Here is a 72,089-nt window from a genome sequence, read left to right as displayed (position 1 = left end):
TTTGCACCAACTTTTTCTTATTGTCTCGGCTTGAAAGCGTGTGCTTATTTTTATTTAGGTAACCGTTTCGATTTCATGGAAAATTATTTCAACTAAGTGCTTATCAATAAATTGATCAATTTGGACACTGTTAAGACTAGGAAATAGTAATATACTGTATTGATTTTCTAAGACTTTAAATTTCAAATCTTTAATAACTAAAACCTCCATGTTAGCAATCAAACATGTAATTGTATTCTATCACATAATTAAAAAAATAATTGAAAGCTTGAAAATGAAAGTCTGTTTTATCAACATATAAATGACTGAAAGTTTACATTTGCAAATTTTAATATATTTAAATGTTTTAAGAAACGTTATGGTGAGAAAAAATACAAAGCAATCCATGCATATTTATAACATTTTATATTCAGTAACTTAAAAAGAAATATAAATAAATGTATAAAATATGTATGACTCAATCTATATTATTTGTACAATCTCAATGAAAAAGATTTAAAAATACCGATGAAAGTCACATGAAACTTTAGTCAAATGTATTCCGATCAACTAAAAGCAGTCTTTAAGTGAAGGTTGTAGTACTCCTCCCTGGGCTTTCTTAATTTTTTGGAGTTGCCATTATTGTTTATCTTTCATTTTGCAAATTCGTGTTCTAACTCACTGTTTTTTCATTTACCTTATGTGTAACAATAAAATAATAATTTTATTGCAAAATAGATTTGCTTTGAATACGATAAAATAATAAAACATAAATAAGAATCAAATAGCATTAGGATTTTATAACAAAGCTAAACTGACAACATTTCCTTTAATTTTTAAGATTTTGAATATTTTTGTGTTTTTGGTCATCATACTCTTAACTTTTATTTTTTTCTTTAGAATTCTCTATTTTTTCATAGTAATTTGAGTAAAAAAATTTACACAAGTTATATACTATACTAAGTGAATCATATATTCCAGTAAAAAGAGTCCTTTTAAATTTTAATCAAGCATAGTTTTCCTCGATAGGATTTTTTAAAATTATTTTATAATTAAATTATAATCCAAAAAGTCAACGTATATTTTGCATATTATTTAATTGAAAATAAAAAACTGAAGATGTATTTTAGTAAATTATAAGATTCCTACCAACTTCTTACTTTTAATACATTAAATAAGATTAAACATACGTTATATGCGCATATGTGCTTACAAATAAAATAATAGGTCCGCAAGTATAATATATGGTGTATAATATTTTGAGTGCAATATATTGTATTTGCATGTGCACCTATAGACAAAAGTAATATTTTTTCTAATAATGTTTTTTAGCTTTATCATTTTTATTGAACAATGTAAAGAAAATTAAATGATCTAACAGGGTATGCTAACAAAAGTTTAAAGTTTTGATTTCGACAAGAGTTGTTAAAAGATTAGCATTTTTTTTGTCCACAGGTTAAGAGGCTCACCTTACATTAAGCCAGAAAACTCGCACTTCCTTAACTTGTGTAAGCAAGAGTATACATTTTAACGGAGGATAGTTTTGATCTGTCTGTGAAGAAATTTCTGCTAAACTTATAGATTATAAAAGATGGCCAAATTATTAGGTAAACTATTTTCTGTAAGTATGCATGCTAACACAAGTACGCTTCTCGATTGATTGTATCAGTCTATTATTCTTCTCTTACTTATTAATTGATGAAAAATATACATTTAATTTCTTTTACATTATTAATATTTTTTTTTGTATTTACTTCACTTGAAATTGAAAGTTTTGTTAGCAAAAATTTTTTAAATAAACTTATTGTTTTTATTTTAAAACTAAATTCCTCTAATAATATCCAAAACTTTATACGCTAATAATAATGTCGTTTTGTATTGCAAATCAATATAAAAAATCTGATGTGGTCAGCACATAACCGAAAGTGGTACAGAATATTATGAAAAAGCCTGTTAAATACTTCTTCCCAGTTTTTATGGCGTTAGTAAGCTTTTAGTTAACACAACTAACAAAATATAAATTTAGTAGAGTTTCGCTTTGTGCTACCTGAATTCCCTGAAATGCTCGCCAGTTAGTTTCGGTAACAACAAGAACTCAAATATCAAATTTCAAGAAATTCCATCAATTCGTTTCGTAGATATGGCAAAAAATATAAAATCGGCCCTCAAACCAGTTTCCAAGTCCTGATCTTTCCAAAAAATTTATATGTTCATTCCTTTGACACGAAGAATTTAAATATAAAAATATAAAGAGAAATAATCAACGAAATCGGTTGATTATTTCTCTTTATATACGCAAACATTTATATTTGGCCTGTGGTAAACGTCCAGTTGCTGACGCCTAATTTCTTCCAAAAGTTAGAAGGTTTCGCGGACGGTTCGGAGAAGCAGACAGACCGACTGGTTGCTAAAAATAGTTTATTTACGCTTCCCTACTATGGAGAAGTGCGTTTCCACTGAAAACTCGACATGCAAAATTTGTTGTTATCACATAACCTACCTATTGTATACACAATACGATAAAATTAAAAATAAAAACCAAAATAGGAAAAATGCCGAATACTATACCAAAATAATATTGTGAACAATTTTTGCATTATTGTTGTAGTATTTAATTCGATCATATGTCAGAAAAGTAACACTTCTAGAAGGTGTATTGAGGAAGGTACAAGTATTATACAGTTGTGAAAATCCGTTTTCTGCGAAAGATTTCTATTAAAAATTTTTACAAATTCAATTAGTTTTTTTTTTACGAAAAGTTTCGTAAAAGCACTCATATCTTACACTCGTTATAAATGCTGTAGACAAACAGTTAAACCTCATATCTAAAACTCTTTATTTTTATTTATTTTTTAGACCGGTCCCCAATTTCGCCAATCTTAACCGACACTATTTCTCGTATTAGTTCACATTGAACAATACTGTTTAATATTATTATAATATTTTCTTTTTTAGCTTTTCCCTTATTACCATTATAGAGACTTAACTGTAAATAGTTTCTATGTATCTCCTTTATTCTCGATATTGAGCAATATTTGTGAAAAACACTATTGTCCCTGAATATTTAAATATCTTCTGCCCAAAAATCTTGTAAAAGACTGTGTTCCTAATTTACGACAATAATTGGGTTGCCATGACAGTTGACCTTCTTTCTTTCGTCATCTGGGGAGCTTTAAAAATAATTTTCAAAACTTCACTCTAAATATCTAACGAAACGGTCATACTACGAACGTTTTACCTTATTTTTCATTCCTCTTTATGATTATTTCTGTTGCGTTGTGCAATTTATAATGCTTTATAAAATGATATTTCTATAAAAAAGTACGGTTCGATCTTGTTAGCTTAACTATACTATTACATTTTATACAGAGTTCATAAGAAAAAAAAAATAAACTTATTTAAAAACCGAAAAAAAATTAAAAATCAATGAAAATGAAAAAAAATATATGCATATAAAAATAAAATTGCAATTTACAGATACTAAACGTCAGTATGGCATGTGAGATTGTTATTTAAAATTTGATTTTCTTTTTATATTATTTTTGTTTTCATAACCAATTCGTTTACTTATGGTGTTCTGCAGCCGCTATTCCTTCTATTCCAATATGCATATGTACTTACACGATATTTTAATTGAAGCTTATATGTACATATATACATACATTCATGCATGCATTTTATATGAAATATTTGCGTTTTGTGTAAAGAAGAACTGAGATAACTAGGCGATTTAAGGCATAATATACGCGCTGAATTCGTTCTTTATAAAGTGTAATATTTCAATTAAAATATTTTATAGGTGAGAAAAAATTCAAGAATAGTTCAATCACATTTATACATAATGCTTACCTATGAATCATATAGACGAACGTATAAAAAATTATCTATTCGAAAATTTTTGTATATGTATTTATCATTACATTTTTCTTATACCATGAAACATATAAGCAGAAATATAATATTTTTACATAGATAAATATGCAATTTTACACTAGTTTGTGCACGAGTGTAAATTAAAGAACATTGGAATCGTATATAAGTATGTACGTACATAAATGGTACACGTACGATTATAAATGTTCTGACATAAAAATGAAAAGCAGTAATATATGTCATAATTTTCGCAATAAACCTTAATATATAATGCTGTATGATCTGTTAATTTTTTGTTTCTTTTAGATATGTGAGAAAAAAAAGCATTTAAATTGCGAAGTCGTAAATCATCAATCGAAGAGTTTTCTTTTCTTTACTGGTATAATTTTTCATTTTTTTATTTTTTTTTTGTTGTATATTTTGTGGCAATCGTTACTATCAAAACAATATATACACATCATAATACACATTAAAGGATATCATTTTTTTCGTGAAAGGAAAATAGAAGACATTGCTCTCAAAGACAGAAAGCAAACAAAAAAAAATATAAGTAAAATTTATGCTTTTCTTAGATGAAAAAGAGGAATAAAATTAAGAAAAAAAAATTGGGGGATACTGTGAAAAAGGACTCCCGCATTAAGAAAAAAAAATATAAATAGGAAAAGAAAGAGCACAAATCATATAGATAAGAGGACAACATTTTGCCTTTAAAAATATTTCATTTTCCTTCATGTATACGTAATTACACACATATGCACGTTAATATATATTGATATTATGCGTGTATACAGTAGATATAAGTATATAGAAATAAATATCAACTTTATTTTTCTCTCTTTTTAAAAATTTTAAACATAAGATATTGGGCAGGAGACGAATAGCCTCTTTTATTTGTACAAGCATTTCTGAAATTCCGATATGGAAAAATTTTTTGAAAGCACGCACATTAATTTTTTTTTAATACCGAGTGAAGCATAAAGATAATATTTTCTCAAATATGGTATTTCATTCTAAAAACCTAATTTTTGAAAAACGACTACACCAAATGCGTAATGTTATCAAAGTTTTACAATATGTCAAAATCAAAAGGTATACAAATTTTTTAAACCAGTTTATCAAGCTTTTTGTGTTACAAGATTTCACTTTTGATTTTGTGTTACAAGAGTTTCTTCATTAAGTTTAAAAATGCCTTGAAAACAATTATGCAGAAATTTTGTGAAAAAATTTTGGGCGAAATACTAAACAAATATTGCAATTAATTCACTTCTACGGTTTTAGCAATATTAATAGTATACTATCATATTTGATATATTTTAGTATTAAATAGTACTTTTAAACTATAATACTCGGTAGCGATAAAACAGTGTGAAAAGTTGAGAACAATATAGAAACAAACATTTTGTAGTAGCTGGAGGAAACTTTTTTTTGTTAAAGAAAAAATTAATTTTATTCTTACAAATACAAGGGGTTACCTACACTCTTGTAATAAAAAGTACAAGTTGACATCTATTAGTTATGTATTAAATAGTTGTTTTATTAATTAGTTGTAAAACATCTATTATCTATTCTCTGTATTTGAAAAAGTAATCAGTCAAAAACTCCTTCAAATCTATTTTTCAGAACGTTGTTGGTAATTTTTAAAATATACATAATTCCAAACTATAAATACTGAAAAATAAGATTTATAACTCAACATAGATTGAGCATCGGTGTATAGAATAAGAACGTAAAAATCAATATGTTATGCCTTACGAAGGAAGTAAAACATATACAGAAATATATTTACTAATAACTATATACATATTCATAGGTTTATTTTACTATATATGAATGCATATATATGTATACAATTCTATATACATTTAAATAGAAATAGCACGCGTTTATGGAAACACCCAATATTTTCCGCGCTTATTTCCACAAAAAATCTAAGAATATTTTGTTTTTGAAAGTTAAGATTGGGGTTGGAACCCTTTGCATTTAAATTAGTACTATTTTTCATTTTTTAATGGCCTTCTTTTGGCATTAAGATAACATAACAAACTGATGAAAACCGCACTAAAATTAAACAACGAAAATTTCTTTTCAATGGATCAATAGAGTTTATATAAATCCGTATATAATTATGAACATCTATCAGATCATAAGTATGTACCATATAGTTGTCCACCCAATGAAAATGATTTTTACATTATACACATATAAAAGTTTTTATAATAAGAATTAAAATAATAATACTAAAATAATCAAAAAAAGAAAAAATTGTAGAAAGTAAGTTATGTGAATTATGTATTAAAAAGTCAAAAGATTAGTCATTAAATTTTGAAAATAGTAAATATCATTGGATATATGTATGTCCATTGAAAAAAAAGTTCGCAAAGAACTTTTTATTTTGTTTTTTTTTTTGTCTTTCCTTTATTTTTTAAAGAGAAGGAAAAATAAATTTCCCTAAAATATTTCAACAAAAAAAAAAAACAAGCCAAATTAAAAGAAATTCAAATAAATTCTGTCTAGAACTTTTTTTCTCTAAAATTCGCTAAAAAATTTTTATTGCTTTTATACATTATTTATTTTCATTAATGATTTATAATCAAAAACCTCAATATTGAAAGGATGATCTTAACAGATTTGACAACGTTTGCTGAAATTTAAGTTTATTTAGAAATTAGAAGGTAATATTTGGTCACTGAAGTTAAAGTTAATTGTTTACTAAAGCTAACAAATAAACAATATTTTCAAGTTTACTGGATTATGTGTGAATGTCATTTTATCTAGAATGATTAGCCACCCTAAATAAAGCTATAATCATTTCGAAAAATTCATTGAAATATCATAGTTTTTTAATTGGGTGCTTATCTAACTTTAGCAAATTTTATTCATAGAACTAATTAAATATCCCACATTTATCCCTATATCCCTTTTATACAGTTACGAAGTTTTATAATTGAGGCATAGTTTTATAATAAGATTTACTTAATATACTTATTCGATTCTTTCCCTTTTGTAGTTTAGTGAATAAAGCGTCTACTTGACTGTTACTTTTAGCATAAGCGAAGTTTATTGCAAAATTTATTTTGGTTTCTTTTGGACTTTAAAATACTTTGATTTTTTTTATTTGAATTGAATATTTAATTGGATATAAATAAGTACAAAAGCTATAGAAATTTCATTTAGGCAATGAAAAAATAAACTTATTAATTATAATTTTTTTTTTAATACAATGTGTTAAAAATCATCGTGAGACTATCATCAGGCAAATCAATAGTTGAGGGCTTTAACACAACCTAAAAGTTAAAACTAGTCAAACTAGCTAACTATTAATTTTGCTCTATCCTGGTTTTGTGTGTACATTCCGTGAAGGAAGGTACGGTAGTGCTGTCACAGCACTTTAGGCTAAATCTAGAGGTCTCGCTCGCTTCAGTCTTTTTGTCCAAACGCTTTCCCCTATAAGTCGAGAGGCTACGATATTTATATGCTGCTCCAAATGCGCCCTATGTTTTACGACAGAGATGCTGATTTCCTCAATTATTTCGTGGACATGCAGATCCCTATGATCTTACTATTTTTCTTATGCCAAAGAACACACACCATATCACGAAGGAACTTGTTCTGGAAAGTTTGTATTTGTTTGATGTGCGTTTTCTTGGCCCAACCCTATAGCTACAAGCCATACGTCCATATAGACTTCATCAATTATACATCAGTACCTTATGAGCCAAGAGTGTTCTCTATAGAATTGTTGTGGGTTTACTAAATTTTTGTTTCTGAAATTCACACGTACAGATTTTTTTTCGTTTAGCTTTATTTTCCATGTATTTGTCCATTTACTTGTTTCCTCCAATTTTTTTGTTGATTCTTCAACATTAGATTCTGCCGCCAATATTGCTGTATCGTCGGTAAATATTACCAAAGTAACGCCCTCTAAATCTGAATAAAGCACGTGTAATAGAGGACTCAGAATACTGCTTTGGGGAACACCAACCTTAGCATGGCATGGAGTACTCCTCGTCCTGTTTTATTCGAAAAAACCTGTCAGATAAAAGTTTAAATAACAAACCGTCGTGAAAAATTTTTCCCTAAGCATGGAGTACTCCTCGTCCCGTTTTATTCGAAAAAACCTGTCAGATAAAAGTTTAAATAACAAACCGTCGTGGAAAATTTTATCGAATGCTTGATTCACGTCCAGAAATAACATATTTGGCTTTTTTCTAACGCCTTTTCCACAATATTTGTTATTCTGTGTATTTGGAATGCTTTGTTCTAAAATCAAACTAATGGCATTAGTTTTTTTAACAACAATTTTTCAAAAAGTTGTGATATATGTGAGCAAATATGTATTACGAGTATTACATAGTTTCAAATTTGAAGATAAAAGTTTGAATTTTATAAATGTTTTGAGCAACTGTAAAATATCTATAAAGATCAAACAGTTTAATTTAAAAATATTTATAATTAATTAATTTATATTGTAAAAATTATTACCTTTATATATTTGATAAATAAAAAAAACACAAAATTATTTTAAATTTGGCTACCAAATATGTGCAAAATTATTGCAGCCCATTCGGATTTTTTTTGTATTGTAACTCGATAATTTATTTTCATAAACGACTAAAAAGTTATAATAAATTGAAAACAATATATTTATGAAACGGTTTTGGAATTATATTCAAAATAAAAAAAAGGGGTAGGAAATGCATTTATGTGAAATTAATACAAATTGTTGTTGTCGTGATTCCGGATGTAATTTGTGACTGTTATGTTAAAAAAAATATCTAATTTAGATTTTAGATTTACTTTTTCCAAAACAACAAAAACGGCGAAACAAATTAATGAATAAAAATCACGCCAACGGTTATCCTTCAAAAGCACAATGTTTACATGTCTGATAACAACAGCCTTTATACGGTAACAATCTCCTCTGATTAAATTCGCTCCTAGAAATACTAGAAGTTGTTCAACGAAAAACTATCACTCCAAGGAAAAGTGGTCTTACTAAGTTTTGTCAGCCTGTTACATAGTCCGATGCATCGTTTGTCGTATAATGAAGAGCAGTAGATCCAAATAGTTACCCTGTGGAACTTTAGAGGCAGCATAGAAAACTTCGGACACAGACCATCCAAAAAACACCTGATACTCCCTATCTGATAAGTATAACCAAAGTCACCTTAAATTACAAATACCGAATCTAACATCTCTTAATTTCAACAATGTTACTTGTTTCAACAATCGTATCAAAAGTCTTGCTAATATCAAGGACCTCGACCACTCTGCTTCTTATCATTTATAGTATCCGAAACAAACTTCAACATATTCAAAAAAATTTTTCAATGGTTGATAATTTTTCGGAAATATAATTCTTTTTTTTTTAATGGTATGAAAAGAAAACTTCCTTTTATTCGGAATAAAATACTTTTTTTTATTTTTTTTTTGCTAATATATTTCGTGCGCTACATACGCACTCTATCAAAGCTGATTTTCTTCTCAATAAAAGGAAGTTTTCTTTTCATACTAATTAAAAAGAAAAAAGAAAACTTCACCAAACTGGTGGCCATAGATCTATCCTTCTAAAACCACATTGATTTGCCATAGATCTACCCCTCTATCACAATAATTTTAGATTTGCACAGATAAAAGGCTGACAAAAAAAGTATCCAGCCAAAATCGTCTTATGCAATTTAGAAATATGAGTATTAACCAAACAAAGCGGCCCCTCTTATGAACAAGCACGAAGAAAGAATTTTTCCAAATCGATAAACCGATGAATAATCGCTACTTAAAGACTGGAGATGCCGAAGAACTTAATCAGCCATCAAAACCAGACAAAAACAATTATATAACTTAAATCAAAACAACTACTGTCATCCCACGGTCCCAGTTATGACGAATAGGTTTAAAATTACTACAGAGTCGTCCTAAAATCAGTCCAAGAGTTTCAAGAAGACGCGTAGTCATCACACCTACGTTTATAATTTTTAAAATGACAGCACTTTTGAATTATTAAATTTGTAAAATGAAAATTGCTAAATAACTAAACAAAAACTATATAAAATCATTAAGTTTTATCAAAAATGGAATGACAACAAAAATGTTTCTTTTGACCATTGAATTATTGACTCTCTTGAAATACCCATTGTATAACCTATTCGACAAAACCCTAAATTTGTCGTATACCTAGAATAGTGAAAAAAAGACCCATTGGCAGTAAAAGTCCTCCAAGTTGGGTTTTAGGGGTTTCTAAAAAATTAACATTAAAAAGCTTCCCTTTCAAAATACTATACACAATATTCTTAAACTGTCGAATGGAGGTTTTAAAATAGCTTATCTTAAATAATTTTTCGTTAATTTTTACAGCAACTTTTTACATATAAGATATTCAGAGAAATAAGTATACAACAATATAAAGCATTAGTTAGAGCATCAAAAAAATTTTCGAAAATTTTAACATATCTAAGCTTTTTTCTTTATAACTTCTATTCCAAACAAGAATTCTTTTGTTTGATTATTTTTTAGAAACAATAGTTTTGAAAATTTTGCTGTTGAGAAAACGCATAATTCTGCTAACAATACATTAAAGTATTGTTAACAGAATTATGCGCAATTAGATTGGATATTTTAAAAACTTAATGTGAACACTCCAATGTTTTAACACACAAATTAAAATATAACCTAGATGCGAAATAAAGTAAAATTTGTCGCGTTAATATAAACATCTTTTGTTTTTTTTGTGGGATTTTTTGTTTTTTTGCACTCGACTTTGAATACTTACTTTCGTAAAATACGGAAAGTGAAAAACCTGACAGATAACTGAATTTCGTTAAAAAATTGAGACATATTATTTTAATTCATTAAAAAAGAATTAAAGAAATCTATACCGTTTCAGTGGGTCGCTTATAGTATTTAAGAGCTAATAAAATATTTAAAAGTAATAAAAAAATTATAATCGTTTTTTATTGATTGATTTAATCTGAATTTACCTTTTTCTATAAACGAGTGATATTTTGTAATATCATGATATGAATGTTTTTAAAACTTTAATATTTGAATACTTTTAGGTTCATAAAAAATATTAAATTTACTGCCTCCGATTTAAAAATCGAGTCAAAAATATGTGGTTTCGATATAATAGCTTGTAAAAATGTAACGATGCTTTCCAGTGTTTGAGAGATTGTAAGTGGGAAAATTTTCCTTGTAGAAAAATAGTTGTCTTGCAAAAATACAGTCATATACTCGTATTATATTGTATATAAAATGACATTAAAATTAAATTTAAATATTGCATGTAAAATTAAATTTTTCTATCTTAAAGTATGTAGAGCAATTGTACGCAGACGTACATATGTACTTTCTTAACTCCTTTTCTTTTAAAACGAATAAGCATATTTTTTTCCGATTTTGCTGAATTAAAAAATTTTCAGACTAGAACAGAATTTTTTAAATTCTCTGCAGTTGAAAAATAATAAAAAAGGGTCAATAAAAGATCAAAAATAATTAATTCTTTAGGTAGATTGCAAATTTCATATTTTTTGCGTGTAACATATTATGTGGCAAAACGTCTCTTATATATCTCTTCTGACTTATGATTCATCCATAGCATATTGTTCGCGCAAAGTATACAGCGAAAAGTAAAAACGAAAAGTTAAAAGTTCAAATTTTTCGAAAATTTAAAGTCAAAGGATTGCGAAATTTTTAATTGCAACATGAGCAGTCTACAGAAATGGCAGATTCAGTCTCTGCAATCTTATTGCTTTCATGCCACTGTTACATATAAAATAAATTTATACAAACAAATACGATAGCACAGATAATGTTAAAAATTCTTAAATTTGAAAAATGAAAATTGCTAAATAACTAAACAAAGACTATATAAAATCATTAAGTTTTATCAAAAATGGAATAAAATTGAAATACACGTTATTATTAATATCATTTCACATGCGTGCCCCTATGAACTTTATACATATACCAAGTTGTTTTTGTATAACAAATGGAATTTTTTATGCAATCATATACACACTAAACTAACGATATTTAATCTAAAACCTGCGTTTTCAAAATTTCACATTTCAATTAAAAAAATCAATGTTTTCGTAAATATTTTGTTTGAAGGAGCTTTCTTTCATCTTTTTTTAAATTCTAGTAACCCGGAAACCGTTCAACTTTGAAACCTCTTTCTATACAAGTTTTTTAGGCATTCTTAATTTAATGTGTTACGATAAATATAACAAGATATTTTACTCTGAATACAGAATCTATTACAACCTGTGTATTAAAAGAAAAAAAACTTTCCAAATAATTCAAATTTTATTACAATTTTTGTAGTTGAAGGAATACTTCACCATGCCAGGTCATTTTGCATATCTTACATTTTTTCTCTTAAGCATTAATGACAATCTATTGTTCGCTTAACTTAATGTAAATTCAAATTTATGTTCATATACCTATAACAAAATTATGTATACAGCTTAATATTTAATATATATATTACCTATAATATACAATAATAATAAAATACCAACAATAAAGTATTTTACATAATCATATAAATATCAACACTCAAATACTTTTTGAACCTTGCACCCTCATTTTGCTTGTCATAAAAATGAACTATTTTGCAATTTTAACCAATCTATGTAAATATATACGTACCTATTACATATTCATTCATTCACACATATTTATTACACAAAGATCTTAATATTTTGTATCTACCTAGTATACCTAGCTATGTATACCTTACGAAGAAGAAGACATGGTTTAATGTCAAATGATATCAACAGGTTTCAAATTCATGCAATAGCAATGGAAATAAAGAAAGTAATTTCAAAAATTTTACTGTTCTTAGCGAGGTGTGTTTGTAGTAATTTAATGAAACTTTATTATTATTGTTACTTTTATTGCTTTCAAGGTCGTTCAAGAACCGTTTTTAAATGGTCTGTAATAATATTTTGTCTTAACAAATGTAGATATATACATATATATATATATACGCATTTGATTTTCTGAACTCTGTTAATTCTTTACGATATCTAGAGTGTACACATATACGTATAGCACGTATAGGTATATAAAAGAAAAAGGAAATAAAATTGTATACGTTTTACGATTTTGTTGAAAAAATTTTTGGGTACATTATTCCTTTTGTTTTTCAAAGATACGAGAATCAAAAGAAAATACAGTACGGTTTAAGGACTAATTCGATTTAAAATTATCAAAAAATTCTTGAAATTTGAAAATGTTTGTGAGATATATAAAGAAAAACGAAAAGAAAAAAGCAATAATAAGTGGTTTAATAATAATTTAATTACTTCAGTTATGTTTCCGAACACAAGTTTTTGCAATATTAGCCTGTAACTCAAATTAATATATACATATGTAGCTTCTTGGAGCTATTTAAAAATTTTAAATGAGATTCAAAGCGAAAAAATGCACTAACAAATGTTTTGTTATAATATTGAAGGAAAAATGGTTATTTAGAAAAAAATTCGACATAATCAAGGATTATACACATATGAGTGCATGGTGTAATTTTAAATTTTTATTAACAACTGCCTTGAATAAATACGAATAAAAACTCCGATACCTGACTAAGAACAAAAAAAATCGAAGAACAATAGTTTTGCTTTATTTCATTAAATAGCAAAATAAATTCATTGAAACTATTACTACTTGTACAGATTGTAATGACCATGTTCAAAACACATAATTTTAATGAGCATTAGTGAATACGATAACATATTTAAAAATAATTGTTCACATTTTGGAATATTAATGTTAACTAGCTGTTAATTATAAAAATAAGAAGTTATACAAAATATTCAATAATATTGCATAAAATATTTCACACATAAAATTAAAGAACACTTTAATAACAGACAAAATTAATCGTCTTCTGCAAAATTGTAATCGTTTTGCTCAGACAATTTCCAGTATTAAGAACATTATATTCATCACGCAAATCTAGCATTTTTTTACTTCTGCATTACTTTATTTCACCTTTCTTCCTCATTAAACAGTGTTTATATTTTTAAAAATGGAAATTTCTATTATCCTTCCTTATAATATTTACCATTGTAAGATTCGGGAATTCTATAAGATTGGAATTATTTTATAAATGCAAAATTGAGGATAAAAAATACATTTTTTTTTTGATTTACAAAAATATTTTCCGAAAGTTCCAGCAATTTATTTTTTAATATATGTACATAGTTTCACATATAAATACATATAAATACAAAAAACAATATTATAGAAGTAGTTTTTGGTACATTTTCATTAAAAACAAAAAACTTAAAATAAACTAATTTTTAATTTTAAATGGTATTTTTAACTTATATGTCGGCTAAATAAAACAATATTTTAATTCTTAATTTTTTGTTTGGCTTTTATTTGCTTGTTCGTAAAGTTATTATGTTACTATTGTAAAATGTGATACACCAAAATACATTTTGTAAATTTTTTAAATCATACTCTGCACGAGCTTAAAGCTTTTTGAGAAATTAATGAAATAAAATAAATAAAAAACATTTCTGAGTTGAAGATAAATGTTTATTTTTAATATTAATTGATTTCCTAGTTTATTTTGATAAAGAAAAATAATCACAATTCATACCTACATATTACAAAAAAACCAGCCAATTTTGTTTTGGGTACGTGAAGTAAATATTGACAAATAACTGAAGGTTTTTTTCTAAAGAAACCTTAGTGCGGAAAATATTTTCCAATATTATACGTAAGACTTTCCAGTCGCACATAATAAGGTTACTACATAATAAGTCGATCATCTTTTTTGTTGTATATAAATTAGGAAAATTGCTTTGATGTATTCATAAAATTATATGTCATTATTCTTTTTCCTTTTTCCTCTGATAAAAAAATCCTTTTAGGAAAAGTACTTTTTATCAGAACGGCTTAAGAAGGTTATTTTATGTATTCAGATTAAAAAAAGGGTTTGCTGACTTGAAAAAAAAAAGATGGAACTTAAACCCAGGATAAATAAGTCAGAGTTTACGCTTAGTAGTCTAATATTATAGTTATCTATGTGAACAAAAAAGGGATAGTTGTCAAGATGCAAATTTATTCCTCAACGCAAAATCACTTCACAAAGCAGAAACTAATATCGCAGAAAAAACATTTGGAAAAAGTAATTTCGGTCTTAATAAGTATGCATATGTAAAAAAAAATACAATTATTATAAAATTCTTGAAATTTTTGACACTAAATTGAGATTTTACAATTAAAAGTGATTTTCGTTATAAATTACTTAATAGTCGTATGTATAAAAAAAGCGTTTTTACATTTAAAAGAAGCACAACTGGAACATTTAATAATCGAATTTTTCAAACCGTTAATCAGCTAAATCAGCTTTCCTTATAAATTTTAATTTTTCTATCAGATTATAACAATGAATAACGTAAGAATTGAGTTTAATTGAATGCTATGAAAAAAAATATTGAAATGCTTAAGTATTGAATAAGTTTGTTTTGTGAATTTAAAAAATTTTTTAATATTAAGTTTAGACACTTTTTCTTACAAAATTAGATTAGTCTTAATCCAATAAACTTGAAAACTCGAATATTATATGGAATTCCTGTTTTGCCACGAGGGAATTTTTTTTTGTAGTTTCTTATATAAATCTTAAATATCAATTTTCATTTTCATTAAGACTCTTCAACATCACTCATCAACAATCAATTTTCCTAAAACTCTTATCAAACAGTTCTAACTATTTAAGCCAGTCAGTTCCTTTTGTAGTAAAACCATAAATATTGTACGCCCAGTGATCTGCGTAGTAAATTATTTTACACATCCATACAATATTTACACAATAACAATTTTGTTTTCTTATTAAAAATATGTCTATAGGTATAATCGGAAAGTAATCAAAATGCGAATTGATGCAGAGTCGATTCGAAAATAAGTCACTGATGCTATGTCAATGTGATGCATTTACTTTGCTTATGCAAAATAATTTTAACATTTTTGAACACTTTCTAAATCATGTTTTTTTGGCGTTAATTTTGAAAAGGTTTTGTTTAAAAGTAATAAAATTAATAAAAACTGAAAATTTAATAAAATTTTTTTTTTAATTTTGACTGAAATTTGGAAATTTTAATATAACTAAACATCGAATAATATTAAAATAGTCCAATTTTCTTTTTTTAGTAATTTCTTTTTTAGAAAGTAATATTATTGACTTCCATTTAAAAAACTTTGCATCAATTCAAAATCACAAAAAAAAATAATGCACAGCAGATTTAATATGATATGAATAAGATCCGTATTTTTAACATTTTTGGACATCAAATTTTTAATATTACTGTGTTGATGCATTTGCATTTAGGATTTTTAGATGATTTTACATCGATCGATTTCTTTCAGATTATTTACCCTATATTTCATACCTGATGAAAATGTCTTTAAAAACGACAAAAACAATACTTAGAAAAAATATAATGTATTCCATATAAAACATAAGTCAAGATCAAGTACATTTCTAAAGAATAAAACAACAATGTTGTTAAAATAATAGGCATTTTAGAGACATCATTTATTCAAATGATCTTTGAAATGACAAATTTTATCATTTGACTTCATAAGAAAAATGTATTTTTTGATGAAGCTTGCACTTATTTTGCATCAACGCCATTCTTGAAAATCAAAACAAGAAGTTGAAGTTGTATATTTTTTATATATTTTTTTTATTTGTTTATATTATACAATAGATATAATGACTCTTTAGAAATTTATGCTAAAAGAATAGTTAAAGAAATTATTTCTGATAATTTAATGGGAAAATAATAAGAACGTAAGCTTGAGAAGATATATTACTCTTATAAAAAACGCCAAACATCATCACTGTAGATCGAAAATTTACAAAATTTAAAATATTGTTATACTAATCTTCATTACTTCTCAGACTATTTAATTGCCTGAAATCGTATTTATGCAATTTAGCCTCCTAAAAAACAAAAGTTATTAAAAACTCAGCTAACACCATATTTTTTTTATAATTCTATTTTCGCTTTTTTATAATTTTATTCAGTTAAAAGTGAAAATTAATAAACTAATAACGTTTATACACAATATTGTATTAGATTTATTTAACAAAAATAAATTTCAATCCGTCGGTAAAAAAGTAAAAATCTTAAAAATACAAAAAATGTTATATTTTTAGGTGTTATTTATTTTTTTTCATATTATTTTCTATTGGCGGTTGTAATTTAGAATATAGTAGGAAAAACTTATGAAAAAGCCTTTTTTATTTTCAACAAATTTTAGAAAACATGTCAAATATTGTGCAATGACTCATGTATGTGATTATGTATACACATATAATGTGCAAAGCAAGGAAATTCGGATTCACGTCGGCATTTAATGTTTACATTACATATGCAATAAATTTGTGTACATATTTATATGTTTTTAAAATACATAATAATTACATATATAAGCATTTAAAATACATATAGATACATTACGTATTTTAAATATTACCATTAATAAAATACATATTTGATTAATATTTGAGTTTAAATAATAATACATTCGTCAAAATAAAAGTAAAATAGTATTGTTTCAAAATATTTCGCAAGTTATTAAAATATTATGCAACATAATATTAATTTTTACTTCCGAGAAAACAAATTTAAAAAATCACTACAAAAAAAAATTAATCAAAATATTCCGATGCTAACGCAATTTAGTCATAACTTCTCAAAAGAAAAAAAAAATATAAGTAATAATATAAATTTTGCAATTTAAATTTAGCAATATGCGAAAAAAATAAAAGAAAAACAAGTTTTTCTGCAACAAATTAATTTTATAACCTTTATATAAAACTCATATTTATGTTTTAATAATATGTACTCATATTTATGTGCAAATATAAACCATACTGTTCTCGAATGCTGCTGTACAAATCTTGTACAAAAAATTCATAAAAACACAATGCTAACACATAATACACCAAAACATATAATGAAAATGAAAAATAAGATCTATAATTAAGAAAAAATGCAAAGCAAAAAATTATGCGCGAGCAAAACAAAAACAGAGAAATTTAATGTTTATCTCAGAATGAAAATAAAATATTATCTTCCTTGTACAAATTCCTTTCGAATATTTGATGTATTATTCCACTCACAAACACACATAAACAATTACAAATTTATGTGCGAAAATAAAATAACACTGAAATAAAAACAATAATCACGAAATAAAAACTTTGGACCAAATAATAACAAAGTACTTGCTCATTTTATAAGAAATTGTTGTTATTATAATTTCTACTATTAAACTCATATGCAACACAAACATACTTACTCATTTTTATACACAATACACAAACTCTGTACTCAATATAACAAATGCTGTATTATAAATACTCAATATAATATCTACATATAGTAAGTACATATAGTAACTCATGTATATATATATATGTATAACAAAATATACGGATATCTATATTTTTACTACATAAATAACTTACTCATGAAACTAAAGAACTCAGTGAATCACACGCACTTTTCCCCTAAAGATATAAACTTTCACTTCTTATTTCTCTAATAAAAGCTAGAATGAAACAAAAAATGAATAAATAATTTTTATTCTTTCACACATATCATCCATCTTTTTAATTTTTTCTTCACTCTCAGACAGAATGGTTTATGAGTTTTGCTCCTCCTTTATTTACCAAACGCAAGGTGGAATGGGAAAAGCCATAATTCATTGGGTTTAATATTTTATTTGTATTTTTAGTTTGTTGTTTATGTTTTTAGTTTTTGTTGTGCACTTTTTTTCTTGTACAGTTTTTGTTGTTTTCTGTAGGAGGTCGGCGTACACATGAAATATAATGTAATAAATTTAATGGCAGCATATAAAACATTATGGCGCTTAATTTTCCGACGGCATTCGCACAACAAAAAAATTCAATTCTTTAAATATGTAACAATGTGTGTTTCAACAAAAAAAATTGTTATTGTAATTCTTTTTCTTAATTAAAAACCATCAAAATTCTCATTTATAATTAAATGAAAATTAGTAAAGTAATAAATAAAATAATACTAAAAAATTATTAAAAATAAAAAACAAAATTATCAAACTCAAATCTAATAAATAATTTCATATGCATTAATAAACAAGATAAAACAAAATAACATACACGACAAAATTATTAAAACCAACAGACAAATAAATAAAATTATAAAATAATTCAAAAAAAATAAATGACAAAAATAAAAAGAAACAACAACACCTCATAAATTTTAACTGTTTATTTGAAGTTCATCAAAGAACAATTAGACATATCTTAAATTTCAATTTTATTGCATTTACATCGGTATTCCTCTTGTACAAATCAGTTAAATTGGCAATATATAATTTTGTTTTTATTTTTTCCTGTTTTTTTTTTGTAATAATTACAAAAAACACAACGAAATTTCATACACATACATACATACATACATGTATTTAAGTATATACCTATTAATTTAAATATAGTAATACTAAAAGTGGAGTAAATAAATACAAATATTTTCAACAAACAATAAATATATAATTATGCACATACATAAATACATTTACAGGAATATATGTATATAAATATATTCAAAGCTACAAAAATAAATGATTAATACTTGAAACATCGAGAGAAAGAGTAACAAGAATAAAATATGTATGAACAGCAAAGCAAAAAAAAAACAAAAAAAATGTTTTAATATTTCCAACACATACTCAAAAATATAAAAAAAATAAGAATAATGCGAAAAAAACAAAGTGATGCCATCTCGTTTTATCTAATTTATTACCGTAAACATTGATTTTGTCGGCAATGAGTTACAAACTATATGAATATTTCGATCATATGGAGAATTGTAATAACGTAAAGTAGATGTACAAGTTCATAATCTTCTAATGTAAAAGGTGAGATTTTTCTCTTTTTTATAATTTCCAGAGATTGGAAAATGCTTACTGATTTTATTTTTTATTGCATATATTTCGCTTTTGTGTTCGTTTTTACATATTTTATTTGCATAGTTTTTTTTGTAAATTATACCATACTATTTGCAAAAGAAAGGCACGCAAAAGTATAATCATGTAATATAAAGTATTATTTGTTGACAGTTATTTAAACTACAATTCTCTCTTTTTCCTCAAACACACTATTTGAGTCACGTGAGAGAAATTATGTTCAATTCCATAAAAAAAGCTAGAGAATTTTAAAAATATCTGAGAATTTGAATACATACATATGCATATGAGTTTGTAAAGAGTATTTGAAAAACCGCCTGAGTACAAGTTGAAAAGATATTTATTTGGCGCATATACATGACTGTGTTATATAATATCTATAGATTATTTACAGATTGCTAAATGAATGCACACACACAAATTGAATTTTTTTGAGGTTTCACCAACACATTCTCATTAAAGGCCTGCACACATATTTATGCTCTTTATGAGTGTAAACAGAAAAACCATGTGACGATGGCAATATCATAAATTTAGGATAAAATATATGGGGAAACCCGGTATCCTCTTGAAAAATGACATTGCTATATTCGTTTTTTTTTAATTTTGGTTTTATTGTTTTATATTTTTTTTTTCATATTTTTTGGTTGCTCAATTCTGTACATACATATGTACATACATATGTATGTATTTAAAGGTATCTACATAATGTATTAGGTCTTATATTTAGTTCTGACTTTAGATAAAATAGAACTTTTTTTACATTTGTTTGTGAATATATTAAATAAAGTTTGCATGTCGACATAATATATGTATATGGTCATTCTATACTGAAGTATACATACATACATCTTACATATTTTTTATATTTGAATTTATATGAATTCAGATTATGTTTCATATTGAGAATTTGTATAACCACATACAAACATACAAATGTATAAATCTATCATAAATAAATTAGTTATTTATTTGAAAAATAGTGTTCCACATTCTATTTATTGCATTTTTAAGAGCTTTAGAGCTGATTTCTATATTAAAAATTTAAAATTTATATATACATTACGTAACTGTGTGACAACGAATTAACATTTTAAAGTATACATATACATGTATATAGCGTATCTCCATATCAGCTTTTGTATTATGCGGTTTATTAATTTGTAAAGTAATAATTAGCATATTTACAGATATTAGTTATTGCAAAAATGTATAATGTCTCTTAAATAATATAAAACGTTTAAACGAATTTTTATTGGACCTACAGATATTGCGGTCAAATTCAATAATAAAAAAATCGATTTTAAAACAAGGAAAAAAACGGCAATAAAATTGAAGAATTTTATTTTCTTTCAGTGCAATTTTTGCTAAATACTTTCATATAAACATATGTACCTACATTTGTATGCACATGAATAAAAATCTTGATTTTAGTTTCCTAACTTTACACTTAAAATATTTTGGAGAATTTTTGTATTTCAATTAAGTTGAATTCCCTAATAATTCATTGGTTATAATAATCGATTTTGGATTTTTGTTTGAATGAAGCGAGCTCAAATGTAACATTTAAGGACTTAAAAGTATCAAATATTTAAATGTTTTACAGGAAAAAATTTGAGAACAAATGATTTTTTGGGTTATTCAGTATTTTAATAAAAATTAGTAAAATTTAAAAAGAAAAATTAATAGTTCTAATTATATATAAAAATGTATATTGGCAACATGCACATACATTCCTACTTCTCACTATTTTTATGTGAACTACACAAACATATGTATACGACATAATATATAATGAATTTATGGAAACATCTATTAAAACTAATATTCATTTTGAAAGCAAAAATAGGAAAAATTTATTTACTTTTTTCATAAACTTATACGACTATCATTCAGTTAATCGTATTTATATACGTCGAATATGCGTTAGTCGTATTTACATACATGTTAATCGACCATACGTCAAAGAAATACATACTTCATAGTAAAAAAAATCTTAAAACAGCGAAGTTTTTGATATTAGACAAGGAATCCTAAAAGTATGCAAAATTGATAGGCAATTGCAAGTGATTAATTTTCATTTCACTCTAATTAGCCGATTTAGTAATCTTCTTATAGAATATTGAAAAAGGAATATTGGACGGAATTTAGTCAGGAGAGTTATTATTTAATAGTTTGTGTTTCATTCAAAAAAAGGGAAAAATTGTTATGTCTTTTTCGATATTATTTTTTATATCACATGTATGTACATAATGTAGCTGTATCGTAAACTATAAGCATTTTTATAACTGACACACTTTTCTTTGCGAGTACATAACATTGTTGTGTGATTCAAGTTTTTGTTTTTTTCTTTTTTACAGAAGAAAAGAGAGATAAAAATTGGTATTTTAAAGGTTTTGTGTAGAGTAAAAGAACAAAATATAACTTATGATAGTAGATATATGTACAAACATATATTACCTATGAGTAAATAATACATTCAGCTTTGTTTTATTGTTTTCCTTTTTTTTGATATTTTGCAAAGCGTTGTATAAAAATTCTCTTCTCTCTCTCAATTTGGTTTATGATTATTGTTTCTATTTCTTTTTGTTTCTTTTGAAAATATATTTTATAAAGGCAATACATTACTCAATTTAGAGGTAGGACAACATCCGTCTATATCTATGGCAAAGCTTTATTTTGTGTTGCTAGCCATAATTTTTAGTTCTGCCGTTTTTTATTATATTGTTTTTTTTTTATTTTTTTTTCAATTTTGTTGTTCTTTTTGTATGATTCTCAATTTTCTTTTAACTTTTTTTTATTTCAAAGATAGATTAAATGGGACTATAAGATTTTGTGTGTGTTTGGTTGAATAGAATGCTTTATGGGTTTAGTTTAATAGAAGTCGTAAAGTAATCAACATCTTTTGGGGGTAATACAATCCAAATTGAAAAATATTTCCCAGCAATATTTGAATTAAAAGAAAAATAAACATATAAAATAAGAAATTCAATATAAATTATAATGTGATTTCTCTAGTTGAAAAATGTTCTAATAAGATTTTTTAAATTATATTTATAATTAAAATTAATAAAGAGAATGCAAATTAAAAAATTGAAAAGATATGAAAAGAAAAAAGAAAATAAATAAGAATGTGTGATTAATTTATGTTTTAGGTGAACTTTAATATAACAAATTTTACCATTATTAATATCTTTAAAAAATTTTAAATACGATTACACTACCGGGAATAAAAAACCAAACAAAATTTTTATCATAATAACTAGCAGTATAATTGCGATTAAATGTTTAATTGCACAAGGCAGAAGTGCAAAACAAAATCGTTTTCTTATTTAAAATTACAAAAAAAAAAAATTTTTAAAAAGACATAATATATTCGTGATCGTAGCTATGTAAAGCTACATAGGTATTTAGAGTTTTTGCATATTTAGAGAAAAATTAAAATCATCAATTTATATTCATAACAATTTTAATTTTCATGCACATAAATACACATATATAACTTCACTTTGTATGTTTACATACATACTTACATTTGTATTTTTTTTCTATTTAAAATAGTCTTACAATTATATAACAGTCTCTTTTGCATATTGTTATATCCAATTTAGATCGTGATTATAAATAATAATATAAATAAATTATTAATTAGAATATGAAACCGCATAGTTAATTAAAAAAATCTTATTTTCAAAATATAACATTAAATAAAAATATAGTGTAATATGTAAAATTAATAAGTTTTATTTATATGTATGTTTATAAGTAGATATATTAATATTTATATTAAAAAATATTATGTATACCATTCAAATATAATATGTTCATATACTTATTATATTCATTATTAATAAATTATAATATTAATTAATAAAATGCAATATTAAATTAATATTATTATATTAATGTACCGTTTAATATGAATATGCGTATATTAACTGTGTGGAGTGCAATGATTAATTTTTGTACATAAATTTCATAAATGTATTCTACATATGCTTAAGTATATTTATTTTTCTTTATATTTATATATATATATATATCTATATATATATATATATATGTATGTGTATTGCACAAAATTAATATAAAAATATATACATATATATTAAGTTTCTATTTCTCCAGAGTTAAGAAAAATTTGATTGAAAATTAAAATATAACCACTCATTACTGTCTATGTATAAAGGTAAGTTTTGATTTCACTAATATGAATTTAAAACTATAAAAATTAGATCATTTATTTTTATTCCAAATAAGTACCTAAGAATACTTTTCTCTATTATATGATTAAATATTTTTAACACATTTTTTATATCTAGATATACGATTCTTTCACGATGAAATTTTTTTTTTACTGTCAGAATAGAAATTTGGTGCCATAATTTTAGTCTAAATCAATATTTCAAAACTGGGATATTACTATGTCATTCGATTTTCTTGAAATATTTTTGAGATTTACAGAAATGGAAAGAAATGGAAGTACCTTACAATTTTTCCGAATACGAAAATCGTTTCACGAAATTCGAATTACATAGTACGGCGCCTGTTAATCTACTCAATCTCTGCTCAATGACTCCACAATATTAACTTTATTTATTTACCGTTTTTTATAATTACACGTTTCTCAATTAGATATTATTTAACTTTTATTAAATACATTTAAAAATAAAATAAAAATAAAATTACACTTGTAGTTATAAAAGTGTAAATTGAGTAACTTTATTAATTTCTCTTTAAAATATTAGAAGTTTTTTTCTAAATTTAAAGTTTATTATTAATCGTCTGGTATTAAAACCTATTTTATTTATTAAAACCAGTGCTTAATAATGTCATTAAATGAAGAATGGGAAATGTAAACTTCTCTTCTTTTTTTCTTAGGAATTTTGCAAATTCAAAAAAATTGTGGTACGTAAGAAAGTAACTGACATTGGTAGAAAATATAAATAACTATTTACATAATTTTTTTTAAACGAGCATATTTGCCTTTATATATAAAATTATAATATGCTTATAATATCACTATGTGGATTTTAGAGATCGTTTTTCATATTGACGTGGTACTGACAAAAATGCACAAGAATTCGTTTTTCTTAAATCGTTATATGCTTAACTAAGTATTCATTTATATTATATTATTTCATAAACGCAATATATGGCTATATGAATATAGCGAAAACTGTGCTATATTTTTGAACTGAAAAACACATTTTAATAATGAATTAGTTCTTCGAAGAGTTAACATTTTTAATTCTCCCTAAAACATCAAAACTGTGTTCAAATATTTTAATGTTTTGCGATTTACTACCTAATTTCATAATTTTGTTTTATGCTATTCAATAAGAAAAGTCCGTAGGAGACTATTATTAGATTTTCGTTATGAAAGTTTGTCTAACAGCAAAACGATGAATAAAAATAAACTGCAAAAAATGTAGAAAACCATAATATTGTACCGTAAAGACTTCCATTGCGTAGTGCAAATATGTACCCATTTTTCATTAAAATAAACTAAAAATAACTCACATATCTTTATGCCATCTGCCATCAAAAAACAAGAGTGAGTGAGTATAAACGAGCTGCATACAGTTATTTTGCATCAGGTTAATTATAATTACGAACCTTAACAAGATTGCCAGCGTTAATATTTTTATTTTAATTAGGTTATCGTTATTATCCAAATTACATGTACTATCATCCAAATTATTATTGCATTTCTTTCACCTTTCGTTATCAAAAACAAAATTTTGTATCAATATACTTTATTTAATATTTGCAATCTTCGGACCGCTAAATAAAATGATTCCTTTAACCTGACTATATTTTCATATTTATATTACAAAAATTATGCAAAAGAAAAATATTGTGTTATCTAAAAAGTTTTTGTCGATTAGTTTACTATATATTCACTTCACAGAAGTATTTTCTTATCGTCGATGTCGATTTAATGTTAATTAAATTAATTTAATTTACAAAAAGCAAATCTCTCAAGAAGACGATTGAAAGGATTTGAAAGGAAAATACCAGAAAAATTATTTCGATCTTACCTTTGAAACAACTATTAAATGCGTATCAAACTGGGAATGATATAGAGTATGACTGTTGTACATTTTTCCATTATAAGAGACAACTTCAAAATAACTAATGTGACAATCGAAAAAATTTGATGCTTATAAGGTTAAATAACTTTAATATAACCAAGTTTAAGATTTGAAGTTGCTTTTGATAAAACATGAAGGACTCTTAAAAATAAGCATAAATTATAGATTTAAACTAATATTTTTATTTTACAATTTTATTTTTTACTTTGATAAGAAAATTTTTATCAGCTTCTCTAAAATTAAATTTAAACTTGAGAAAACTTTCGTAATAATATGACGTTTCTCGGAAAAAAATTATCGATATAATATTTTATAACTTTAATTTTTCATGTCTTAAAATCATAATAATTGGATAATATTGTGATATTTATTGAAAAATATATTATATAATTAGTTGGATCACAAACTAAATCGCGGGTGAACTCAAACATTACAGCATCTTAATTTTATTCTAGTTCAATTTGGCTATCTTGCCGTATTACTACAGAAGTAAAGTACTTTTATTATTATTCAGTAAAAAAAAGTATCTTAAAATTTATCTAGTTTTGTTAGTTTTTAGCATTTTTCCAAAAAAAAATTTGAAAGTATTTATTAGTTTTATTCTGTCCTCATTCTGTTTTATTTACACGAAATTTGTAAAAATTGATTTTTTGGATCTTGAGATTTCCGAAACGACAAGCTTTTCCAAATTTCTATAAACGCAGAAAGCTGGTAAATGCTATGCGTCTCTTTCAATTTTAAATGTATTTTTTTTTGTCTCATTTTAAATGTACACAATAAATTGAATTATTTCGGTTTATGAGTGAAAGTAAATTTAAATAATGTTGAAGAGAACATTGCTATCAACACAAAGTATTGATTTGATTCATTTTTATTTTGCAAATATAATGAAAATTGGATTGAAATACTAAATTGGGAAAGCTAAGAAATCTCAATAAAGTCATTAAAATATGTTAATAGTCTGCCATTTATTTTTGACGACGTATTTTAAATGTTTATGAATTTTTATAAAAAGAATATTAAAAGAATTCTAAATGATACATTTATTTTACGAAAAAGTGAACTTTGAAAATTTTTTTCAAAAAAACAATATGTTTAATTTTTTAGAAAACGAATGAGGTCATATTATTTACTTAGAGCTCTATTTAAAATTATGTAGAATGAACAACAGAAAAATTTATAACCAAAATCATAGTTCATTTTGGCATCCAATATTTTATTTCAGTTTTTTTCCTTTAATTGCTTACTTATCTATTTATTTATTTATTTTCTCCGTGTATTTGTCTATTTTAGTTATGAATTATTAAAAATTTTTTTAAATTAAATAAACGAGCTTAAATCTTTTGTTTCATTTGACAATTTCTTAAATGTGCTTAAGCTTCTATACACTTATTTAGCTTTTTCTCAATCAGTATAGTAACATATAAAAATTTCTATTTTTTCGGGTGTGGTAGTTGTATATCGATATTGCGATTCATCAAAAATTGGTGCTTTATCAATTATTTATTATTTTAAGAGCTATTTTGAAGGCTCAAGTATACTTAGCAAAATAAATCAAATTCGAAGAGTGCGGGTGAGGACAATTTTTGATCATTTTTCATTACGCTTTTATGAATTAAGTTAAGTTTTTTTAGATGTACTTGAGATGCGTTGCTCAACATAGGGTTTAAGTAAATTAAATTTGAATAAACGTAAAATCAATATGTAACATATTACTATTATGCGTCTTTACTAAAATAATAGCACGCTTGAGGTATACAATCTTATTTACACCAACGTTTTCTATATGTTAACTAAATTTAAGTTTACAATTAATGATTAACCCTAAGTAATTCAAACTCTTAACTATATCTATGCAATTATTTTAAGACACAAACTTATTTTCATAACTGATCATTTAAAATTTTTTTCACGCATATAGTTATGAATACTTATTGCACCTCGAGTCAAACTAAGTCTGTTAATAAGCCATACATTTCCATCTATTTACTTAAGAAACGATGAATGAATGTGATTAAAAACAATTACTTAAGTTCGAATACAATTAAATTAAGTAAAATTAAAATATGTGTAATTCAAAAAAGTATAACAAGCTATTTGTGTTTAATCAAACTATTTTTATCTTGATAGTTTGTATAACGTCACTAATGGAATCGATTTCTGAAATCAGTGCCCAGTTCGCTCCACGTATTGTTTTATGTAACACATAAAGAAAACAAATTGTTCAAAAGTGTGAATTTAGGATAATTCAACACTATTTCCTCTTTTCTAAATTCTAAAACTTGAAAAATTTGAATGCTAATTAGATTTAAATTTTTGCGAAATCTTGATACAATAAAATTGTAAATAAAACATGCCGAAGTTAAAATTTCAAACATGAATATATGTATATACTTAACATGTGTGTACATATATAATTATATAAGTATCAAAATTTAAAAAACTATACACATTATTGAAACTATAATTTTTGAATATTTATGGCATCTTAGTATCCCATATTTACTGACTTACCACATTACTTTTGGTCTAAAATACTAAGATAAATTGCAGTTTTTTCCAAAGAGTTAGAAACTAAGTTAAGTTGAATTAGCAACAGTTACAATGCTCACGATCTTAAAATGAAAAGGAAAATTGTTTTCGTTTACAAAATACAAATAATAAAAATTTAAGAAAATAATTCCTATAACGAAAAATTTTTAAACCTAAATACGTCATATACTTATATCTAAAACTGTTAGGTGCAGAAAACCCTTTTATCCCTCAAGAGCAAAAATTGATATTACTTGTGATATTCTTTGTGCATACCAATTGTTGCTGAATTAAAACTTTATTGGCAGTAAATTAAAACTTTCCACCTTTACTTTATGGTTTTTTTTATTTCTTTTAAAATAAATATTATAGCTCGTAAATTTTTATGATAGCTACTATAAGAATTTACTATTTTCCCAACAATCATTATTATGTCATTTTTTTTATTATAATGAATAACGTAATCATTACCGCATCTTAACTTTTTTACGATGTATATAAAATGGTAATAAAAATGATTTCCATAGTAAATATTTAACTGAAGCAACAGTCATGCTTTTGTATTAAAATTTGTCTACTCATACAAAAATATAAAGAGAGTAAAATTAGTTATATTAGAAAGAGAGCGAATAAGGATTATAAATGTAGTAAAGAATATTGTGGTGTAGTTCTTACATATTATATAAACCGTGTATTTATTCTATATTATTATTCACCAATTATCGGAAAATTTGCTTACTCTATAAACATAAAATTTTATTTAAATCAATTTACTATTCAAAAAATTCTCTTAATTATTTTTTTGCGTTAAAATCTTATATAATAGAAAATAATTTTGTAAATAGCATATATTTTCAAAATCTCACATTCTTTATTAAAACTTTTTTAAAAAGTAAATCAGAAAACACGTAAAATTCACTTAAAAGGATACAAAAAAACAATCAAAGCAAGTTATTACGTATTTTTCTTGCATGACATTTTTTTCATTTTACTACGTGTACGGGTAAAATTGTCTAACTACTCACTCTGGCATACACTCGGAGTAAACGTTTTTTATACTAAAAATAATGAAAAAAGTCCTTAACTTTGCGATACCAAAATATTTAACACAAACCTAGTGAACTATTTTTCAAGTACATAAATAATTCTTATGTAATACTTTTAGTATAAATAGGCATACATGAACGTATACATAAATATGATATACATTATAAACAATAATTCCTTAAATTATTTATACGAGTAATATTTTAAGCATAGAAGTGATAATTGAAAATTATGTAAATGGGAATTATGAAAAGTTGTTATTCCTTTTTCTGTAAAATTTAACAAAACGGTAGGAATAGCTTCAATTATTTTTTTTTTATGAAATATGAATGAAGTACGGAATGTAATTAAATGTACATTAATTAAATTGAATTCAAAAGTATAAGGACGAAAAAAAGGAAATATTTTAAAGTTCAATAACAAATCAATTATGCTCTCATTGTGATTGAATGTGGGGCCATTTTTTACTGTAAATAAAAACTTTTACCATTTCATAATTATAATCATAGGCATTTAGAGTTACAAGGAAACTATTTCGCAATATTGAAGTTTAATGAAGCTCCGCTTTCTTGAATTTAATACTTAATACAAGAATTGTGAGCAGTAATTGATAAGTAAATAATTGTGCTCCAAAATCGAATCTCTTTAATACTGCAGCAGGTTTTCGCAACTTTTTTGTTATTAGGAATAAGTTAGTAAAGATCTATTTACATATGAAATTTCAACTTTGTATCTTCAAAAGTGTAGAAGATTTGTAAACAGGTCAACAGACGGACGGATCCCGTGAAACTAATAAGCACTTTTTTTAATTTTTTTTTTGGAAAATTGCTAAAAATAACCTACAAAAGTAATTTGCATTTCTCAATTCTTTTTTTTTTGTCGATATTTAAAAAAAAAAAAAAAAAATAAAAATTAAATACTATATTAATTAAGAGTTTGGCTAAAAAATTTCTTTTGCTTAAAATTAGTTTAAAAAAAAAAGTAATATCGAAATATTTTTATTTAGAATTTTGCGAATAATTTTAACTGATAACATATGTAAATTAGATGAAAGTACTTGATTTTTACTTTTGATGAAATATTATTAGTTACGATTTTAATTTTGTAATTTTTGCAATGTAAAGCTGAGCCCAAGGAAACCCAAAAGGAGTTGGGGCTCTTAGATTTTATTGTTAATAAATAAATAAATAAAAAAAAAAAATAGATACAAAATTTAATAAGTAGATTTTGATATCCCAAAATTTGCAGTTTTTTTTAAATGCATTTTTTTGAAATGCACGTTTAACAAATAACAAATTTTTAGAGGGTCAAAAATTATTTTTACGAATAAATGAAAATTTGGAATTAAAACGGAGGGGCAATTAACTTTGTTGGATGATCTCTCTATCAGGATTATTTATATTTAAAATTAAAGATACCTTTCAATTTATGCAAGTTAATCAATTCATCTTACAAGAAATATGTAATTCATCTAAGAATTAGATGTGTATGAGATGTGTGAATTAGAGTAAACTTTACTCGTTTCACTGAAATTTAGAGAAATTACGAAGTTCATATTGTGAATTCCGAAGTAGTTGAATTGTATTCCGAAATTCGTAATAGAGTAATTATGAATCACATTCGTAATAAAAATAAATGTCAAAATTCTACTGCCTAATGAAATTTTCAAACGTTGAAAGCCAGTATTTAAGAGTGGTCGGTTAATTTTCTTAGGTTGTTGTTTGCTTGTTAAATTGTTTTTATCTAAAAGAGGAATCTGCAAGTATTTAGTAGAATTTATTACCGACCGCATTGTATGCAATGAGGTAGGTTATGTGACGGCACCAAATTTTGAATGTCGACCATAATAAGGAAGTGTAAATAAACTTTTTTTAGCAACCTGTCGGTCTGTTGGTCTGTCTATCTGTGTATGCGTGTATCTCAAGTTCGGCTGAACCGATTTTGATGAAATTTTATATGTAAGTTTATTTGGACAAATTATATGTAAGTTTATTGGGCACGGATTGGTCAACATTTGGGATATATCAAACTTCGGGAGCTGGACCTTTTCGCTGGCCAATTTTACATTTTGCATATATGTATATATAAAAAAAAATAATCAACCAATTTCCTTGAAATTTAATATTTAACTTCGCGGTGCCACTTTCCTTAAAATTGAAAGGAATTGTTCAAAATGCATTTTCGTAACATTCTGTAAGACTTTCACTAATATGGACACTTTGCGGTCGGTTATGTGCTGACTATATCAGATTTTTTTATTTATATTACACTCAAATTTTCTTGGTTTTTAAAATGACTATTTTTTTTAAATATCTATTATGAAATATGAGTAATTTAAATGCTGGCACTTGGCAGGTGTAATAAAATATCGATTTTAAAAAATAATATTGCCATTGCAGATTCAAAATCTCTACGAGTGAGATTTATAATTACTCAAAAGTCTTGAAATTCGTGGAATTATGCGAGTGAGATTCACAACAAGGGGGATGTATATTTATTTTTTGAAATCCCTTTTCATAAGGGCAATTTATTAAACCCACGTTGCCTTCTATAAAATGTTGTATGAAATAAACTAGTTATTTAAATATTTACTACTTTTAAATTTGGTATATCTTTAGTTAAATTTTTTATTTAGAGGTTAAGTTATAAAAAATCTATGTTAATACAAGTAAAGATCATACATAGATCATTAGACGATGAGCTACTAAGTATTACAACATCGGTTGACTACAAAGCGTGTACAGTGTGTTATTTGTAAAATACATTTAGATACGCACAATGTATTTTAAATTTTACTTAATTATCATTACCGATTTTATGGATTATTTGTATTATAAACACAAATTTTTAGAGAAAAGATTATAAAATTCCTTTTTTTATAACAAAATGAATTTTCAATTTTCCTTTTAAACCTAGTAATAATTTTTGTTTTCGAATAAATGTTCGCCGAATATCTTTATAACATGATAGATACTACGTACACGTTTTAGTTAATATGTTGATTGATATGTTTAGTTAATATGTGGAGCTGGTATATTAAAATTAAACTTTCAAAAATTTCGTCAAAATTTCTATATCTCAATTTATCTAGAATGCAATCTGATGACGAAACTGTGTGCGTGATAAAGTGATCATAAAATAAAATTTTGACAAAAGTAAGTATATTTAAATATACTTACTGTAAATTTGAATTGAATAATCTCTTAAAATTTTATTTAGTATATAGTTATGTATACATACATAAGCAGAATATTTTGAAAAATTTATTTTTCCTCAACTATTTTTGGGACAAAAATTTGTTAACTCTTCTTTAAAAATATATTTTTAAGAAAGCAATACCGTCAATGAAGGAGTACGTACTTGAATTAAGTGCTGCCTAAAAAGTTAACGCTTATCCTTTCAAGTTGAAATTTTTAAATTATCGTAAAAATCTCTGGTCTAATTTCAATATTTTTATATTATGTTCTTTGCTTGAAAATTGTCTATTGAAAAAATGCTTTTGTAATTATTGCGTTGCAATCCAAAATAAATAGTTTTATACCTGTTAATTAAGCATCACATAATTTTAGCAAATATGTATGTATCTATAAAATCTCGTAAATTATTTTTTATTTAAAATATTTTTTTTTTCATAAAGTTATTTTTAGTTTACATTAGATTTCTCTGATGCAGCTGTAAGATGGAGAAAAAATTCATGGAAATCATGTGACAAAAAGGACTTCTTTACTTTCGTTTCTAAAACAAATTTCTCGTTTTGATTTCATATTTTCAAAGTAAAATTTAATTATGTGCAAAAATATTTAAAAAAATTAAGCAGGTAAAGAAAATTTATTTGAGAAATGTTCTCTATGCCTTGAAATTCTAAACGCTTAAAAAATATCGTCAAATAACTTTTAATGTTAAAATTATAAATATAAAACTATTATTTTGACCAAAAATATGAAAACAATAGAAAAATGACACTTGGTGAGATAATATAAAAATATAATAAAACCCAATACAAGACACATAAATTTTTTTATTGCGTTTTATGTGAAAAGTCGTTTTATCTCGAATGGAGTTTCTATATGCAAAAATCTCTATATGTGCCTTAAGTTCTTTATTGTTTTAAATTTTTAATAAAAAACTAAACAAATAAAATATTGCACGCTTATTGCAATTTCATATTTAAAAAATAAAACAATGCAAATATCTTGCTGCTACTATCCAGTGTCCGATGTTTTTAAGATTTATGACTTACTCGCATTTCAAAAAAAATTCCTTAGTTTTGAAAATTCATATGCTATATACATATGTACATAACACATGCATGTAACTGTATTTATAAATATAACCGTCTACTTACTCAATTTTTATTATTTTATATTCAATTATACAAATTGCACATAACTGTAATTGCTCATAAAGTATGAGCAGCATCAATTTTGCTACTGTTTTGAATTGTTTTTTATTATTTTCATTCTTTGTTGTGTATACATATGTATATATGTATATATGCGTAATTTTGCCATAATATCGTCAATTGATAAATATGTACATACATATGTTTAATTTTACGTGTGTAAAAATTGACATTGCCTTTAATTTTTGGAAATATTCTTTTGTATGTATGACTTGTAATATTACGTTCATATCTTAATATAGTGACTTCAAATTGAAATTGCATTCTTTAAAATAAATTAACCTTACCTTTATTACACTTCAAAGGTCGTCCGAAATATATATGTACATACAACATATCTTTATTTCGAAAGCAAACTTATTTATACACATACATAGGTATAGAAAAAAAATAAAATTTCATTTTCTTGGATGTATTTGTCAAATGAATTTAATATTTTTGAAATTCTAATATTATAATGTTATGGGGCGAAATATGCTCAAGAATTAATCGAATTCTGCAGTCATTTTGATTGATTTTAGTGAAATATTATAATGTAAAATATATTATTGAATAATACATTCATAATTTATATAGGCTGTTTCGCATAAGGTGACAAATAATTTCATGGATGACTCTTGATCAATTTCTAGCAAAAATTGTATAGTTGGGAGGAGGAGGCGGTGCAGAAGTAATCGTTTTCGAGCTACAGCCTGTTGAAAAAAAAGTACCGGACATTTCCTACATATTCATAAATGCTTATAACTTATAATTAATTTAATTTTAATGTGGCGAGGTAGTCATTTAAATTACTCTCATACAGTTCTTAAAATTGCTTTGTCATATTAAAAAAACGAGATCTTATGGAGTAAATGAAACGAGCTCTTATGGATTGTTTACATGCAAATCTATACAAGAATAATTTATTCGTATTGGTATTTTTTTTGAGTTAAAACATTCAATTCTGTTTTTCTTGTTTTTATATTAAATTGAATTACTTTTTTAGACTTTTCTCTGAATAGTTTTTATGATTAGAGGAAATTTATCATTACTTAAAAATACAAAAATAATTTAATAATAGAAAAACTAAAAGTATTTAGTTATTAAATAATTTGCAAATGTGTCCTCTTAAATTTTAGGTTCATTCTCAAAAATAAATGCAGTTATATCTGTATTGAAAATGGAATTAGCATCAAGATTTTTATTTTTTTTATTTAGTTTTAACAAAAATGCAAAATAAATTTTCTTATTTACTATTTTTACATAAAACTCAAAAAATCCTTAAAAAAAACAATTCAAGCCTTAAAATTAACAGAACAAAATGCACAAGGGTTTAATTTTTATAATCAAATCGGTTGCCACTAAGTATAGGCTTTTAGTTATATGGTATGGATGAAAGTGTAAATTTTATTATGATAATTGAAGATATTTAATCATATTTCGTTTTGTTTTTTATCCTTTTTTATTTTTGTATTTTCCTTAAAGTCGGGGTTTGAAAATTTAGGGTACAAAAATTTCTAATATGCATGATAGACAAGGATTAAAACATCCGTGAAGAACTTCAGTAGTATAACAGCCAATATCTTTATTACAATATATTCACGTTGAAGTACAGATAACGGAATATCATCCTCTGCATCGTTTTGCGGTGGAAAATATTAGTTTAAAATATTACGATTCCTTAGTTAATCCGGTGCTAGTCTATACTTGATTCAAATATACAACTGAATTTATGGTCTAACATCACTTGATTTAAGATCGTTACTGTGGCGTTGAGCATTATCTAAGTGAAGATCAAAAATCGACTAACCTGTAAAAAAAATATAATTTAGCTGAAATTAACAAATTATCATTCCTTGGTTAAAAAAATAATTTTTGAATTTTCAAACTTTTATATATTACAATTCCTTTAGTATGTAAATATTGTAATAATGTTTGTTTATGACAATACCTACATGAAATGATTTATGGAACCATTCTTCGACATCCATGCTTTTTATTGAATCAGTGCATTCCAAAGGTTGAGTGAATTTTGCAAGCTAACGTAAATTCTTTGCTTTGCTAATTACCAGCGGCTTGATTTTGTACTCAGCGCATTTTTCTGATGATGTTTCATAGCTTTTTTTTTCAAAAAAAAAGTACAATTTTGCCTGCATTATATTTTTGATATAAGAAAAATCTAATGTTTCTATTTTTCGTTTAAATTCTTCTTTGATTGGATCCACAAATTGAAGTCCAGCACACAATTTTTCGCCACAAATTTTTATAAAACGCAATCCATATCGTTTCATAAAATCATTAAACTATTTGTTTATCATTAAACTGTTTTATTTCAGTAGTCAAATAAATTTGAATATTTTTAGTACATTTTCATACGTATGAGAAAAAAAATTTTATTAAAAATATTTTTTTAAACTATTTTAAATTATTTATATTTTTACCAAGAAAAATATTTCATCTAACATTGATTAACACATTTACCGAAAATAATAACTGCCAGTATATACCTATAAGTATATACTTATAGGTATAGTAAGTATAATGTTTTGCCACACTCGATACAGTTTTGCAGTAAAGTGAACACTCGTCAAATATTTACTATCTCAAATTTTTATATAACAATTTGGAACAAAGATAGATATATATTGTAAATTATTGCTATTGAGCACTTCGTTTTGTATGGGAAAAAATGAGATTTAACTAGATTTTTTATTAATTCCTTAATTATTTTTTTTAATATAAATTACAAAAATTATTTTTCAACACTCTCAATTTCATATTATTAAAAATAACCATAACGAACGTAATAAAATTTTAAAGAATTTGTAAAGTAATTTACACGTTAATTTTATCACCAAAATCTCTTTAAACACAAAAAAAAATAAAAAGCAAAGTCGGAAGACTGAAGAATAACTTGAATATTTTGCTCATTGAATAAACATGTTATTCACTATATAAATACAATCAAAAACCGGCCATTAAACCAATCTTAATTTGTATGTATTATTTCTTGTGCTCTATAAAAATATTTTTGATTTTTTCTTCTTTAATGAACCTATTAATCACACACACGTTTTCTCTCTGTAGAATAAGATTCATTGCTTTACATTTTTTTCAATTTTTAAGCACCTTTAAAAAGTGGAAAATGCAAAATTTTTTAATTTTGTTTTTTTTTTTTTTTTTAGTTTTTTGTAAACCAACATTATAAACCACAACTAAAAGTACAATTTTCAATACATCTCTCAATTTTGCCAAGAAAAAGATAAACAGGTCTCGCAAAATATTTGATTTAAAACAAAAAGAGTCTTATGATTTTTTATTCGCATTTTTAAACAAAATGAAAATAAAAAAATAAATTTGGAAAAAAAAAATACATATTGAACAAATTGTCCACATTTTCATTCAAGTTCGTTCGTTCTTATTTTATACAATCAGGTGTAAATATCGAGACGACACCTAATTATCGCGTGATTATATCAAGGAAGATGTGCATCAAAAGGTAATAATTGTGTATACACACAATATACATTAAGAGCTCCATTGAATGCAGTTAGACTTGAATAAGAAAAACGAAGTAAGGAAATTTGTAAACACTAAGGCCACAAGAACGTGAAACTGGACGATTTTTTTTAAATGTCGTGACATAAAATCAAATTGACAGAACATTGAAAAAACAAAAAACACGGTTTTTTTTTGTGGTGCATTTTTCTTTAAATTTTTTCAGTTTCATTTTTTTTAATACAAATCCGTATGGAACACATATTTTTTTTATAGAACCTACTTGTATGGAATAATGTTTTGCTTTTTTCAAGTATTGTGCTAATTATGGCATAATTAATTCATTGTAGAATGAAAAACCATTAACATCATACGTTATAAGTCTTTGAAGAAATTTAATTTTTATTACCTTCAAAAAAAGGCTCCCAAAAAAAAGTTGAGAATTTGTAAAAACTTGGTAACACATGAAAAAAGTTTACAATTTTTAAATGAAAAAGTGAGTGTTAAAATAACAAACATTTCAAATTTTATATTACTGGATTTCTAGTAGCTTTGATTCAAAACTTAAGAATTAAGCAGATCTTGTTTCATGTAAAATATTGAGAATAAGTCATATTAAACCTGGAATTTTATTTAAAATAATGACCACACCACCAAGTTTGTTTGTTCAAAATTTCAGTTTTGTAACTTTAATAGTTTCTGGGCTATGGTCAAACTACTTATGAAGTCAATCAATCGAGATATTTCAACGGCTTTTATCAAACTTAGTAGCCCTAATATGATATTTGATTGTACGAATTTGCAAAACTATACCCTACGATATGGACAAATAGCTTTTGAAGTTGTATAGCAGTTATCGCGTGCTCATGTAAACATCTTTTAACGAATATAGCTGTAATTTTACCATATTTGTTTTGCAAAATTTTATTACTGTATAGGTTGAACAGTTTTTAAGATATATCCAAATAATTTTTCAAGTTGTATGGCAACTACCATAAAAAGCGAAGCAGTTTCAACACCATAGGCCCAATAATATATTCGTCTGTGCGAAATTTCAAAACCTTAGCTTCTATCAATTCGGGGATATAGCCAAATAAATTTTGAAGTTGTATAATAACCAGTACCTATATTATACCCATTATTTTCTAAATAGGTTTCATGCATTTACTATTATAAATCATTTGTGAAAATTTGGTGATCACTTTAGTCATCGCTTGAAAGACGAATGGACAGACGAACAGGCAGACGAACAAACATGGTTAAATCAACCCTGAATTCGATACTGATCAAGAACATATACTTAAGTTTATATTCAGACCGTTATTTCATAGCTTTACAAACGGTAAGGCAAATTTGCACTCTTCGAATTATTATTAAATATTATTAATAATTCTATTAATAATGTTAGTGAGAAGTGCACTAGAGAGATTCTGTTTACTTTGAAAATTGTTAACAAACAAATGATAGACTGAAAAGCCGAAACATTTCCTAAACGATTCTAAAATATTGAAATTGATTTCATTAACATAATTGATTAATATTCCAAATTAGAATTATTTACAACCTTAATAGAATTTTTGTAAAATATCAATTCAAAAACGTAAACAATTATAATTTTTGTAAACTATGATGTTATGTCTTTCGTTATTGTTAAAATATTTTTCTACTTTATTTTTATAAAGTAAAGCAAAATTTTTATTTTGGTCATCCTTTTCTATATATTTTCGTTTTTTCAAAAGATATTGAATTCAAAAATTGCAAAAAAAAATTTGGAAGAGAATAAAAATTTTATTTGGCGTTAAAGCTACAGGTAAAATACAGGTAAAACATATTCTTATTCAAATTAAGTGAAAATTATGGTTAAATAATAAGAAAAACAAGATACAAATTAATTTTTTTCATTTTCAAAATTAATTAAATAATATAAAAATACTAATATTTTTTCAGTTTTCTGTCTTATTCAATTTGAAAGATTATTATTACCAGCGGTATTCACCTTTGATTTATTTAAATTTTAAAATATACAGTTTAGCTAAACCATTTATACTAAAGATCTCATTTGAATGCAAAATATAATGTAACTATGAAATTTAATACTTGTACCAATGCAACTAAAAATTTAAAATATAAAGTGAACTGTACAACGTTTAGATTTTCCAAACCAATAATTTAAAATTTTGTTTGCAATAACATACGTGAGCATTTCAAAAATCAGTTAAAAATGTCAAAAATAATTAAGTTCATTTCTTTGTCATTTCGAAAATTTCATGGCCCACACTAGAGAAGAACTGAACTTATGAGTCTCCCAAACGAAAACCATACTTCCTATTAGAAAAGTTAGTCGAGACAAAAAAAAACTGATATGATCTGCACGTAAACGACCGCAATGTGTATTGTATTTTAGTGAAAGCGTTACCGATAATGAAAATGCTTCTTAAACACTTCATGCCAATTTAAAGACGTTAGTAAACTTTTAGTTAACATACTTAAGAATATGAAAATTTGGCTCCTAGTAGAAATTCGCTTTAAGCAATCCGAATTCGTTGAAGAGTTAACCAGATACATCAGATAACAAACTGAATTTAAAGGTCCGATTCCTTTAAAGTTGATCAATCCGTAAAATATCAAAATCAGTTCAGCCGAACTTGAAATACACGCGTGCGCACACAGACCAACAACCGACTGACAGACTGATATTTTTCTAAAAATACATACATAGCTTATTTAAACTTTTCTGCCATGGATAATTGCGTTCACACCAAAAACTCGACATCCGTTTATGCCATCACATAATCTCCCTTATTATATGCAATGCAATTGACGATTACACAAAAAATATCAATGTATTGGAAAACACTTTCTGAAACAAATTGATTCAATTTTGATGTACATATTTAATAATAAGTTATGCTTCGATTTTTTTTTAAAATAATTATTGAGGAAAGTTTTTAATTAAAACACCCCACACAGTTGAAAATTATAAAGAAATCGTGTAAGTGCAGTATATACTTGAATGTAAACAATATAGTCATCTACAGATCTAGCAGGATTTTTATATTCGTGGATTATCTATATGCTGAGTATTTATATTAAAAACTAAAGCAAATGCGCGATACATGCAGCTTTGTAACACATGAAGAGCTGTCACAACGATGCTGTTTTTACAAATCTACCCAAAATAAATTAAGCCAAATCGCGTGTCGTAAAATTTAATTTTACATTTCAATATAAAAAAGCTTTTCAGTTTCATTAATGTTTTTATTTTCTATTTAATGAAAGATAAAAGTTTATTTTTTAAATTTTTTTTTATACTTTAACTAAATTATTAAGAAGCAATAAAAAATATGTTTTTTAGTAAGTACGATTGTGACGATTTTAATCCCAGTAGAAGTTCATTTTATTGAATAACTAAGGTTTTTTTTACTTCAAATGTTTCTCAACACAAATATAGTTTCATTATGAAATACCAAGAAATTGCAAGATTTTATTGAACGTAATAAAATCTTACGCAATTAAACATAAGACATACCTGAATAAGTGCGAAACTTTGTTAAGAAAGAAAAATAATTCAGTGTGTTAAAATTCCGCTTATTCAGCCTCAACTATGTTATAAAATATTGAATGTTCATAAAGAGAAATTATGTTATTCCCTTCGGCTTAGAGATTTGTTGTTATCTGTTTTCAAAAACTGACACTAAATAATAGGAGGGAATTGTATACAATTTTTTCCATAATTTAAGAAAAAACTATCTCAGAGAACACAAGTTGAAAAATGAAATATTTCAAATTATTTCTACACAAATTTACATAATTTTGTATAATATTTCTAACATTCAAATAATAACAGGTAAAACGATGATCTCATAAAAATTATCCTCTTTACCTGCAAGTTTTCACCCAAAAAGGCAAAATATTCGTATTGTTTTAATAAACGTTTTCAATTTTCGTTTATGCAATCCATTATTATTAAGTAAAAAATTTTTAAAATGTGTTACGCAGTTTCATTTATTGTGAAATTTTATTGCCATTGCGTAAAGATTTCATACTTAAACAAGGGTCACATGTTATTTAGAATTAGTCAGGTAAGCAAGTATACTCATAAATTATATAGTTTACAAAGATAATAATGTGGAACAAAAAATTCAAGACAATAAACCAAAGTAAGAAATTACATAAATAGGCACATACGTTTTGTATACTGACTTGTTTATTAAATGTATATTATTTATTTTTAATTTATAAATTTATTTCTTGAGTTAGGTTTTTTGTTCCTGTTAAAATTAATTTAATTAACTAAATTTTTGATAGTTGAACTACAATATTGAATATTTCAATTTATTTTTAAAAATTTTTTAATGTATGTATGTTTTCAAAATTCAACAATCAAAATCAAGAATTTTTAAAAGGCCACTTTATTTAAGAATCAATAAACTACAAGTTGGAAAAGATTGAACTGCAAAGGGTTGCAAAAACATTTGTAAAATCAGATTCCAAAATAAATTACTGTTTGGTTTGGAGAACTATTATATAATAGAATGATAATGAACAAAGAAAAAATTTTACATCTTACGTTCATGTTAATGAATAGCTAAATATCCCAGCCACATATTTTGATTAAGATATAGTGTTTAACAAGTAATGGGATGTAGAATTAGTACTCATAGATTTAGAATTTAGAGCTTATAGAGTTAGAGTTTAGAATGTACGTACATGAAATTTGATAAATTTTTGACAGTACGAATCGTTTGATCTCGTCTTGACAACATTTTGTATGAAAATGCCCTCACAACATTTTATAGAAATATGAAATTTCACTCCTTCTTATATAAAATGTACCTATCTTACGACAAAGATATGTAAATATTTTTAACTATGATCAGGTTAAACGTTGCTGGTGACAAGGTTGCAGTAGATCTTTGCGTACTATTATTTATAAAGTGTAGGTGGATGAAATTTATATTTTATTAATTTCATTTACAATAACAATGATCCTTATATCGGAAATCATTTAAATTTACATTTTTTAGATTAAAGTTTGACGGAGAGAGTTTTTTTGTGCGTGTTATAATACAAACATTAGTTATAAAGTTTCAAAAAAGTCAAACACTACCGTTTTTGCGTTATTTTTCCGTTAATATATAAATTAATTCTACTTAAATTTTAATATAAACCTTTATTTAAATTTATCAAGGAATTTTTCAATAGAATATTAACACACATGATCGTCGATCTGTATCAAACACTTTTTTCATATTTAGACTTTATTTGCATAATAATATTGCGTTTCTTTCCCTCAGTTAATTAACTTGTCTTTTATATTAATTTTAAAATTAAAATAATTTTATGCGTGAATAATTTTGATGTTTGCTTTAATATAAGAAAATAAAAATTAAATTTACATTTAAGATAAAGAAATGATATTTTGTTGGAGGTTCCAAGGAATTAAAGTAAGTTTTTGATTTTCCGTTAAATTTAGTAATTCATGTGATGCCATTTCATACGCAATATTACGTTCCTTTTTTATTTTTTTTACCGACCGTATTGTGTTTACAATAGGTAGGTTATGTGATGGCAACAAATTTTGCATATCGAGTTTTCGGTGGGAATGCACTGAACGCACAGTAGGGAAGTGTAAGTAAACTATTTTTAACAATCTGTCGGTCTGTGTGTGCACGCTTGTATCTCAAGTTCGGCTGAACCGATTTTAATGAAATTTTACATGCAAGTTTATTTCGACCATGGCACGGATTGATCAACTTTTGGGCTATATCAGGCCTCAGGAACTGCACCTTTTAGCGGGCCTGTTTTACATTTTTGACTATTTTGAAGAAAATATTCAACCGATTTACTTGAAATTTCATATATAAGCTTTGCTCGACCGTCCGCGAAAATTTCTTTGTTTTGGAAGAAATCAGGCATCGGCAACGGGGCGTTTACTACGGGCCAAATATACATTTTTGCGTATATAAAGAGAAATAACCAACCGATTTCATTGAAATTTAATCTTTAAATTCCTCGTATTAAAACAATGAACATATAAATTTTTTGGAAGGATCAGGGCGCGAAAACTGATTTGCGGGCCGATTTTATATTTTTCACCATTTTGAAGAAAATATTCAACCGATTTACTTAAAATTTCATATATAAGCTTTGCTCGAGCGTACGCGAAAATTCCTAACTTTTGGAAGAAATCAGGCATCAGCAACTGGGTGTTTACTACGGGCCAAATATACATTTTTGCATATATAAAGAGAAATAATCAACCGATTTCATTGAAATTTAATATTTGAATTCTTCGTATTAAAACAATGAATATATAAATTTTTTGGAAAGATCAGGGCTCGTAAACTGATTTGCGGGCCGATTTTACATTTTTCACCGTATCTATGGAACGAATTAATGGAATTTCTTGAAATTTGATATTTGAGTTCTGGTTATTACGGAAACTAACCGGTGGGCATTTCAGGGAATTCGGGTAACACAAAGCGAAACTCTACTAGAGCCAAATTTACATTTTTCTAGGTATGTGAACTATAAGCGTACTAACGCCAAAAATTAGAAAGAAGTATTTAGCAGACATTTTTTTAATATTCCGTAACACTTTCATTTAAATAGATAATACACAATGCGGTCGGTTATGTGCTGACCACATCAGATTTTTTGTATCTATAATCATGATTAACTCAGAAATTAGCTGTTTCAGATTATCCAAGTTTATTTCAAATCAGTGGTTAAATTGTTGCATGAGTACCAATCCATAACTATACTATAAACAACAATTTATTATTTGAAAACATTATAGATGACATTATATTGGGATGAAACAGAATTTCCAAGTGATGGCGTAAAATCTCATAAGCAAAGCAATGACTTATTGAAATTAAAAGTGACATACATTAAAATAAAGAGAATGTTACTCGTGATATACGACTAAAATATACTAAAATTGAATTTTTGTAATATTAACAAATCCAAGTTCTATCGAAAGAAACATTATCGTTAAGAAACATCCTATTTTGAAGTTGAATGATAACTACGCATGTCTACCACTTTAGAATAAAATTAAATTTTAATACTTATGTATAAACGATTATTTTTATCGCTGTTTATAATAATTGTTTTATTTCTTTAAATTTTGTTATGAGAACTTATTCAAATTATTCAAATTGCATGTGAATTTCAAAATTTTGCAATCATGTAGAATAAAAGGTTTATTTTTTTTAAATTTTACTCGTAATAGTATTGACTCCGTTCGTTGTTATTTGTTTGATTCGATAAAATTTTTTATTTTTATGTCATATTTTATCACTAAAATTTTTATATATTATCATTGCACTTGAGAACTTATGGCAAGATATAAAAATGATAACAAAATTTTAGGAATTCCCGTTCTATAGTATAGGTACTTATAACCTTGAAATATATAAATTCAGTTTCAATTTTCATGAATATCTAGTAAAAACATTTTGGTTTTAATTTTACTCCAAAAGTTTATAAAAAATTTTTTTGAACAGCAAATTGAGCCGTAATTACGCCTTGCAATGTACATGAGGTTAGCCGAGGATGTATTCTGACACATTGACTCTTATTCAGAAATGTGATATTCGTAAGAGAATTGTGAACATTACAATTCTCTTATGAATATTGTGTTGCTAATGTGTTGAAACTGGATCGGAGACATATACTTGTGTTCATATAAATTGTAAAACTATAAAATTAAAAAAAAGTATAAATAAGTATTAAGCAATTTCATATATGTATGTATGTTTATTTTTACAATATTACAATATATTCGTTAATAGTTGAAATCAACCTTTTCGATTATGAATATAATTTCATTCCGGAGTATTTTAACTCGCTTTTCATTAGAAAACATGTAGACTTTATGAGTTTATTAAAATTTAGCAAATTGGGACATTTGCTGAAGAATTTCTCTAAAATAAAAACAAATTAATTGGTTTTGTAAGAACAAATGCACACATTTTAAAACATACCTACATGTATATTTGTATATGCATCTGTGTTTTATCATTAATATACATGTATGAATTATGAAAAGTATTCATGTATTCCTTATAAATATTTAGATGAAGATGCTGACACTTATTATTAATCTAATATTTGAATATTTATTTAAAAATGTCGATATAAGTATGTATTTTTCTGTTTTCTACTCATATCATAAGTAATTGTCATTTGAACGTATGTGTATATTTGCATGTATTCTATTATATTTATCTCTATATTATATGAAATAAAAATTTCACATGTATTTAAGTATGTACATATTTATGTATGCATAAGCTACACGTGAACATTAATCATGTTTTTTGAAACTTGTATAATAAAACATTTGGTAAAATTTCTGACTCAATTCTCAACCTAATATGGAAAAACATCGAAATTTTTTAAATTATTACTTTTTAGATATTTTGTTTTTATTTTTTGCATTGTTAAATTTATTCATAATTCGTTAAATATCTTAAAATTATTTTACATATACACACACGTATCAAATCATCCACACACATTTATACCTACTTTCCGAAAATTTATAATAGAAAGATTTTCTCAACAGATGATAAATTAAATTTTTTGTATTTCTATTTCGTTTTGCATTTATTTTTGTTTTTTTTTTCTCATTTTTTCTTTCTCTTTTTTGTTATTCTCTCCCTTTGCCTTGTACAATGGCTATGGTTGATGCACCACTAAATAAATTAAATGGTAGTTTCCTAAAAAAATATTTGGGATTTTTTTTTCTTGTTATGTTCGTTTCTTTTTTTATTAGTGTTTTGTTTCTGTATTTTTCTAATATGTCATGGTAGAAGATTAATGGCTTCTATGAATGGTGATATATGTGTGCGCAAAAACTAAGATGGTTTATAGCATTTTAATCACAATGGCTGCTGCATAAGAACATTTTATATATTCATTTATATATAAATTTACAATATTTTATAATACTGTATGTACTTCTATGTATGTTTTGTATAAGTTTCGAGAGGAGCGATGGAATCCAGACACCGTGTACCACTTATAGAGTTTTCTGAGTTTAAAAGTTTCATGTTTGTTTTCGACCAGTATAAAATGTTGAGATAAATTTAAGTTTGCAAAATGTCTTTTATTATTTTAAATAAATAAAACTATTTAATATTGCTTTAGTGTAATATAATTACAAATATATTACATACATGTTATGTGTATCGATGAATACTTGGCAAAATTCTACAATATGGGCATTCAAATGAGTATATAAATTATATTATTTGATAAATAGTGCACAAACTCGTGCTCCGTGCTCTCTAAAAATATTATAACTCAATTCTGTCGAGAACATTTTAAAAAATTAATTGATAAAATTAGTATAATTAGAGTCTCTACAAAAATGCTCGATCAAAACAGGTTAACTATAGACATATGTATATTGTTACAACCATTTTTAAAAACATCAATCTGCTGCATGAGTCGGTACATTATTTGCAGCACATACAATTTTGTTCGGTTTTTTCTTGTTCCTGAAAATTTTTGTTTTTGGATTTACACTTCTTTAAACATCCACCATAAAATTGGATTATGATTGCTTGACCAATCAATCTAATCGCATTGAATCAGCCACTGATTAATCAGACTGATGACTGGTAATAAATAATATGTTAATGAAAAACAAAGAAATTGAGCTCTAGTTCCTGAACTCGAACAGAAAGACAAAAATGATTTAACTTTTTTGAATTTAATATTAAAATTCTGACAAACCAAAAAGTTGTTCATATTCATATTTAAATTTAAAATAATATTAATGCTCACAGCTCTTGTATTTTAACTTAAAAATAAAAATTTCGGATAGTAACGTAATGTAAAAACCAACCGGTTCGGCACTACCAAATTTTTAGCGAAATCGTTGAATAAATTGAAATACAAAAAGTTAATGGCTGTCAATCTTTTTTTTCATTTTGTCACTTTGAAAAAGCTCTGAGAAAAAGTAAAAAACAAAAAAAAAATAAAAAAAAAATAATAAACAGCTCACTGCGCCAAAACTAATGTGGAGGAAAGGAACATGATTTTTCGTTTCACACAATTTGCAATAATATTTTGTATTTGTATATGAAATAAACTTGAAAAAAAATTTGGAATACGTACAACAAAAAAGACTTTATTCTTATATGTTTACAGAGTTCTTCGTTTCTATCAAATTTGGCCTTGAAATACGTCTTTACTACATGAAATGATCTCTATTTCTCAAAGAATGCTAATAATGAGTAAATGTTTTTAAAGTTTTATCCTGTAATCAAGAAGAAGGTCGAAGTTTTTAAATGATTGTCATAATTTAGGATTATACAATTATAATATTTTGACTACATATAAAAAGTATTACAACACAAATCATTATAATCACGATCGTGTATAACAGAGCTAAGAAACAAACTTAAAATCAGCAAGCCGATATTCTTCATATGTATATAAAATTCATAAAAGTTATTTATTGTGAAACACTGCAATTTAAATTCAAAACTAAAAAAATTTTGAAAAGAATCGAAAAATTTGGTTTGCGTAAAGAAAAAAATGAAACACACAGTATAAGACTGATTTGTTTTTATATAATGTAAAAATATTTATAGATGTATTTTTGAAAACATACATACACAGGTATATACATAAGCTTATAAATTCGTTCAATGTTACTGTAGCACTTTCAGAATCGGGGGAAATAATTTAAGTAAAATTTATTTTTTTCTTAAATGTCTTATAAAATTATATAAAAATAGTTTGTTTCTTTTTTTAATTTTTAATTTAAAATTACATCTCAAGTATATGATACGGTAGTATGTGTAGATATTTGTACTTACATTTAAGTATACATATAATTATGCTATTTATACGTACATCCTACATATATATATATAAATGTCATATTGTTCACTTTACATTCAATATGTATTTTATATGCATATGTTTTTACTGTATTTATATAATACATATATGTCAAGTTATTTTTATAAATACTTAATTTAATTTTAGAATTTTACAAGAAAATAATATACTGAACGAGCGTGCAAAGTAAATTATAATGCTAATTTTTGTATGTATCGAATTTAAAAGAAATAAAGATACCATCACAATGATATTTTAATATATTTTTAGAAGTTTACAGAAGATTTATAAGTTCATTCTATAAGTAAATATTTCAACAAAGTAAAATAAAAATGTGGCTGATTAAACCACAACTTAGAGTCGCAAAAAAAGGGATACTTTAAATTAAAAATCGCTGTATACAGGCACACTTATAAAAGTAGTAAATTATTATTATAAAGTGTGTCTCTATCTTAAGTGCACTGCTATATACCAATGCATAAGCATGAGTAGGTAAAACTTTTGTGTGAAGACAATGTTCACAGATTTCGAGTTACAGGAACCTTAAGTTAATCTCGATTGTTTTTTTCCTTTTTCAAGTATTAACATAACTTCCTTCTTGTGTCAGATAAGTGCATTATTAAATGCGATTTGGAAACAGAACAGGGATTTTCTCAAGACTATCTACATTGGTAATAATTATTGGTTTAGGAATCGCATGACTTTAACAACGTTACTTTTGTAAGTAAAATTACATTTGAGTTCTCTAATTTTAACAATGGCAACCTTAATAAGCAACTTTAATTTTAATTTTGTATATAAGTCTCTACCTCTTTTGGTCTATGAGTTATTGAGACAGCATCCGTTCAAAATGGTAAACAGTTTTTCTACATTAAGTTAAACAAGTTAATAACCGAATATTATCAAAGATTTGAAAACTCATTTAAGTCTATACAATGATATATATAATAGTGCGCTTAAGTACAATATACCCTGTATAACAATTATATTTTTAAAAAATATGCTTTACTGTATTCTAATTTGAACTGAGCTCCGTTTACGCAGAAAAAACTCAATTAAAATCAAACGGATTTCAAATAATTTTTCCATTTCGATAATGTTTTATACTTAAGCTTTTAAAATTTATGGTATTGAAAATCAAGCTTTTAAGAAGAAAAACAAGCGACTTTCGAGAGATACTGTCAAGTTCTAGCTCATCAAACTCCTTACTTTGTATGATAATAACTCAGAGGCGAACTACAAAGTTTCAGGATAAAAAAAAAAAATATTTTTTACATAAAGTATTAAAAAATGGTTGAATACTTAGTTTGATAAACTTCAATACATAGAAAATTTTACACTGCAAAAGAAACATTGAAGTTTCAATTCCAAATTCGTTTTGGCTTTTTCTTTTCAAACAAGCGAAAGCTTCAAAAATTTTCAATAAATCGCAATAAGTTATTATTGATAAATCAAGATTTGCCGACCACTCCCAAAAATACAAAATGGGCAAAGCCTCTCTAGGGATTTTTCTAAATTAAACTAACTTGAAAAAGCTTATAGTTGAAATAATAGGGGAAGTTTAATCAGTGAAAAAACTTTTAGAGTCATTTAAATTCGTAAGGGTTAAGGCTTTATCTTGGAAACTTTACTTTTCAATAAACTTAATTTTTTTTTATTTACTTTCCAACTAAATCAATTTTTTTACTTCATAAAAATAGATAATTTTTTTAAGCGGAGAAATAAGGAGCGTTTTTTCCCGGTGTAGAAATACTTCTTCTGTTCCTATATTGTTCCTGAGCGAAAGCTGAAATTAAGAACACAAACAAAACTCACACTCGACTTGATAATCGACATAATACAACAAATACAAGAAAGGTGTTACCTTGAATCTGTATATTAGGAGTTTAACTGTATTAGCGAAAGCAAAATAATATGAAAAAAATTTTTGAATGTTAAAAAACTAAAACTGAAGTAAAATTTTTGGAAGAAAAAGCAATCTTAATTTTTCATTCAAAATAATTTTCATTAGAAATCTATTTTTAACTTAAATTAAATTTATTTTTCATACTTTTCTTTTCTCAATTACTTCTAATTGGCTACGCTCTTCTATTATATGTATATATTAGTAAAAAATTAATTAAAAAATAAATTTAATGAACGTTGTCCGTTTCGCTTTCGTTATCGTTTTAATATTTCATAGATATTTTATTGCAGATTTCAGAGATAATATTCAGGTTTATTTGTCAAATTGTGTACTTCATATCTACATATACATAAATACATACATTCATACAACTAAAATTGAAATTTTGATTTATTTCGTCTATAGACTACCATAAATATTGCAATGAATAAACTGATTAATTTGATTTACAAAAAAAGGCGACAGACTCCTGTATTAATTAATATTTTTATTCTACTTTATGAATGTTAATCAACTTCTTTGTTTTGATATTATAAGATGGATTTTTTTGCATCTAAGCAATTGTCAAAAAGAAGTATTTGAATATATAGTACATGCATATATTTGACGGGAATTTTTGGTCATTTTAAGTTTGAACTAGTTGTACAAATGTGCACAATATTTATTCTCTTATTATTATTCATAATCTTGCTTGTTTACTTTGAGGTCTTACAATAAATAAGAAAGTAATTTCGGTTACTTTTACAGTTAACGCATAAATTATATTATATCAAAACATATATCTTTGAGGCTTAGCCATAATAAGTCTATACATAATTGATTTATAATTCCACAAAAAATACTTAAAATATTTAATAACTCTAATTAGAAGGATTAGAGAATAATTTTTCTTTCTTATTAGAGAAGAATTTGTGTATATACATATGAATATCAAAGAATATGTATATTCTTTGGCCACTTTTCTATCTTCACTTTAACAATAATAGTTTTGCGTTATATTTCGTGTATTATTTACTTCATCATAAATTTTCAATCATTGAAAAACATATACTTATTTTATTTAATCAATTTCCTTAAACAATATATAAATGGAATCAAACCCTGAAGAAAAATAAAAACTTGTGACTGAATAGCAGCGATAAGCATTTTTAAATTTTTTGAGAAGATTTATATTGAATTGTATTGAATATTAAAGTAATGATGCAAATTTTATACGACACTTGCGATTAAAAATAACAACCCACATTTGAGTTATTCTAATATAATTTTTATGTTAATTTCTATAAACTGCAATACCAATAGCTAAAAACTTTATTGCAATGATTTCGTTAGCTAAGGAACATAATTTTCATATCTCAATATCCAAGATTGAAAACATATTTAATGCATATACATTTAAAAATAAAAATTTGTTGAGCAAATTTAATCTAAAATAGTTGTTGCTTCGATATTTATCGCATTGTATATTTTCTCATTATAATTTATTCATAAATCGTATTTATAATTATGTAAATATTGCTCTTGTGTTAATTAAAAATAATTATGTGTTTCATGCTAAAGTATTTTACATATTTTAGTATTTTTTTCAGATATGTAACAATTCAATATTTACAGTTCCTAAGGCTAATTTTTGATCTAAAAATGTTATGTTCAAAATAAAAATTCAGTTAGAGTAACTAATTGCGTTATATGGCGAAATAATCAAATTAAAAGGCTGCAAAGTTAGGAAACGCATTATGAAAATGTTTGACAAATAAAAAATATAATGCTACATTAATAATAAATTCGAAAATTGCGATTTTGACCGAAGCAGATAGAAGGTTTCTTAAAATTCAATTTCACTATGTTTCTTTTACTGCTATTATAGAATGTAACTCTTATTTCTTTTTATGAAATATCACGAATTTATAAGTGAATCCATTATTACCTCAGATTTAAGAGAAACACTATTACATTGTTACAAATATTTGAAATTCACTTAATATAAAATTAATTGAGCTTTATATTAAGTGATAGGAGCTACACAATGATATCACAACGTTGATAATTATAAATACAATGAAAAATTATATAAAATTTAAAAAATTTCCAAAATCTTAAATTTTTAAATTAGTTTAAGTTTTCTTCAAATAGGAATTCACTATAGTTACAATACAATATGAAGATTTATTGCAGTGATATAGAAAATAAAATATTTAACATTGAAAAAAAAATAATGAACTTTTTCTAATTTGAATATGCTATAAAATATAGTGTTTTGTGATGAATATGTTAGTAAATTTTATTTATAACTTAAAACAATAGTTCAAGTTGTAATGTTATAGAAATGAACTCGTAAAAATTCATTTCACAAATCCTGTTAAAAATATTATTTCATCATACATATTTTAAACAATGGTTAACAAATATTTATATGTATATGCAAATTTCTTAGAAAAGAAAAAACATATTTGGCAATACTCCTAAAACATCTCTCAATATTGGGCGTGTATTTTTTTTTAGTTGTTAACAATTTCTATTTTATATATTAATATACTTAGAACAACCCATTTTTAACTAGGTATATAAATTTAAACAAGTTTACACTTCTAAGGCAGTTTCATAACCTTAAATAGGATTCAATGAAAATTGATTATAAAAATGAAATTCCTTTTCGAAATAAACATACATGTGATAAGTGTACGTGCATATAATACAATATATAATTAAAAACATGTTGATAACCATGGATAAAAAATATTTGGTCAAACCAACACTAGGATATTTAAATTAGTTTGAACTTGTTGAAATTCTGAACTTGTCTCGAATACAATGGAAAAAAATTAATACAATAAAAAGTTTAAGAGCACACAATGTTTTTTGGTTAAATTATTGTAAAAACTTTAAGCAGTAATTCCATAGCCTATGCTATGGTTTATAACACTTGTAACACATTTTTGTAACTGCTAGCTTTTGTCTAGGCACATCATTTTATTTTTCTAAACCAAAAATTTTTGGTATTGTATTAAAAATGTAAACTTTTTTTAAGCATATAAAACAAAGTGGCACGAATATTGAAAATTATTTTACAGAGTATAATTATTTTTTTATTTTGTACAAGATAAAATTTGTAAAGTAGTAATCCAAAAGTATGTTTACTTGTGTAAAACTCATAATATGCTTTTTTACCAATTTTATAATTTTTAATTTTTATTCACACTTCTTTCATTACTCTCATTTCAAATCATTTACTGCTTTTAGCATGTAGATTGTTGCGCATAGCAAATTCGCTTCTTTGAATGTTTCTCTTAACTTTTTACACTAAATGGAACACTACTAACTGCTTTTAAACGATTTTTCGATAAAACTTACTTAGCCGATTATCAAAGTGAATGTTCAAAAATAGTTTCTTTTTAAGTGACACTATAAATTTCTTTATGAAAAGCTTTTACGTCACATACTTGTTAGTCTTTGGTTTCTTATTCCCTTAAAAGAGTTTTCACCTGCAATGGTTTGATATCATTACGAATCCGTTTTATTTTTTGATTCAAAATCCTGAATTTACAAACTCGAAACGACATACCAAAATGTGCTAATAATTTTCAAAAATCGATAAAAAATATAAAAATTTAACTTTAAATTCAAATCAAAAATAATGTGAAACACCGGAATTTAAAATTGTTTTATTATACGAAACTATATTTTTAAATGTACAATAATGTGCAACCTATCAAAAATATATTTTAATTGCTGACTTAAAATAGCAGTCATTCATGATTGACACATTTTATGTATAAATCTACATTTATGTATATTATACGTACAACAAGTACGTGTGCGTACACATTTATAATTTCATATGATGTTTTTATTATTATTTGTTGTAAAATCTTTTTTAAGTTTATTTAAGAGGTGCAGATTTATAGTTATGAAAATATTTTTGTAACGCTGTACAATTACAAAAATACAATAAAAGTCATAAAAACGAAACGAAAAAAACAGCATTAATAAAATTCAAAGCATTCTTCAATTTATAACTCCATTGTATTTGGAATTTGCTTTCCTTGTTTTTTTTATTGTCATTATTATTTTCTTTTTTTATAAATTTGTAATATTGTTTTTCTCATTTTGCATCTTGATCACGCATACTCTTTTGACTTTTAATGTATGTATGTATGATATTGTGAAGTGACATTTTTTTCTGTTTTCTTTTTAAGAACATTTTTTCCATGTTTTTCTTGCTTTTTAATATTATTAAAACATTGCATAACAATTGATAATATCGAACGCGATCAGGTTATTCAAAAAAATATGTAGCGTATGTACATATATACATGCATTTGTATATAAAAATAAAAGAAAAACGTAAAAACTGAAAGCGTTTAAAAAAGAAAATTAAAAACTGAAATGAAAGAAAAGAGAGAAGAAATATCACACAAAACGCAATTAATTTTGATGTACACGATAAAGACAGGTCTAAAATCTGACATGAATTTTAATTATTATAAATGATATAAAAATCATTGTTTTTGAATTTTAATTTTATTTTTTATTTAATTCTTTTTGTGATTTTTCATATTTTTTTATTTAGATTTTTTATTCTCTGGTTAATTTATATTTATTATTGCAGGTTGTATTTATTTTCTTTCTCCAGATTTTAATTCAAAATATGTATATGCGAGTATTATGTTTCTTCTAATTATCCCAATAATTCAAAATAAATATCATATAATGCACAATATTGTAAAAAAAGGGTATAGTATAATACCTTTACCTACCGCTGATTGCACTTCTAAATTAAGTTTTATGGCCTCGTATATACATATGTATCTACATATTTACAAACAAGCAAATTTTTAATTCTTTGTACATTCGTTCATACAATATAATAAAAATAAGTGAATAAAAAAACATTTAAACAATAATGTAAGTTTTGTGAAGGTTGATTTAATTTACACAAATAAAGAATAATTATTAAAATTTTATTGGCGCCAATAATTTATTAATAATTATTAAAAAATATAAACAGATGAAAAAAGGAAAAAGTTTAAAACAAAAACAAAAAATTAAAATAAAAAAATATTACAGAAGAACGAAACCAATTCATAAGAGAATGACACATTCTATCATGTGCCCATAAAAAAATGTGTAATCATATTTAAAAGGTTCAAGTCGTTTTTGTTTAAATGACAACAGAATGCATTGAAATTCGAATTAAAATAATTTATTTATTAATAAAAAATTTATACACATTGTGTATTATATAAACTAAATATAAAAAAATATATAAGCAATAGTATACATGATTTAAAAAAAATATAAAATTAAATTTAATGTGATAAAATATCTGATCGGCACAAAACTAGGATCCAATTGAAATGCACAGGAGATTATTATGCATTCCGTTTACATAATATACTTTGAAATAATTCAAGCATGTAAGAATGTTTACTTTACGTTTATTATAAAATCATGTATCCAGGATTTAGAACTAATAACTGCGATTAATTAAAAGAATTTGAAATTAATTGATACACAAAATCAAATAAGATTCTTACTCGATGATATCCCTGAAGCAGAATAACAAACAGACCCAGAACAACAAAAAGTAATATGAGACATTTTTCGGTTTTCTAAGCCTCTGTTTTTTTAAGGTTAAGCATGTCAAAAAATATAGGACATAGAGTCAACTTGGTTTTACAAACATGTTGGTAAACACGAAAAACGAAATGAGATATTGTAAAACAGAAGCTCAACCTGGAAATATAACGGAATATGAACGAAATTAGAACGAAACAGTTTGAAACATTACTTCATTCTCTTAAGTTTCTTAAAAATACTTTTTTTCGAAAAAAAAATAAGAAGAAAAAAATTTGTTCCCAATATCCTCATATATCCTTCTATATATGTATGATTGCATGAGGAGGAGAACAAAAATTATAAGATGCAATATAATTAATTTATTAGAAAAAAGATAAATAAATTATTGTGTAATTTTATTTTATTTGTTTTTAAGTTTTTTCTGAAAATCGAATTAGAAGATTAAACAGATTATGATAAATTTGCTAATTAGAATTACGTTTCTGAAAATGAAAATTTGCTAAATATACCATCAAAAATTCAAACCGTCAAAATACCTTCACCCTTTCGACTGAATTATGCTACATTATTTTTTACTAGAGCAAAAAAATGCTATTAATCAACGGTTCTAAGCAACTTAAACACTATTTCTAGTTTCTGCAGAGTAACTTGCTAAAACCAAATATTTTTCGCTTTAAGTTTTTATAATTTTTACTTGTTTAGGTGAATTCCTTCATTTACAGTGAAAAGTTTCTCACATATGTGCTTAGATAAAATTTAAGATTTCTATCCTAAATTTGTAATTGTTTTGTAAAAAGAACACTGAATAAAAAATGCATATCTAAAGTGGTCATAAAAAATTTCGAAGATCGTATTTCTGCTTTATAAATAAAATATTTGATGACTCGTAATGTTTCAGCTCAAAGTTGAAACAATTTTTATTTTTATATAACATAAACAAATTTCAATAAGTTTTGTAGTCAAACAGGCTAAAATTATTTCAGTTATATGGATAAAATAAAACTAAAAATAATATAATATACACATGTATGTATGTATAGCAATTACGTTGGTAATCAAATTATGATATATGAATGTTGTAATAAATAAAGTTGGGTCAAACCAATGGTTTGTATTGTAGCACTTTTCCCTTCGACAAGTGAAAATTCTGTTTTTAAATACAGTCTATGTATACCTATCACACTATTAAAATTTTTTTCATTCATATACAAAACTATTTCTGGGATTGCATATATTTAGGATGAACGATTTATGCAGTATTTGAAATAGAGCAAAAATAATATAAAGAGGGGTTAACATAATGCTCGATTTTAAGGTTTAAATGTGTGAGTTAAGAAAAATAATTATATTTTTTAATGTCATGGAATTTACCGTTAACTTTTAGCGTTTATAGACATTTGAAAAAGCTTGCGGTTTCGGAAATATAGGGTGTCAAAAATTCAAATTTTACAAATTTCAAGGGGCGATAACTTGAAAGGGGGCGGAGATGGAAAAAAATTTTCTTCTAACGAAATGAACTATTTGGTAATGTCTAAAAGGCCCTAAAATTTCAAGCTTCTACAGGCTGGGGTCTAGAAGAAAAACGAAATCAAAAATTTGGAAAAAAAAGACTTTAGATAACGGTAAATTTGAACGGAAATTTTGTTTTTCTAAAGTTTAGCTATAGTATACCGTGCTAGAGGAAGCAAGCCATTGTCTTTCTGCGTTTACAAAATTTCAAAAATGCTTATGGTTTCATTGCAACAAATAGTTAAAAAAGGCCGTTTTTAGGGTTTTGGGGGGGTATAACTTCTAGAGGGGGGGAGATAGGTAAAAATTTTGTTCTATGGAAATAAGTTTCTAGTAAAGATCTATGTACGTACAAAATTTCAGCTTTCTATCTTCAACGGTGTAGAAGTTTTGTAAACAGACACACGGACGGACGGACGGACGGACGGACGGACGGACGGACGGACGGACGGACGGACGGACGGACGGACGGTCGGACGGACGGACGGACGGACGGACGGACAGAGTGAAACTAATAAGCACTTTTTTTCAAAAATTTTTTGGAAAAGTGCTAAAAAGTAGCTGAAAAAATAAATTTCAAAATAAAAAAGTAGCTGAATAAAAAATGTTTTGATTGGCTCAAGTTTATCGGTATTCAAATAAAAATATTATGAAATGAGTGAAATTTTTTATTCAAATAAAAATGAATTACCAAAAAAGAATTTATTTGTAATGTCCTATTTGTAACGGTTGTAGTATCGTCTCAGAGCTTTCAATACCTTTATATTGTAAAAAAAAACATTTTTATGCTGCATTTTAGGAAAAAAACTTGTTAACTAGCTCTTTATTGTGCTAGTTTAATTTATCGGTTATTTCTGGCAATATTTATATGATAAGGTATAAGAAAAGCGTGCTCAATTTTTTCAATACCCGATTTACTTTTATTTTACGTCTCCACTACGTTAAAACGCATCTAGGAAAATTAATGTCAAGAGCTTTTACAAAACTTTTTGGAATTTAATACTTTGTGAAATTTACGTCGTAAGCGCATTATTGAACTCGCGGTTTCTCAATTTCTCTAAAAATATTTTGAATTTGATCAAAATATATAAATACAAAATTATTGTAGCCCATTCAGAAAATGTTTTATTCTAAATAGTTAATTTATTTTCATAAATTGCTCAAAAGGATAACTAATTTGAAAACATTACATTTCTAAAACCGTTTTAAATTAGAATAAAAATAAAGGAGTAGGAAATACATTTATTTGAAAATTAGCTGTAAAGTTTGGTTGTCTTGATTATGTTGGATATAATTTGTGTCTGTTCTGTTTATAAAACAAATCCAATTTAGGTTCAATATTTCTCATTGAACGGAGCCGGAATGGAGTTATTTTTCAATGTTATTTATAACTTGATATAATGAGAACATTCCTGAAGAGGATCCGTTTTAAAGATCAACTCAAAAACGAAAATTGATAAGAAAAATGTATGTAAAAAGTTTTTACTCGCCTGTTTTTTGCTTACATTTAAATTATGTCATATTGTTTTATTCGGTTTTAAATATAAAAATTAAAAATTAAAGTTATGAAACATGAGTTTCACTTTTTTTAAATTACATGTTTCTTTTTTTCTAATAAATGAATTACAATATACAATATAATTCTGCCCACATGCATTTGCGTATAAGTACTTATATGAATCTGCATATGTAGAGTTATATTCAAAATAATTAAATGGTGGACAGATCTATATAAGATTCTCAGAGGAACTACTGTATAATATAAATTGTACTGTACTTTATTGTGCTTTAATTAACACACAGATGTGTTTTTGCTGTTGGGACAATTGGGTGGTTTCATAGATTCTTAAACAAATTTCTTTCTATTAAAAATAAAAAGAAAAATGATAAATTAAAATATTAATAAATCATCCTTACGACAAATTCAAAGGATTTGTACAAAAAACAAAAAATTGCAACACCCTTTTTTCCTTTGAGGTTAAATATTTAAATATGAGGGTTGCGTTCTGTCTAACAAAATTTTAAAATAAAAAACATAAAATAAAAAATGAACAACAGAAGAGGAATAATAATATGCTAGAAGCCATGACACTATAAAGTGAGAATGGTGAAGACGAATTTTAAAAATAAAAAAATTTATCCCTTTTAGCAAAAATTATTTTATAAAGTTCTAATCAAGCACACATTTCGCGCAACTTTTAAGCACTTATTTACTTTATAAGTCATGTATATACATATAAATAAGTATATATATTACACATTCAGATAATATGGAATTAATTTATTCCTGTGCAGAATTATGTTAAAGCAACAAAACATAATTTCAAGTTTTACTAGTTTAATTTTAAGCCTTAGATACGAGTATTAAGATATATGTATATGGTTATTTTACATATTATTACTTATTAGAATGCCGAATATAAATAAGTTCGGATTAGTTAAAAGCTAAGCACTTTTTAAATGAGCAACACGAAAGGTTTGAAAAAAATACTCATGTTAAGAAACGTTATCAATTTGTGATTGCTACATAAGAAATTTAAAATTGCTTTTATTTATAAGCAAGTGTTTTTTAATTCTAGATTTGAGTGCTCTTAGCTGTTTAAAATTTTTTTTAGTTTTTAATTAATCAACAAAGTCAACTTAATTTCAATATTTCATATGTCATTTTAAATTAAATTAATAATCTTTTTAAATTAAATTTTTTATCTTAATTTGTGCCCTTTATTTAATTTCTAAAGCAGTGAATTCCATATTGCAGAGTATTATTTTATTTATAAGCAACTTTTTATATCCGTGGGAACGTATGTTTGAAGGGTATACTAAATTTGCCTTACCGTTTGTAACGCTAAGAAATAATATTCTGAGATATAGACTCAAGTGTATGTTTTTGGCCAGGGTCGAATTCTGAGGCCGTCTGTCCGTCCGTCTCAACGATAACTCCAAAACTAATTGAAAACCAAATTTTCCCAAATCAATTATTATAATCAATGCCAGAACCCTATTTAAATTGGATATGATCGGGGTACTGGTTCGGGTAGCTGCCATACAACTTCAACAGTTACTTGTCTATTACTTAGAAACTATAAAAGGTGTGATATTGAAATTTCACACAAGCGAATCTATAAGTAGAGCCGATGTGTTTGATATAATTCGTTGAAATTTCTTGGCTCCTTCTGGTAGCTGCCATACAAATTCAAAAGTTATTTAGGTTTATTTCAGAAACTATAAAAGGCGTGATGTTGAAATTTCACACAAGCGGCTAATAGGTAATACTACAACTTAAAGTTATAGTCTGTCCAGTAATCAGCTATGGTATATTTAGCAAGATCAACTCTATTTTTTCTCGTTTTTATATTAGATACAAATATTACATAAATTTTGATTTTATGAAAAATTAATTTATTTTTTTGGTTCAGGATTGTATTTTTTGAATGTTAGTCGAAATTTTTGTTAGGTTAGTTACAATTTTGCCGGATTGAACAACATAAATCACATATATACACTCGGGCCCCGGTTTAAGGCGTTTTTTTTAAAACTTTCCTTTTACGTTTTGTTTTTGTTTATCTTTAAAATGTTCTGTTTAACGCCTTTTTTCTGATTTACGTTCATTATTACGATGAATTATTGGGAAAAAAATTTTTTTTTAATTGCGATACGGAAAGGAAAAATGTAACTTTTTGGAAAATTAAAATGCTGCTGACAATTTAAATGAGAATATAATACATGTAATTGAATTTATTTTCCAAAGTTTTCGATTTTGTTTTACGTCTTACGATCCCAAATTTTGGAACTCATCTAGGACGTGAATCGAGGACCTAGTGTATGTATTTTAGACAAGTTAATTTCAAATTTAATCGAAATTTACACATTATGCAATTTAATATAAATGTGTCATTGTATTGATATTCTCTATTGATATTCTCAAAATAGTTATTTATTTGTAACACTTAAATATATGGCATTATATTTAATTAGGACACTATCGATAACATTTTTGAGAAAGAGCTTAATACAAAAATTAATCAGAAACAATAAATAAAGCCAGTAAAATAAGAAATACATTCATATTTTTAAATAAATTCATATTTTTTCTACACAAATATTAATGGAATATTGGAATACGCGAACTTCAAAATAAATTTAAAATAAAACTTTTCACTCAAAAGAACAACATAATTTCATGTTATTTATTTAAAAAAAATACCGACGAACTAATAAATTATTGATCCTTTAAAAAATATATCTAGCAATTTTTTTATTAATAACAATAAAATTATATGCAAGTATAATGTTGAAAACTATTTCCAGAAAAATAAAACTGAATAAAAAAAATATCAAAAAATACCGCAAGTCATAAGAAATATAAATCACTCAGAATTAAGCGGTGTACGAAATTTAATCAAATTATTTTCCCATTTTAGTACGTGTTGGAAATATTGATGAATGTGAATATGAAAATTTAAATTTGTACACGAGAAAACTTCTTGAAATTCTTAGCACTATAATGCAATATTTTTATTAAAATAGATATATTAAGAGTGCTTGGAGGTTTCTTGCAAGTTTACTTGCAGATTCTGTCATAAAAAGGCTCAACATTATCTATAATTAACAACAATTTTTTAACATGGCATATAAAACAATTTATCTATGAAAAAGAAATTATATTACACATACTTATAGGTAATTATTATTCAAAGCGGATGTAAACTTAATATTTTTTAGAAAATTATTCATTTTCCTTAAAAAATTTCTTTGTTATAGAACGCATTGCTTATTATGAATATAAGGGAGATAATGCGACGGCATCAAATGTCATACATACATATTTAACTTCTTTCAAAATAAAAATATATCGCTTTATATTTGAGTGTTTCTGTGTGACACAGAAATGTAAATGAACTATTTTTAGCAAGACTTCTGTCTTTTGGGTATTTGTGTATCTGAAATACTTATGAATCTTAATTTCGGTTAAGTTTATTTTGTTGAAACTTTATATCTGATTGCTTTAATCAAGTCAAAAATTGAGCAACTCAAATATAAAATTGAAATTATTGAAAGACCCTTAAAAGATCGTTTCCATATAAATGTACGTATGTATATAAACCGAGTTAACAGTCAGTATGGGGAAAAGCAAAATATTCTTGTAAAGATTAAAAAAAGCATGCATCTCAATATATTACAATCATGAACAAAATGAGCAAGTGCAAAAATATTCCTACCTAAGAGTTGATCATTGATTAAAATCCCTCTTAGAATGAGAAACTTCACGAGGTATTTACAAAATATTTATAATTTAGATATTTAGAAAAAATCAAAAACGAGTTTCACTCCATATGTAAAAGTTTCATAAATTTATTCGTAGTTTAAAATTTTGCTTACAAGAACCAATGGAACATTGAACATTTTTTTTTGTCATTAAATCGTTACCCAAAAAAAAGTTAACTGAGTAAATTCGATGAATTTAATTTCGTACAGTAACTTGTAAACCATAACATATTAAATTAAAGTGCAATTTATGGGAATGAGGAATATAATAGGCTAAGGAAATTTGCTATAATCAAACTATAACTAAAATGTGGTCAGCACATATGTGACTAACTGCAAGGTGCTTTGTCTAGTTTAGCAACAGTGTTGCACAAGGTTAATAAACGCCTTTTAAAAACTTCTTTAAAATTTTAAGAACACAAGTAAGCTTTCAGTTAACATATTTACAAAAATGTAGTTTTAGCTCCTAACAGAATTTACTTTCTGTCATTCGAATTCTCTGATATTCCCAAAAATTTTATGAGTTGATTTTGATTGAATTTCAATATTAAGTTTTAAGAAAATTTGTTGAATTTCCCTTTATATACGCAAAACTGAAAATTTAGCCTAAGTAAAATCCAAAAAATAATCGAATCGGCATGGAACTACAGTTCCCTAATAAAGTCGATTTAGAATTTGAGATAAGCGCGTACATACACAGACCGAGAGACCGATAATTTCTTAAGAAATATGCAGTTTATTCACGCTTTCCTATTTTTTAGAAGTGTGTTTTCACCGAAAAAAAAGCCCTTATTAGTTTCCATCTGTTCGTCCGTATGTCCGTCCGTCCGTGGACATGCTTATGAAACTTCTACACCCTTGAAGATAGAACGTTGAAATTGCATATGTACGTTATATATATCTTTACTAAAAACTTATTCCCGCAGAAGAAAATTTTTTTAAATATCTCCCCCACCACCCTTAAAAATTTATAGCTCCGCAAAGTCGTACAAATGCCATATTTTAAGTAATTATTGAAGCTTGCTTCTTTTACCGTGGCATATCTATTTGAAGTTTACAAAACCAAAATGGCCATTAAAATTTACCATTATTACAAATTTTTGATATGGTTTTTCTTCTAGCCCTCTAGAAGGATGTTGTTGGAGTCTGAAATTTTGGCAGCTTTTAGACAATAATAAATAGTTCATTTTGTTAAAAGAAAGTTTTCCATTTCCACCTTCTCAAGTTATCGTCTCACGAAATTTATAAATTAATAAATTTGAATTTTTGGCGCCTTACATTTCCGAAACTGCAAGCTTTTCCAAATTTCTATAAATTCAGAAAGCTAACGGTAAATGCTTTGATTAACTCTTAGATTCGAGCATTATGTTTACGGCTTTTTAAATTTTTTTTTGTTTTATTTCAAAAATTGCATGCATTGCCCGTCCTGAGTGTATGCAATCTTTAAAATCCTTTCCTATTTGAGTGAAAGTAATTTTAATAATATAGAACTCATGCATCCGAGATTTTATTAGAGAGTTAGTTACAGCTGTTTGAGAGTTTTTTTCCGGATACATATGACTCTGAGAAAACATACGTTTTGAAAAAATAAAATTATTTAGGAAAATTATTTCCCTAAATGAAACAGTTTAATAAAACTTTATTTATGCATACATTTAAAATATTCAAAAGCTTTTAAATTTTTAAATCTAAAACTTTTTTAAGTACATAAGCATTCTTTATGTAGGTTGTTTATTTGAAAAAATTAAGCTTTGAATTTTGCAAAACTTTGCAGTAAAAAAAGTAATTGCAAAGACATAGTCACAAAAAACTACAAAAAATTTTTATTTTTATGTGTTCTTTGTACAGTTATGTACTTTTAATCAACCTGTAATAATATTGATGGTATTTAATATAAATAATAATAATATTATTATAATATTATTCATATTTTAATAATGTTATTATTATTATTAATAATTTTGATAATAATAATATTTTTAGCGATAGGTAATTTATAAAATTACCTATCATTTAAAAGAAATTGTGAAAGAATATGTTACTTTTAAGGAATTCTTGGGTTTTTCTCTGTATATGTGTACAGAGAATTCCTTAAAAGTAACATATTCTTTCACAATTTGGTTTTTACATATTTATATGTGTACACCATGGTACATGGGCATGTGCTTGCTTTTTTTGTTTAAAAAAAAAAAAAAGAAAAATAATTTTATACTATGTTTGCATTTTTAGAAAACTTTAAAATGCTTTTGTTTTTAAATTTAATGTATTTTAGAAAGGCTAAGAATTTGAAGTGGCCTTGAATTTTTTACCGTTGATTTTTCATTGAGGTATTATAACCACATCAATTCAAAATTCATTAAATAGGAAAAAAAGCATTTTTTATTGTAATTTATTCCCTCTAACCGACTCCTTCTTGCCTAAAATGAATTTGAAAAAAAATTACAAGGTGTAGGCAATGATGCGATGGTGTATGGTAATTTCTCTATCACTATGTCAAAATCCTTAACAACTACGACAATATGCAAATTAACAAATATACTTATATTAGTTTTTAATTTTTGTTTTTGTCTTGCTTTTTTCATTTTAGAAATAGGTTTTAGTTGCTCGAAGCAAAAAATAAAGAGAAAATTAAAAAAGTTAAATAAGAGTTTAAAAAAGATTTATGTGGATTTGTTGTTTTCATGCCGGGTACCTATTTAATTTGATTGCAATCACACATTTATGTATTACCTTTGAATGCGCTTCAGTAACCCCATATGTCATTACTTCTATGTTTCATTTAAAAGGAAGAAAAGGGAAAAAGAAAATTTCATGAATGGAAAACAAGATAAACTTCTATGTATGAAAAGATATGCATGCATTTCATATAAGTACTTAATCCTTAAACATACTTCATTTCGGTATGTATGTTACCATTTGCGTATATTTATATGGGTTTGAAAAACAAACTCACGTACGAAAATGTGTGTGTGTATAAATATGAATCCACTCACAATACAAACTTTTTTTTAGATTCAACTGCACAAAGACCCATACAGAAACTTTTACTGTTTATATTTTTCACATTATACATACGTATCCATTTATGTACTTAAATGCACATACGTATATATGATAATATATGTATATTACATGGCCGATGTAAAATTATACATATAGTATTGTTGTAAGGTTGCATGGAGACCCTTTTTGTTTACTTCACTTTATTTTTATTTTTTTGTCTTTTTAATGCTTTTTTAATTTGTTTCCTTGCTAGCGTTGTATATATACACACATACACATATCGTTATTTAAATTTTTATTTTATAAAAACGTTAACACGTGTCCAGATCTCACTCCCTAAGGAATTTTTTTGCTTGAATAATTTTGCTTATTTCCTCAAGTTCGTTTGATTGTCCGCGAGATAAGCAAGCTAGTTACCTTAGGATAGAAAACGTGGTCACATATGAGTTAAAAAATGTGTATGTTTGTATGTATATAGTTACATATTCAGATACCATATTTGTATGAATAAATACAAAGTCTTATAGTTAAATGTACGTAAATATATATTTATAATTCCCATTTGTAGTATGACTTGCATATGCAAATATATTTAGTTGTTTTTAGTTTGTTGTTCGAAACTGACATTTTCTAATAAACATACATACGTACACATAATTTAAATATATTTAGTTACGTTAACACACATGCTTATAAATGTATTTATATTTGAAAATGTTTTTTTTTTGTTAATATATTATGAATTAATATGTACGTATGTAGTGAACATTTTTATTTTATGAATTAAAATTTTGTTTTCAGAATTTTATGTAAATTTGCATAATTACAACGATATATTAGTTACATAAAGAATAAATATAAAGCATATATCCTTAATATTGTATATATGTATATATATTACATTATACGTATTCCTAGTATATTACATTATAAGGAAACGAGTTTGCAGAAAATAAAGAAAAAACCGTTAACTTTGTATTACCTTTTCATTATTTGCTCCTTAAGATAATGAAAAATTAACAACATTACACAATGCACACATTCATAGTGATATTCATACAGGATGTAGATTTAAGTGATTCAAACAATTTAATTTTTAATTACCTGAAGTTAATTTATTTTGAATATTGATTTCATTCATGATTGCATAAGTACTATATTTCGGCAATAATTTGTTGTTTATTATAAGATTATAATTGGTGAAAAAGGAAATGACTTTGCAAAATAAAATTTTTACAAAATGAACCACTGCGCAAAATTCTAGCAAGACACCTATTCTGCTCACTATTTCCATTGTTCTTATTACCATCTTCTTGTTTCATTGTTCTTTATTTCATTGTTCTTATTACATTAATCACTTATTACATAAATCACTTGGCCTAAGGGCTAGAAGAGAAATATCGCCAGCTTTGCAATGCATCGCAGGAAAAAAGGATCATCACCGAAGAACTCGACCTCGCATAAGAGATGTAAGCTCATTCTCAGCCACGCATGCACAGTTAGGGATCCTGCTCTGAACTTTTCACTTGATTCTATCTCTAAATTATATTGGACGGGAAGGTAAATATTTTGTATTTCCTGCTACAAACTTCAATTTTTTAGAATTTTAATTTTTTAGAATTTTCCCTCCAATGTTTTAGAATTTTACCACTTTTGGGGTAAAAAACGAATAGCTCTTGTCGTATCAAGTCATATCTGTTCGAGTTCGAATAAGTAGCTAAATGCGATAAACTTTAAATAAAATTGTTTTATTACAAAATTAATGCAAAATAGACGCAGGAACCTGAAAATTTCCGAAAACCATGGGATTAAAAACTGATTTGTAATTATGTACAAAATCACCCTTTATATTGTTTTTTCAACTTGGAACGCACAAACATGCCTTTTTCTTTACTTTTGCTTTAATTTTTTACTCAACTGCTCATGTTCTATGCATCATGTACATATAATGAGTAAAGTGTAGATGAAAAAATATATATATAACTTTTAATAAATACATAAGCAAATCATTTTCTCGATATTTTAATAATATATGTAAGTATAAGTGCGACTAAGTTTGTAATTTAAATGTATTTAAAGAAAAATTTAAATACATACGCGGAAACTGTTTATATAATTGATTAACGTATTTATAATACGTTAATAAAAGCAGATTTATTAAATACTTGCATTGGTAAATCTTCTTTAAGCTAATATTTGAAAAAATTATTACAGTTGGTATTATTTGGGCAAATTTACATAAAAAAAGTCTGATATTATTCTAATAAAGCATTGTTTCAATTTACATCACATAATATGGTCAAAAGTACGTTCATATAAGTAGTCACCACATAACCACCCGCATTGTTAAAGAGTTGCATAAAGTTATGAAAATTTCTTTAAAACATTAACTTCTATGAGAGACAGAAATTAGGTTATTCATACTTCCTTAGCATGGAGATACAAAGTTCAGCTTAAGACTCAACATGTGACATTTGATACCATCACATAACCTTAACGTAATTATATATGTATATGTACGCAATTACTTATGTTAATTTTTAAAAGAAATTCAAAATTATTTGATTAAATTACTAGATTGTTTTTTCTCTTATTATTTCTTTACCATATATATTCCCTAGTTTGTTGTTATGTACCTGGATCAATACAAGTAAACAAAAAAATATTGTAAAATTAAGCTTTAAGTTTAATTAGGTTTTAAGCGTGTGATTAGGGTTTCTGGACTGTTTTTAACAGTAACAGTAAAACCGCTTTTTTTTTTGGAAAAAATCAAAAACAGCAAAAAAACAGAAACAGCTGTTTTTGAAATGCTGTTTTTAATGTTTTTCATTTTTAAATTTTAATTCAAATTTGAAAAATCCTAGCAAGCATGTATTCTTCAGTAAATTTTTATTATCATAATTCACAAACTATTTACAACAATTTGTATAAATATCAAGTCATCTTAGAAAATTTGAATTTTTACTGGAAAAAATTTTCCTAAGAAATTGAAAAAAAATGTTAGCCTTCATAGTCGTCACTGGTTTTATTTAAAATTAGTGTTTCAGTTCAACGTCAACCAGCACATAATTTATAAATAAATATATCAACTTAATTGTTTGTAAATAAAATTTTGCACGGAAAGTAGTAAGTATATGTAAAATTATTTTGTTATACAAAATTCCCATTTTTAAACCTCTTTATTATATTAGTAATGTCAGTCTGGGATCATGCAACAAAAAGAAAAAATTCAATGACCAAAGAATTAGAAGGGCAATGTGAATATTGCAACAAAATTATCAAGTGTGCCGGAAACTCTACGACTACCTTGAAAAGTCATTTGAAATCCCACGGTGTTAATTTTGAAAAACCCGTTGAATCGACTACATCAAATTATGAAAATTGCAGTAAAAAAAGTGGAAAAACTATTATTGACTTCCTAGAACGAAGAACTCTTAAAGAGATTATTTCCGATTTGGCTACTGATGGCATTTCGATTCGAGCGATTACTAGAAATAAATACATTCGTCAGTCTATAGCTCGCGATGGATTTAAACTGCCTGCTAACGAAAGTGATGTTATGAAGCTCTTGCACGAAGATTTTGATGAAAAGCAGAAAAAAATGAAGGACGAAATTAAATCAAAAGTTGCTAGAGGATTGAAGTTTAGCATGACTGTCGATGAAGTTACTACTTTAAGAGGACGAAGATTTTTTGGAGTTAACTTACATGAAAAAACCGAAAATAAAACATATAAAACGGGATTAATTCGAATTTTCGGTTCATGTAGTGCTTTGGAAATGGTCGAAATAATGAATAACCATTTAAATCTCTTTGGAATATCAATGAAAAAAGATTTGGTTGGATCTACACAGGATGGAGCTGCAGTTAACAAGAAGTATATTCAATATATCGATGTCATTGGTCAATTTTGCCTTAATCATGGCATACATCTTGGAGTGTGTGATACTCTTTATAAGAAAAAAGTTGATTCTGAAAATTTAAGCGTGAACCTGAACTGTGATGAAGACGAACATGATTTCTTTGATGCAGGCATCGATATTGAAATTATTAATAATGAGAACGAAGATAATATTGATTACCATGATTTACTTCAAAACTCACGCAAGCTCATAAAATATCTTAAACTATCAACTGTTAGAAATAATGTTTTTCAATCAAAAGTCAAGGATCTATTTGGACGAGAAATTGAGCTTCATTTGGATATAAAAACTCGTTGGAATTCAATCCCAACAATGCTTGAGCCATTGATAAAGACAGAACATGCAATTCGAGAGACTTTATTGGAATTTAAGAATTTAGATTTGATGGATAATATAAATTTCCATCACTTAAAAGATTTACTAGAGGCTATGAAACCTGTCCAACTAGTTGTTGAGAATCTTAGTAAAGAAGATTCAACGTTGATAAGAGCAGACGCATTATTGAAATTTATGTTTGAGAAACTGTCCTTAATTAAAAGTGACATTAGCGAGAAATTAATGAATAATTTGAAGAATCGAATTGATGAACGTTTGAATGTAGATGTTATGGATTTATTACGTAGCCTTAATAATTCTACGATCACACCATCAAAAAATACAATAAATTTTGCAGGCATGTTGATATCTCGTCTTTTTGGTGTAGATGATGAAGTGGAAAGAATCGAAAATACTGCCGATAATTCCATAAGTGAAATTTTAACACTTCAAGAAGAACTTAATGAATAGCTTTGTAAAAATGAATCAACATCAGTATCAGTAGCTTCTAGGCAAGACAATTTGAAATGGTTAAAATCTGAATTTACTCTTTTCAGAAATACAGGCCAACGTACAGAAAATCTTCAAAAGCTTTATGATGCATTATTAACAATTAAGCCAACATCTACAGACGTGGAAAGAGTTTTTTCGGTTTGTGCTAACTTCTGCACAAAAATAAGATCACGTCTATCAGACAAATCATTATTAGCATTGATATTTTTAAAATATTATTATAAAAAGTAAATTTTAAAGAATTTTTGTATTACGAGTATAAATGTAAAAAAAAGTATGAATTAAAATAATAAATTGAAGTAGAAATTATTAAAATTTATGTTTTTATTAAAATTGTTATCTCTTTTCAGCTTTTCACTCTCATATATTGGAAAATTTATATGAAATTTCACTATATATGAAAAATCAGTAAAACAGCTGTTAATAGCTGTTTTTTCAAAATTATAAAACAGCAACAGCTGTTTTTTCAAAACCACTGTTTTTCAGAAACCCTACGTGTGATCATATTAAATAAGTATAAAATTATTGAGGTACTTAGAAAATATTCAAAATTTGATTAAACAGTGTTTAGTTTTCTGAATTTTAATTTCTTAGTTTCTAAGTAATTTAGACGAACAGCTTCATTTTCTATCTATTTTTTATCCCTAGTACAAAATTAAAAATATTTGTACCGTTCTTATTATATCTTAAAATTATACAAAACTATTGTAGACTGGAATTATTCGTATGTTAGGGTTCGTGTTTATAATAATAATTTGTTGTGGCGAAGAAACCGATATATCAAGTACTATATTTTCATCGCTTTTGTTTATTTGTATATGTGTATATACATATATATATATCCTTTTTATAGCAATATTTAACTTAAATAACAAGAAAAAATGAAATATAACCTTTAAAGAAAACATTTCTAAATTTTTTTAATTTTATTTCTTAATCCTTATGAAAACACTTTGGAAAAATGAATTTTATGTTTTACCATAAAAAATCTTTGAAAGTAATAGTTTAGTTAAGTATTTACATAACTAAAAATATAAAAGTCCTGTTTATACGTGCTTCAATCTGTAGTTTGATTTAACGTATCTGCCTTAACAAATGTTGCTCTAAAACCTTCTCATAATTAATATTTAAATTATTTTAAATAATTCAATACAAAAATTGGCGGGGATGTGAAATCAGAAAAATCAAAATTGAACAGTTGTTCTAAAACTAAAACTAATACAACTAATTTTAATTATTCATGTTGTACAAAAACTTGAAATTAAATCAAAATCGGTTGAAAAATGCTTTAGATTCGAAAAACAGATTAATTTCAAAAAAATATATAACAACATAAATATGGAAAAATAATCAAAAAATAATATTTATTGTGATTTCAACTTTTATAACCCAAATTTTTAAGGGGTTATTATAAAACAGTCGCAATAGAATGATATTATATCCACAAAACAAAGTTCTAACCGTTTAATTTATATGTACAAATAAATTTCTGAAATTATTAAATGACATCATAAAATTATTAAATTAAATAACAAAAAGTCCTGGGTTTTCTTTCAATAAAAAACTTTTCCTTTCAGAATTGATTTTTGAGGATTTTTCATAAATCTTATAAGTTAATTTGTAACAATACATTTGATAATCTGTAATAATCTGTATTTATATATACTAGTAATAAATAAAAGTGATTGCTGTAACCGCGGCAGCAATTGTAATCGTTAATTCGCATTTGATGGACAATACAAATGTCCAGTGCGTAAATTAATGGAAGTGTTCCAATTTTTTTTTTTGAAAAAAAAAAAAATAGCTATACTGGCTGATTCAGCA

Source organism: Condylostylus longicornis, unplaced genomic scaffold (genome assembly GCF_029603195.1).
Source record: "Condylostylus longicornis isolate FDR11 unplaced genomic scaffold, ASM2960319v2 ptg000194l, whole genome shotgun sequence".
In the NCBI taxonomy this organism is placed as follows: Eukaryota; Metazoa; Arthropoda; class Insecta; order Diptera; family Dolichopodidae; genus Condylostylus; species Condylostylus longicornis.
Note: the sequence above shows the minus strand (reverse complement) of the source record.